At 37.4% G+C, this 72089-nt stretch overlaps 2 protein-coding genes across 3 annotated transcripts in view; both read left to right on the plus strand.

Moving 5' to 3' along the window:
• Window positions 1-4978: 4978 nt before the first annotated feature.
• On the plus strand, window positions 4979-47037 carry dok4 (docking protein 4). Its single transcript, XM_084404667.1, has 9 exons — window positions 4979-5263; window positions 32266-32564; window positions 39542-39649; window positions 40113-40227; window positions 40442-40561; window positions 41543-41732; window positions 42171-42309; window positions 43191-43308; window positions 44267-47037. The coding sequence occupies exons 2-9, from the start codon at window positions 32499-32501 to the stop codon at window positions 44407-44409; spliced, it is 999 nt and encodes a 332-aa protein (XP_084260793.1). The 5' UTR covers window positions 4979-5263; window positions 32266-32498; the 3' UTR covers window positions 44410-47037.
• Window positions 47038-68980: 21943 nt separating this feature from the next.
• The window catches only part of dnaaf1 (dynein axonemal assembly factor 1), an 11881-nt gene continuing 8772 nt past the window's right edge, over window positions 68981-72089 (plus strand). The window contains exon 1 of one of the 2 annotated variants that reach the window (XM_084404441.1): window positions 68981-69363. In XM_084404441.1, coding sequence (XP_084260567.1) covers window positions 69255-69363 — 109 coding nt within the window. In that variant the 5' untranslated portion in view covers window positions 68981-69254. The remainder of the gene's footprint in view (window positions 69364-72089) is intronic. The other variant, XM_084404442.1, reaches the window with a different exon arrangement.

The raw sequence follows: 72089 nt of genomic DNA on the forward strand, positions 1-72089 counted from the left end.
GAAGCACAACTCTACGTATAAACTAAATATTTACGGAAGACAGGGCTTAGATTAAGCCAGAATTAGGCCTTAGTGAGCAAGTACATAACCAGCCAGTGTTCAAAACTATCTGCTTGCCTTAGCTCGATTCAAAACGGTAAGCTTGTAATAATGTTTTTAATTCCAGTGGTACTGGTGGATTTCCACGGGAAATTCGAGCATGTCTTTGCGTCATTACGTCACATCTGTACACTTAAAGAAGGAGTCTCGGCTAGTAGGCTATGAGTGTGAGGATGTTGGAGGTGGAGATTTATAGCCTTTTCTCACAGCACTTGATATAATTAAACTTATCAATTTGATGGCGGATACAGAAAGGTTCAAACGACAATCAGTGACAACTGGAGATTCACCCGTTGTAAAACGCGAAAGACTTCGAACTTCGGAGAAAAAAAGAGACTGCAACCGGGCCCATGCAAAAACAAGGATAAATATCGGAAGGGCGTTAAATGTTGTCACGCAATGTAAACGCGATTTACTACAATGCTTTTTCCCCCTTAATTGGTCAGAACAAGTGGATATGTTACTTGTTCAGATTACATTTTCCGGTGAAAATTCTTATGTTTGTCATACTTCCAAAAAGTAGAATCTGTGATTCCGAATGCCAGTATCCACACCAGCGCGGTGATTGACAGCCGCACATTCTCCTCAAAACATTGGATTCATCCACACTGTGCCATGCCGAGGCACAACGCACGTAAAGTTGATAATTCCACGAATAACTGCAATTGCAGATTTCGAACAGAAATGGCGACAAAGAGGAAAAACGGCGGACTGCAGCTTTAAGTACACTAACTTTTATAAATGTGCCTTAGAAAAAAACATTACTGGTGTGCATCTTGAGACAAACCAATAGCACTGACATATTTTAGATATGCCAGTGCAAATTGCTTTCACTAAAAACAGCTCAAACTTGCATTGTAGTTTAGGAATAGGTTTAAGCCTTGTCTGTGAAACCAGGGGCATGTGGTCTTTAATCACAACATTAAAGAAGTTAAACCTGCCTCCTGGTTGGTTTAACTTAAGACACAGTTTAGTCCTGGAGTAGCTCTAATCTTCCTCTGGACTAGACTAAGCCTATTTCAAACCATGACAGAAAAAAGCAGATTTTTGTTTAAAGACCCATATAAGTCTAAGACTATAGGCTTAGGGCCCTATCATACACCCGGCGCAATGCAGCGCTAGGCGCAACGCAAGTGTATTTAGCTAGTTTTAGCCTGACGTAGTTATCATTTTCACGTCCTGCAAAGGTTGTTTAAATAGCAAATGCATTTGCGCTCATTGGTGCGCCCATGGGCGTGCTGGTCTGAATTGCTGTAACGAGGTGTGTTCTGGCGCATTGTTGGCGGGTTGCTATTTTGAGGCAACTGAAATAGACTGTGCCATTGACCAACTGAAACCTGGTCTAAAGTCAATTGTTCAATATATATTTTTATTTTATTTTATTTTTTATTTAAAGAGCGCGTTAGTAATAAGACCTATAAGTGGGTCTACACCACGCGTCCACTCTGCTTATTATTACACAGACAGGGAAGCGCAGCAGCACACAAACATGCCAAATATTAAAAATAAAAGGATTACAATATAAAATATTAATATTGTGTACATAAAGATATGGTGGAATCCGGCTTGTCCCGGTTGATGGTCTGCTTGCGCGCTTATCTCGCGCACGAGCACGATTCGTTTGCTCTCTGGAGACGCGTTCAGTCTTTCCGCTTGCAAATTCCGTCAAGTAAATGGCGCAAATGTAACAGGCTTTTAAAGGAAACTGGAAATTACACTCTGATTGTTTTTTTGGACGTTACGCCAAAAACACACCCATTACTCATTAAGATAATAGGGACAATCCTTTTAGACCATGCGCAGGGCACGCCGACCTTTTTCCCGTCTTTAAACTAGCAAAAATGGATTCGGACATGCCCTTAGTGCACTTGTGCCATGCGCTTTAGACCATGCGCTTAGATCGTTAAAATAGGGCCCTTAATCTCTGTCCGGGAAACGGCCACTAAAAATCTAAAATCAATTATCTTAAATTATGCAAGTGAATTTATTATTATAATCTACAGTATGAAAAATGGATAATATGCTTAATATGCTTTAAGACAAACCATGTGCAAATTCACAAGTCAGCGCTATTGCTGAGCATTTTCTCTTTAAAACTATGTGAACCACCAAAGACAGTTTCAAAAACGCGAAATCGGGTTGGTTTCTGACGTCACAAACAACCTTGTAACCAATCAGGTCAGTGTGTGGATCTCTGAGCTGGTGTGAGTGAGTGGAGGCGGGGCTAATTTACATATTCACAGAACCGCTTATACTAAATAAGGCAAGGATGTTACATACAAGTTATTTTAAGACATGAAGAAAAGGAAAAAACTTTTCAATATGTTATTTTGGTGATCAAAGATGAGTTTTAAGCCATACAATTAATGACTACAGGGGGACTTTAAATTATCAGTGTTTTGAAGGTTAACTTTTAAGTATATTTGACAATAACAAAGGTAATCTAAATGTTAAATAGTGGAACTAAGCACAAATCAGTATCCAAAAAACTTTCAATCTTAGAAATGTAAGTTGACAATCTGATTCTTTTGCAACTAATAGCGGTTTATGCCTCATACTGGTGCATAATCCTCCGCTGTCTACTGCTTTGCTGTACATCACTTTTCCTGCCTCTGTTTCCATGAGAACCGAGGACATTTTTTTGCTGTCACAAATCTAAGATAACCCCAAGTGGTCCATATGCGTGTCCCACTTCAAACCAGCTGGGGGCAATCAATTCTGACATCAAAACTTAAAATGACACATGATTAGAGACTAAATGTTTAATGCTGCTTCTTAATAACTTAGAACTGTGAGTTTCAACATCACCAAAAAATATTTGGTGTTCAGACACCGTTTTCTCAAATGTTCATATCTCATTTTTAAAAAGACTGATCAGCATTCATTGTGAGTGATGATGATGACGTATCTAGCCTAGAAACTCCAACATCAGCAATAGCAGACTCACTTGAATGCTCCCACCAATGATCCATCATTTACCCTGCAAGTGAGTGGCTCTCTCGGGCCTCATGCAGCACCCGAACGCCTCTATCCTGAAGTCTGTGAGAATGCACATAGACAAAACATCCATATTTCAAATTCATCATATCCACATAATATTTTGTTACCAAGAATGATTGCACTGATCATTTGAATGCGAATAAAAGCAGTATAATGGCAATAGTTTATACTGAAAGCTTTTACTAGCAAATAGATTCATTTGAGATTTTTTTTGACACATCAATTCACAGCATCTTCTACAAGCAACTTAATTGGGTTTATGTGCCCTGCTTAAGCACTCAGTGATGATAGTCTCAGCCTCAGTCTGACCGTTCAGTCGACTGAATATTGCACATAAAAACAGAATGCACTTTTTCAGTCAAGTAAACTCTAATCTGACTTTAGGCAATTTCCATGAGTACAAGCACACAGGTTTTCTTATCAGTTCCAATGGAAACAAAGATGTCTACAAGGTACCAATCTGGCTTATACACTACAATTTGCCTGGTGTCAAATATTTTAAAGTTATTCATTGTTTGTTTTTTCCACAGATGATAATAATAACGGTTCCAAAACGGGTCTTTTCACAGTGATGCCACAGAAGAACAATTTTGCGCTCCCAAAAGAACCTTTCAGTGAACAGTTCTTAAAGGGGTGGTTGATTATGATTTCACTTTTTTAACTTTAGTTAGTGTGTAATGTTGCTGTTTGAGAATAAACAACATCTGCAAAGTTACGAAGCTAAAAGTTCAAAGCAAAGTGAGATATTTTCTTTTAAAGAAATAGCTTTTTAAGGACTACAACAAACAGCTGAACATCATGACAGAATATGCTAATCATTGACTAGGAGATAACTACATAACCTACATAAATTCATCAACTAACCATTCAGAAATGTCCTGTTGTATTCTACATGTTGTCACTTCTTCTTAAGTCTCTCCATCATTGTCTGACTCCGGTTTGAACATAAAAGGCTGAACGTTTTTGAAATTTTCAGTGCATGTCTGTCTGAGGTAAAAGGACACAAGCTGTCGAAGCTCCGCCCTCTGTGCCGGGAGCAGCAGCTCATTTGCATTTAAAGGGACAGACACAAAAACGGTGCGTTTTTGCTCGCCCTCAAAAAGTGACAATTTTAACATGCTATATAAAAATATCTGTGGAGTATTTTGAGCTAAAACTTCACATTCACACTCTGGGGACATCACAGACTTATTTTACATTTTGTGAAAAGGGCGTTATACCACCCCTTTAAAAGAACCATCCTTTCTCAATTGTGAAGAACATTTTAATAATCTAAAGAACCCTTTTCCAGTTCTTTATTAGTATCTATGATTATGATATCTATTTTTAAGAGTGTATGTCTCCATAATGGCCTTATAAAAGAGATCATTAATACATTTGACCAAACAATAAAGCTTAGATATAAAGCTCTATAATTTAAAGGATTATAAATGGTAAAACAAAAAAAATTGTTAACGTTAGTTAACTACATTAGTTAACATGAACAATGAACAGCACTTATACAGCTTAGAGAGGCCCTAATTGCAGCATTTACTAATACATTTTCAAAATCTGAAATTGTATTTGTTAACATTTGTTGTACTGTAAACTAGCATGAACAAACTTTTTTTTTTTACGGACATTAAGATTAATAAATCCCTTTAAAATATATTTTGCCCTTTGTTAGGCCTATGTTGGCTAATGCATTAACCAATGAGAACAAATTAGACTTAATTGTAAAGTGTTACCAATTTATGAAATGTTTCTTGATGGAGACAACTAGTGACAAAGAATAAATAAATAAATAAATAAATAAATAACAGCAAACCCATTCGTTATTTTGTCTGCGCTCTTCTTCAACACACTACGGTAAAGGGTGGACTTTTGTTGTCTGCGAGCTGGAGACAGACAGCTGAGAGTGAAACAGCCGTGTGTGTGTTTAGAGCTTGAGATTCAGACGCGCTGCACACAGCGTCTCGTCCCGAAACCCTAGACGACAACCAAGAAGAGTCACTTGGAATACTGTCAGCAGGTCTAATGTCCGAACACATTTCTTTTCTAAGAAAACTTGCGTTTGTCTTTTTTTTTTCTTCTGTTAGGGCACAAGCAAAAACATCGCATTTTCACATTTTAAAAGCAGCTGTCTTCTCGGAAGGGGCCGCACCTTCAGCTGAACATCATCCAGGTAGGTTTATGAAAGTTCATGTGCTTTATCGAAGCCGAGATCATTGCTTCAGTCACACAAGCAAAATACTAGAGAAAGAAAGGGGTAATTTGGAATGGTGTTGTTTGAATTTGCAATTTTTTTTATCCGCAAATTGCTTATTGAATCATGTCCATCACTACATCTTTACTCCTTTGATCAACTTTTTGTGCAACAGCATCCCATTTTTTTTTTTTTAATGCTGCGTTTGTCTGATTTGAGTGTTTTTGAAATGAAGCATACAGTTTAGTTGAGAAGTGCATCTTCAGACCCAGGATAGCTAATTAACCTGCAGGTCCATTCAACTGCTCATATGATCTTGCTTTTTATGTGATTATGCCCAGGTCTTTAAATGGCAATTCTGTGTTTGTGTTTTGCACTGCCTTTGTTGTTATTGATATTTTTTATTATTTTATTTTTATTGCATGACTCTAGAATACTTAATTCTGATTTGTCAATGAGCAGTCAAATATGTAATCTATATGTTATATGCCCTACCACTAAGGAGGCGGTGAAGAGTCCCATTGTTTATAGTTAATCTGTACAAAAAAGTCTCTCATACCAGTATCAATTAATATTTGTAATTGTAAGATTTATTAATGTTAAATAATAACTGGTAATTATCTGCTTTAGGCTACTCATTTTTATGTGTTGTATTCCACTCTGTGTGCTGACATTTGTCCAAGACAAATTTAAGTAGACTAACCGGATATTTCACCCTTACCTACGACAACACACTAGCATTACTTTCATGTCACAATGTCACTCCGCAGTCTCTTTTCATTATAACAAAAGTTAGAATAGTTAACTAATGTCAAAAACAGTTTCTACGACTATGTGCTATAATAAAAATGGCCTCAGAGGACATTATTCATATTTTTCTATATATGCTGTGCATAAAACTTTTGAGAGATAAATTAGCTTAGAAGTCCAGATGAAAAAGAAAACAAGGCATCATCTTGGCTGGGATAACAACAAACCGATTAGAGAAGAGCTAGAAGAAAGAAAACCTAAAATATTCTGGCTAACTAATCCATATGAAAAGTAACTTCAATTAAATATTAATATATAAATTGCAATATTGTTGCAGTGCTGGTGTTCATGACTGTTTGCTTTCTACGTAGCAATGGGCCATTTTTCTTGACAAGCCAATAAAAGGCATTCATTCATTATTTTCTAGGGTCATCATCACTACTCGACTCACTCGATCATGGCTACATCAGCATCCGAATTCATCAGCATCCTTGCTGGCATAGTGCACCTAACCACCACATACTATGTAGGAATTTGTGGACGGATGATTTCAGACACAGCTTATATCTCTAAATCTAGTGATTTATATTTTGGGTTTTATAGGCGTGTGCGGGGTTGGCTCAGCTTGACTCATCTGGTGCCTAAAAAGCTGTCTAGGTAGACAGAACAGTAGATTTTGAGATGCAACTAGAGGTAAAAAAAGAGCTCTGTTCCTGGATATGTTCCCATTTACTGTCCTTATTGTCCATATTTTCACACGAATGTCTAAGTATGGAAAATAATTGCCTTGCACCTTGTCTTCTGGGCAATTAATTAAATTGAAACAGTGTCTTTTGAATGTGCTGCATGCTGATAAAAGACAGCGTTTAATCTGAGCCTTATCTCTCTGAGCATAACCAGCTTCACTAAAGCTCATAATAAATTAGTCTGCAGAAATCCTCCTTGGCTGTAGAGAACATAGAAAGTAAAAAAAAAAAAAAATCATCTTATCGGTCATTGTGATAGCTTATTATTACCATGACGGTGTTATCATAGGTAAACTGCTTTCGAGCACAATAAAGATTACGGTGGATAAACACTTATTAACCTATAACCCCTTTAAACTAAACATGACTCTGCTGATTTAATGCTTGGTAGTGATTGAATGAAGCCCATTAGTTAAATGTCAGTCTTGTCACTTGGGTCAACTGAAGAGGTTACACTTCTTTTGGATTTTTGTTTGCAGTATTTTTGCTGTAACATTTTTGCAACAGAAGCATTAATAGGCTATAATCGTATTTAGAAAAGACATTAGCAAGTAAGCAAACCATGTTTGCATGAGACAGCAAGTATTGGAATTAGCACTTCTTCTCAGTGAACGAGGTCTGGCAAAACCTCATAACAAATGTCAAGCGCAAAACAGTTTGTCTTCCATCCTTTTCTCTCTGCTTTCTTCATTTTAGTCTCGTTCACATCTAAAAAGCTGTAACGTTGAATTTGACCACTGAGGGGGTGGATGTTTGCCTAAGTGAGTCTAGGCTCTTGTCCTGCTGACCTTGGGTTTCTCCAGTTTAATCCAACTCATGTAATTAAACGCAATACGATTAGTGGGCAGAATGGACACTGTTGGTGTGGAGGTGCGTAGTACACAATGCATATGTGGCAGAATTTAATACTTTTGTGTGGGTTTGCTTCTTTGGTAATGGGAGTGTGCTTGCATATGTGTGAATAATTGAGACACAAATGGATGGATTTCAATGAATTTGTTCACTATGAACAAAGGCATCAATACACATGCCATGATTGGAGAGATCGATGCCATCCAAGAGAGCATGCTATATGACCTGACCAGTAGCTGCTAAAAAAAAAAACAGAACAGAACAAGATTCCAGTCAAGAGAGATGCATAGCCTTATAAGTACTGGCAGTCCATTTCCAGTGGCTTTGTAATGGGGTCTATTACAATGCTCTTTACATACTATTAAACCTTTATGTAGAGTGAATAGTCACCTGAGTCATAGATGTTATCCAAACAGCTGTCCTGGTGTGTGTGTGCGTGCACTTCTGCATTTTGTCTGAAGGTTGCAGCTGACAGCGGAGCAGTGTGGGAGTCGGCTGGTTTTGGTCGGCTGGCTCACAGTCAGAAAGAGAGAGAGAGAGAGAGATGAACACTCTGTAATTAGCACCCGCGGCTGCATGCTGCATTCCACCTCTGTAAATTACAGAGTGGCCTGCCTGCACTGCCAGACCCAGCAAACCTGCCTGTGTGAGTCTATCCAGACCCCCCTCTTCCCCTCCCTCGGCCTCACGCACATGCAAAACTACAGCTATACCTGCTAGCAGCAGACTTTGCCTTCTCTTCCAGTTCACTTCCACTGTGTTTGTTTCTGCGCTGCAGTAATTGGTGGTGGTGGAGGCTCCCGTCTCTCCGGGGCACGGCCTGCATTGATTTGTTTGGATTTCTGTTCCCCTCCCCAGAGCTTTGGCATACATATGCGCCACAGACTCCCTACACTGCTGTCTGTCATGTCTGAGCGGCATATTTAAAGAGTTCGGTGTTGTTTATCGAAGTGCACGTACTCTGAAATGCATGGCATTTCCATAACACAAGGGATTTCAACATTTTGTTTTTTTAAATTAAGAATTGAAGCTTTTGGGTTTTGAAAATATGCTTTGTTTTGAGGGTTTAACAGGGTTAAAGGTGTCAAAATATGCTTTGAGACTGCAAAGGGGTCTTTATTCAGAGTTTATGAGTGGGTTTCGACAGGGGGAGGGGGGACGAGCCCACCCCCAATAATCATATATGGCTAAATTGTACCTACCAATGGTTACTATGCTGCACTCCATTACACACTGCTGTGTTTGTTGTTATGATCATAGATATACATAGAGCCTTATTAGCAGCAACTTTTTCTATGGGCCACCATACGTAAGCTGTCCACCATTTTGGAATGATCAAAGCTAGTCCGTGAGCACTTCAGACAAAGTTAACACGAATATCTGTATCTTCAGCAGATTATTTAGTTTATCATCAATGTTAGATAATTCTGCACGTGCTTAATATATTGGTTAAAGCTCTTCATAAATATTAATACATTTAATACTAAATAATTGATAATCAAAGAACCTTACAGCCAAATTGCTATTAGTCTCAAATCAAAGAAGGCGGGATATATATATATATATATACAGGGTGGGCCATTTATATGAATACACCGTAATAACATGGGAATGGTTGGTGATATTAAAGTCCTTTTTGTGGCACATTAGTATATGTGATGGTCACCACCCATCTTGAGGAGTTTGCCCCCTCACATATACTAATGTGCCACAAACAGGACTTTAATATCACCAACCATTCCCATGTTATTACGGTGTATCCATATAAATGGCCCACCCTGTATATATATATATATATATATATATATAAAATATACTGTTCACTCAAGCTGAGCAGAAATACCAATCATCTTATCGGTCATCTTACCAGAAAGTGTGCGTGGTAAGATGTAAGCAGCTAAACACTTCATGTTTGACAACTGTTTTACAATAAAAATGGGAAACGACCAATGGTAGTATTCAGTGATGCAAAATACTACTACTGAAAAATTTCTGTATTTCATGTAATTCATAATTGAATTAATTCAACAAATAAATGTTTCTACATATTAGGCATTCAGTTAAGAGCGAATGTGTTCATTGGTGTTTGTGAGAACATATCTGAGGCTAAGAGCTGTGTGTGTTTGTAAGGGTGGGTGTGTGCGTAACGATCATGTGTAGTCTGTGCTGATGGATGCTGGGACCGAGTAAATGGCTGTGACCCTGACAGAGGTGAGGGAGCTGAGGGACCAAATGAGCTTTGTGACATTGTGTGTGTGTGTGTGTGTGTGTGTGTGTGTGTGTGTGTGAGAGAGAGAGAGAGAGAGAGAGAGAGAGAGAGAGAGAGAGAGAGAGAGAGAGAGAGAGAGAGAGAGAGAGAGAGAGAGAGAGAGAGAGAGAGAGACGAGAGAGAGAGAGAGAGAGGAGAGAGAGAGAGAGAGAGAGAGAGAGAGAGAGAGAGAGAGAGAGAGAGAGAGAGAGAGAGAGAGAGAGAGAGAGAGAGAGAGAGAGAGAGAGAGAGAGAGAGAGAGAGAGAGAGAGAGAGAGAGAGAGAGAGAGAGATAAAGTGTAGGTTTGTGATTTTGTGCCTATAAGTACAGCACACCATATAGGGCAAGTGGCCTCTCTTCCCCTCTCCTTCTGTCTTGTGCCATAATGCTGATTTGATCTTGATAGATTGATAAAACTTTTTGACCAAATATAACTAACACACAGACAGTGTCTATACATCCAATGGTATGTCCATCTGTACAATATATATGTAGTGGTTGTCTATACGGCCTGCTGAATATAGTGTTTCTATATTGTATGTCTGTAGATCCAGGTTGAATATTGTGCTTCTATATTGCATGTCTAAGCCTGTACTGTATGTTCCAGCTGAATATAGTGCTTCAATAAAGCTTTCATAATGTTATTTCTCAACGGTCTCATCAGCTGACTCTGCTGTAAGAGGATTTGCCGAACAGCAGTTTCCTGTTTATGTCAGTGCTTCCTGTGTTGAAAGTTATATTGTCACTGGGTTAGTTAATGTATGGACCAGCTAATTATAAACAGTGATGTTTGAAAATGTCATCAAAGTCTACCAAATTATTATGCACTTGCCAGGGTACAACACTTCCGATGGCATTTTCTTATAAAACTTTGCCTTCATTCATGGCCGTTTCAAACTCATCACCGTGATACTATTGTGTGCTCTGATAGGTAACCAGTACTGGCACTTCTATATTTTAATCTGTAGCGTACGTACCCTCACTTTTTCCTGCATACCGCCACTTCTCACATGTTGACAAGTATACTCTGGAAAAAAAAAGTATAAAAAGTTTTGTGCAGTAGTTATAGTGATATTTGCCTTAGCAAGGACTACTAATTATAATTTAAAGCATATGCATACAATGAGTAAAGTGTGCTGGTCTTCCAGTAATATTTTACCACTGCTGCACCAGTCCATGACCCGTGCTGACATTGAGAGGGGAAGGCTCTACATTATAAGTTCAGCTCTTCTGCCGCTGAGAAGCCCCCCTGAGAGCCTCACAGCAGTTAGGAGACATCAGACAACATCCATAATTTATGACAGAGATAGAGATGCGGCTTGCGGCTTGTTTTTGTGTCTAAGTTGCGCCCTCGTGCACTCCCTCTGTAACAAATGAATAGTGAACGCATTTCCTGCTGTCTTTCCCTCTGTATCTTTCTCTCTCTTTCCCCTAATGCTCAGCTGTTATGCTGCATCTCATAAATCAACTGGGAAGTTATGAGAGCGGAATTTGACATTAGGCCCTCTTTTCTTCAGAGTTTTTAACTTTATGTAACTAAAGTAATAATGGGTCTTGGTAGAACTCTAGCAACAGGTTGGGGAATCGTTTATGGTTTTGTCGCTTTTGTCATGTTACCTGGGCTGGGAGTCTGTTATATTTTATATATATTTTTTTTTTTGTCATCTTATGATCTGGTTCTCCATCTTGTAGCTGAACATAAGCTTTTTTTGTTGTTGCCAGAGTGCAATTCCCTCCCATTTTCTGTTGACACAACACGTATTGTGAAAAGTGCTGTACAAATAAAAGCAGGCTTGACAATAAACTGTCAGAGCTTACTTATAAAAGTCTACTGTTGAATTTTATTTGAGCACAGTAAAATAATCCTAAAATATGCTTTACTTTTTAGCACAAGTTTCATTTCAGTCACCTTGGTATATGTATAATTGTTTTTATTTTACATACAATTATTTTTCAATATATATTATTTTTCAATCTTTACATTATGCTTCTTTAGATTCTACCAGTTAGCCCATATTGCTTAATGTTTAATGTAAATTGAGCAGTGTAAATGACTGAATGTAAAGACATTCTTTCACATTGCTTGCTTATTAAAAATAACTAAATGAACAGATTTATTTTGTCTTGATTATATGCACAAAAATGAAAATTCAATGTAATTAATTGAAATATTTCCTGATTTCAGGGCAGTGTTGAATCAGAGTTTTGAATTAATTAATTAATTGAAAAAGACCATTTGAACATATATGCCATTTTCGACCTAATTTTAAATCCGAGACACTCATATCTGCAAGTCACAGGGCAAGATTTTTAGGAAACCTGATGACCAAAAAATGTGCCCTCAATTTCCACAAAGTGTCTTAATTTTATACACATTTTTACCAATTTGTACATGACAGCTGCAGGTTCAGATAAGGCTAGAGCTGAGGTGTTGTTATCAGCTGCTGTGAAGTAGATGCATTTGAAGCCTGCGTTACAAAGCTAAATGATGAGCATGTAAATGTCTCAGAAACCGTCTTCTCTTTCTCTCATGCATCTTTCCCTCATTTCTCCGACACACTGATTTATAACAAATTGTACGTTTTTCTGTACAAGGCGTGCCTGTCACTTCAGCCTGCCATGAGAGAGACTCTTCAAAGCCAGAAAGCTCCAGAATGCTGACGTGAACAATCTCCCAAGCTCTGACATCCTCCCTCAACCCCTGTTTCTGTATCTCTCGATCTGTCTGTCTCATTTCTGCTACTTTCATCTTCTCCATCTCTTTCTCTGTTCACCCTCAGTCATGCAAGGCTGTCAGGGCACATCTGTGTGAGACAGAGAGTGAATAAGAACGACAGACAAAACTCTGTTTGAGTAAGAGAGAGATTCTAGGAAACCATGACTAATTTGTTGCCAAACTCATCAGAGCTACCTGGAAAAGAAAGTTTAGTTGCTAGTTGCTAATTAGCATGCATATTACTAGGATATTGGCTGTTTATTAGCACTTATAATGCACTTATTAATCCCTTATTCTGCATGACCATATTCTACCCAGTTCCTAAACTTAACAACTACCTCACTAACTATTAATAAGCAGTAATTAGAAGTTTATTGGGGCAGAAGTCATAGTTTATAGTTAGTTAATATTGAGAATTGGACCCTAATCTAAAGTGTGACCGAAAACAAATTAGGAGAACATTCAGCAACCATTACTTACATTCATTAAACTATTAACAAAAAAGTACCAGTTGGTTTTTTGGACATACCAATGCTAAGTTTTTTTCTTGTTTTTTTGGAGTATATCATTTGCATACCATAGTAAAAATACCATGGAGTAGTAATGCACCAAAATTACTGGCCAAAATTATACATTTTACTTTTTTTATAATTGTAAAATTATAATTATATAATTATTTTTCAGCGATTATGCTTGTTCTTTCTTCAAGTGGCATTATTGGGTAAAATATTGCATAATAGATGAAACAGAATTTTGGCTAAAATAAGCACATTTTTGCCTATAAAGAGTTACCATGGTATACCTATCTTATTCCATTACAGTTTTGCGGTTTTGACAGAACTTTTTTTGTAATGGAAAAGAGGCACTAAAAACCCCATTATGTACTATTGTCTTTTAAATGTTTTTTGTCATCATTGTCCGTGTGTGTGCATGTGCAATTAAGTCATAATCAAATTATTCTTGTATAATGTTGTGCTATTTATAAACATGTGTTTTTGATTTCCAACAATAAAAACTCTTCATTCATAAAAGAAAGATATCATAAAAAAACAAGTTGACATACTTTGGCAGTTCCTAGTTTGGCAGCGGCTGAACATGTTGCAGTGGTGCCAAGAACCTCAGAAAAAAAGTTTGAAACTTGACTGTAGAAATGCGCCGAGGGAAAAGTTGTTATATTGAGGTGTCTTTCAAGGCGTTTGGCTGATGCTCTGTGAGAGCGAAACCAGCCGTTGACTCATCAGCAGCTTCTCTGCAGTCTCACGAAGTGCCCTACAAACCTCTGCCTTCGCTCATCCTCCCCGTAGAGCCGACATAAGGATAACTCTTCCATTAGGCTTAGTTAACTAAAAATGTCCCTTGGAATTTGCTATCTGAGCTGGCCTGCCTCAGTATTCTTGACTTATATTCATAGCTTGATCATAAATACATGACTGGTAGAGGCATGTACTTTGTGTACAAGGCAATTTTAATGAAAGGACTCAGAATGAATCTAGACTGAGTTGTGTCTCAACTGTCAAAGCAAAATGCTCACAGAGATGGGAAAGGAAGCGACAGAGAGACTTCAGACAGACTACCTCAGCTCCACATTGGCAGCTCCACGAAGCCAATGACCTAGCCAAATGCCTGCTTTGTGTGACAACAATGCTGGGGATTTGGATTCATCTGAAATATGCTTTCTCTCTCTCTCTTTCTCTCTGTTTCTCTCTGAGTCCAAGTCTCTTTCTCGCTGTCACCTCTTTGTTCATTCATCTCATGCTGTTTGTGCGATGACGTGATAAATTCTAGGCTGTCATAACACCTTCATTTGCCCCTTCATTAGTTCTTTCCAATGAGAATAGGCTAAACAGAACGAAGCGGAGATGGTTTCTGTCAAAATTGGTTTCTTTGTGTCAGAAGTGCAGTCATGAGATCGAGATTAAGAAAAAGGGCAAAGATAAAGCCATGGCTAACAAATGAAAACCATAAATATTGTGTAGAATTGTTCTCTTTTTCCATGTATAATGACATTTTCTTGAATTGTAGTAGGCCCAGGTACATTTGAGCCTAAATAACTTGCGATAATCTGTTACTTGCTGTTCAATTACAGGCGGTTCAGATATTATGATCTTATACTGTATAGTAAACTCTTCCTACATTTACGATGCCTCAAAACACTCTAGAGCTGCACAATTGAATTGAAATATTACAATCTTGATTCAAACACCCACACAATCCTATTCTTAGTTGACTTCAATTCGGCTATGTCTTAACCTTTTACAAGTGCGATCACATCAATCTGTGTTGATGCTGCCGCTGACCCAGAGAGAGCAGTTGTCATGTATTGGTATGAAACAGCTTCACAAACAGTCTTTTCAACTACATTATTTCTTTCTTTATTTGTTTATGTCGCCGAAGGGCAATTGGTTTTACAGCAAGACCAGCATACAAAAGAAGACAATTTCCAATACATTAAAAATTACATAATAAACTACACAAGACAACGACAGGCCCAAACAACAACCTACTTCCATCTACTCCCCCCATGCCCGAATTTAACAGAGAAATAGAAGTAGGAATAAATGAATGTTTGTACCTGTTACTCCTAACAGAGGGAAATCTTAACCGAGATCCTGAGGATAAAAACTGAAACTCAGAGTAGAGAGGATGGGAACTAACCATTAAGATGGATTGGGCTTTTCTACTGTAACTACCTGGTAATTAAACAGAATGGGTGACTCTGCTGAATTCCTAAAATCTTATTAACTATTTTTGCCAAAGCAGTTCTTTGCCTTCACCCTAAGACTGCCATACCAGCATAACAGCGAATGTTAAAACGGACTCAATATAAGATTTGTAAAATAAAATCATCAAGGACCGATCAACGTTAAACTTCTCTCTGTAGACGTTGCTGGCCCTTTTTACAAATCGTCTCCATATTGACATTAAAATTCAGCTTATCAACACTGTAAAAAATGATCGTGATTTTAACGGTCAAAGACTGTAAAAATGCTACAGTGAAAAACTGTTAATTGGTTGAGAGAAAGTTTCCTTACTATATACGGTAAACAACTGTGATAGATCTAACGGTACATTTAATGTAATTTTACTGTAAAATACCGTTAAATTTACAGTTTTTGGAAGTGAATAAGAACAAGTCATAGTATAATTTACAGTGAAAAAACGTAAATTGACATTCCCACAATTCCTTGCGTGACACTTCACATTTGATGTATTTTTGTTGAAATAACTGTTTCTTCATAGTTTTCTTAGCATTTTTAAAATTTCACGTGTGTTACCATGATGGTGTTTAGTGTTTGTATGAATGACACTGTGCAGCTTCCATAAATTAGTATTAACTTTCTTGTGAAAGAGCTGCTTGTGGTGAGCTTTAATTCATCATGTGATTTCATCTCCACTGTGATTGGTGGTTGTCAGTGTATTACTATGGTACAAAACAGATATAAATACATCAATAGGTCAGTAAATGAACATTATATCAGATAATTAAATACAGTTTATTACTGTAAATTTAAGTCTGTAAAATCAAAAATGTTGCTACCGTATTTTCTACGGTAAATTTCTGGCAACCACTGTACAGCTGCCGGTATTTTACCGTAAATGTAACAGATCTTTTTTTACAGTGAATCACACATCCCAAATACTTATATTATTCAACAACCTCAACCTCCTGTTCTTTAATAGTTGTCCTGGATTTCTGGATCCAAATTTTATAATAAATCTATTGTCATGCCTGCTCCTGCAATCATCAGTGTATAAAATATACAGGAGTGGAGAAAGGGCACAATCCCGAGGGGGACCCTGTGGATGAATACAACACCTCTGACAAACACCCATTCACCCTTAAAACTAAAGCTCAAAAGCCTCTCTACTAAAATGTGAGGTTGTATCGTATTAAAACCGGATCAACAAATACAATTCTAGCATGAGTCTTACTTCCTTCTAAGTACCAAATTGAACAGAGTGGCCATAGCATCCTCTACTCCACGCCTGGGCCCATAAGCAAACTGAAGAGGGTCAAGGGAATCTTGTACCTTTGTAAGAAGCTATTTTTTCAGCAATCTTTCAAAACTCTTCATTACTAAGGAAGTCAGAGCAACTGGCCTAAAATCATTTAGTGCTACTGGATGATTGGACTGGAATCTTTAGTCCAGCTCAGTATTTGTCTGTTACAGTAATTCAAATGATCACAGAAGTACTGGGATAAAAGTTTATAGTTCGGATATAAACACTAATGTCTAAGGTTGCGATCAAAATAGAGTAAAACACCTTTTGAAAGTACTTTGAAGCTGCAAAACATTTTTTTATCATTACATCATTCCACCAGTAAGTGGGGAGGAGTGACTGGGTCCTACTTTATATTGAGTGTCTTTAACTACTATGTACTAACATTGAACTTATCGTGTACGTACATGTTTTTACATTGTTCTTATATTTTGAAAATACCTGCATGTAATTACAGCTGTAATTATTTTCTGTAATTACATCTATAATTACACTGTTGACCCTTCCCTTACACCTCAACCCACCCTTAAACCTACCCATACCACCAAACCTGTTCCTAACCTTACCCGTCTCCCACCTCAGTAGCAGAAAAAGTGTTTTGCAATAGAAAATGAACACAAGAAATACATTATTTTTTTATGTAAGTACATAGTAGTTAAGGACACTTAATATAAAGTGGGACCAGTGACTGCCATAAAATGTATTTGTCATTGAATCAAGACATTTAAGACATTCGTTCAAAAACACTGATTCATCCAGTAATGAAACAAGTAAAGTCTTTGAGTGAGTCATTGAATCGTTCATTCAAACCAATGTTTGTAAATAATTCATTCAAAAGACTACAGCATTTAACATTTGATCAGAATCTCTAGTAAATTACATGTTTTTTTGTTTAGTTGTCTGTTCAGAATTGTGTGAGAGTCCTAAGAGAATCCAGAATCGTGCAGCTCTCAAACACTCACACACAAACCTGTGTAAACACCTCAATGTTTGTTTTTACTGTGGCACCAGGAAAAAGTTTGCTGTGGTGTGGCAGCAATTTGTAAAACGAAACAGAAAAAAATGATGTTTGGAGCTGGAAATATTAAATGGCCAAACAAGATCTCTCATTTCTTTCTTACACAACACAGTGACTGCTTTTACACTTTCTCATCCCTCACTATTTATATGTAATGTCTATACACTGGAGTGCTGTTAAGGAGAGTAGGAGGACCGGGATAGGCATGCATGTTATTGAAACGTCTCTTTGCTCTGCAGAATTAAAAATGTTTAAATGTGTTTAATGGTTCACAGGCATAAAAAAGCCCTATAAAAACCAATAAATGTGTCTCAGATGATAGCAAACTACATATTTTCCTCTCCTTTTATGCCTGAGGGAATTTTATGAATTAAATGTTTTTATTTGTTGTTGCTCTGAAGCAGTGTTTGGGAGATTTGAAAGTGTGTATGTGTAAGAGTGTGTGTGTGTTTGTCCCATTTATTGGAGGCTGTCTAAGACAAGAGAGACACTTGAAGTCAGATGGGCTCTGGCTCTGCACAGTGTCGGAAACCAGACAGCCACTCATGATAGACGCTGCTGTGTGAGCCTTTTCATTCTCATTCAATAACTGGAATTCAACTCAATAAGATCTCACTCTCAACTCAAAACTTCACTTTCTTACACGCACACAAACACCGAAGGTTCATGTCTCGCATGATCTTGAGAAAATGATCAACTTAAATTAGGGCTGCCGATCGATATAAATATATCAAATATTATAATATAAATTGTAATTCAATACATATTTTGACTAATCAAATTAGAATTAAAAATAGATTATACTTTATAAAGCATTAGCATATAATTAATCAAATTAGTATGGTTAGTTGTAACTAATCAAATTATTATTCAAATACAGCATTCCTGTACGTCAAACAGTAAAAGCATGGCGCTAACAACAGAAAGGTCATGGGTTTGATTCCCAGGGAATGCATGAATTGGTAAAAATCTATACCTTCAATGCAATGCAGTTGCCAAATGCATAAAAGTAAAAGTAATCACAGTAAATAAAAACATTTTCAACATCACTGTGGCTACCGATAACTCATTGAATCATTGAATAGACATTACAATAATTGGCCTTAAACTGCATATATCTGCATATATTAAAGCCAATCACTGGCCTACAGTCCACAGCAATCCATTTAATTTGTCATTCTATCTGAGGCAGACTTGGCAACCACTGTGTTTTAAGTTAAATGTAATTCAGTATTTAAAGACGTTTCTCGAGACTCCTGCATTCTGTTCCGTTATGTTGCTGACCATCCAGTTGAATGGAGAAATGTGTCTTTAGTGAACAGCTCCTTATATCCATTCAGTGCTGATTGGACAAATACATGGACATGATGCTTCAAGCATGAATTGCTCACTGTTGGAAAATTCCTTATAACAGAACTTGCCACAAGGCATAATTAGTTAAATTAGTTTTTTTATAGCATTGTTTTTTTAGTTTTAGAAGTAATCCCGCTAAATGAACGCATTAAATGGACAGACCTAATTTAGGTAATACTGTAACTAAACATCACCCTGATCAGTCACGTAAAAGTTGGACAGTGTGCATGCCTGGAAAAACTCCCAAAGCTGAAAATTCACTTGTCAATTTATTTTTTTCTTATTCCCATATATACCCAAGCAAGGGAATCCATTTTTTAAATAATTCTTTCCTTTCATCATATTCTGATTATTATCTTGCCAGAAACAAGTGCATGAACAAGCATAAGTGTCTCTCTGTAATAAATCTTCCTTGCTTTTACAATGAGTGTGTATTTGCATACTTGTGTGTTTTGTTTGCTTTATCTTTGTCAATCTGGTAAAAGGACTGGAGACAAAGTGTCGCGTCAGGCTGTAGGAGGGGTGCTGAAACCAGTTGTCTGTGTTTATAGCTGCTCTGTTATCTTTGTTAGATAGAAGTTTGCAGACATCATGTCTCATCTGCTTGTGCTTTAGTTCTGGGGGTCTGTGTGTATCTGTGTGTTTGTTTGAGATTGTTGTTAGGACTATGTAGAAGTAAAGCCTGGAATTTTTCCACAAGAGGTCAAAATCAGGGCGTATAAACTAGAGTGAGGCGTCTTCGTTCTGTCCCTCAAGCTGTCTGTTCCTTTTTTTCTCTTCTTATTCATCTTTTTTTCATCAGCATTGCAGCCCGTTTCTTGATTATTATTCCTGTCTATTCTGAAGAAAAGTGGCACTACTCAATGTGATTTCAGAAAGACTGTTTCTTCCATCTCGTTTCACTGAATTGTGTGGTACATTTATGTTTCTCTGAGTGTTGTGAAATGCATGTCGTTTCTGATTATTGCTTGTAAGCTGGTTACTAAAAGGTAAAAATAGTTTTTTTTTTTGTTGTTGTTGTTGTTGTTTTTCTTCTTGTGGTACAAAACAATATTTTGAGAGTATAATGCCAATATGCAGTCCTGTGCAAAAGTCAACCAAAATCTCAAAAACAAGCTGATTCACTGGGTTATTACAATGAATGTCAAAAGGAAAGTTTGGAAATATAATCTGATATTTCCCAATGACATAGTAAAGCAAAAGAAAAGATATTAAACATTAAAATGGTGAAAAATCGAACATGCCTAAGACATTTTCAAAGTACCGTATAAATGTCAAAAAAGCAAATAAGATATTCACAAATTGTTGAATTTAAATGAGCACTTTTTTTGACACAATATTGACTGAAAAGTCCCTAAAATTATTTTAAAACAGTTCCAGCCAATGCTGATAATTGTCATGTTATGGCCAATGTTAAAAATGGATGTAAACCACTAAAAACTTCAACATTTTTCAATGTCAAACCAATGTACATCGCAACTTTTGATTTTGAGATGAATACTGTAATATGTGATAATTAAGAAAAGCGCACCAGAAAAAGTCTTAAAGGAATCACCTCTTTAAATGTGTGTATAATATTAATATCAGCTTAAAAATGCCCAATATGAACATAAAAAAACAATCACAAATACCACAAGAAAACCAATAATGTCCTGATATGTTGTGAATTTCTATAACCACTTTGTTTTAATCAGACGCTATTTAATCTATGAGTTTTCATTCAATACTGATAATCTTAAAGGCCTGGTCAATATATTTGTGTGGAACATGGGAAACCAAGAGACCACCCACTGTCATGTAAATGAATGGTCATGCCCGCTCCACACTTATTTGAGTAAATACAATGTAACTATGTCACCTTAAAATAAAGTGTAACCCAAATCGAACTTGTTTATAATACTGTTGCGATATCAATGGTCTCATTCACTTATGTATGTGGCAGTGTGTATTAACACTTGTGTGTAGGTGATGTGTTGTTGGTCCTAAAATTGATTTTGTGCTTTTTTGGCATTTCTAGAGGAAGAGTTAAACTGTTGATGTAGCTAAATGCAGTGGACTTTGAGGTAGAATAAAGGCAAGAGGTAGAATAAAAAGAGAAGAATAATAGTTAATTATTTTCACTTTCAGAAACAGATTCGGTATAGTGTATTTTCACTATTGCATAAAGTACATTTTTGCTGACACATGAATGGCGCCAAATACACATTGATAAATATGCCATACATCTCTCTCTCTCTCTCTCTCTCTCTCTCTCTCTCTCTCTCTCTCTCTCTCTCTCTCTCTCTCTCTCTCTCTCTCTCTCTCTCTCTCTCAGCCTCCCACTGATAAGTGCCTGTGTCTGTCCTGTTGTTAATAGACAACCTGGTGGATACAGGGTCAAATCGCCTCTAGTGCAGTTTCTAGAGTATTAATTAAAGCTGCCCTTTGACCTCATGAGACCTGCTGATGATTGGTCTTACATTGCTCAGCCAAAAAAAAAAAAACACACACACACACACACACCCCTTAAAGGGGTCTTGAACTGTATTATTTCATTATTTTGTGTTTCCTGGGGTACACTTATAATGTTGGTATGATTTTTACATCAAAAATGGTCATAATTTAAAAATAACAGGCCTTTTTTCCACCCTGATTTTAGCCCTCTGATTTGAACGCTCTGTTTTAAGGGAGCGTGTCTGCTGTGAGACTTCAGTGTAAGTAACGCCCACTGCTTTGATTGGCTAACATCTTTGCATATGAAATAGCTAAGTATTATATGTGGAATTCTCTCAAAAACTTTTAGCATGTTTTTACTATTACAGTTCTAATCTAATCTAAATCAGATTACTAATCCTGATTATAGCATTATATTTTAGATTGATCGTGGCACGAAAGGTTGCAGTGGATGAGCATTGTAGCCAATCACAGACATGTTGAGCGCATGAATGCAGTGACCTCGTCATTGTAACACGAGTTCTGCACACTAACGAATGCTTTCATCATAACTAACAGTGCAAACACATTGTAGATAAGAGATTCATTGATTCTAACGGGAGTTTTAGCAAGAGTCCAGAACACTCACGCTGTTTGATTGACAGTTCCAGCGATTGTAAAGGGAGCGTTCTTTGATTGATCTCTATATATAATTTAATATATGAATCATTACATATCAGAAACATATACATTTTGGTTAGACATGTACACATAATCTGTACATATCAAACGATCTGTAACAAAGCAATAGTGACACAGTAAAAACTTTTTTCTCAGATAAGCGTGTTGCGTCGTTCCTGTGAGATCAAATATAGTAGGCACAGCATAGTTTTTTTTTATTTCAGGCTCTCTACAAATCCAATGCAACTGTGTTTTTCCACAGCCTGCCACTGCACAACATTTTGCACTCTTAAAAGGCATGTTTATCGCTTAATTGCTTGATCCACAGTGGGCAAGGCTGCTGAATTTTTAGGGTTTGTGATGTCACCGATCTGGGAAGAAGCTTGTTGTTGTCTCTACCAGCCGTTTGTTTTAGTCTTTAAAAATCAATTTCTGTAAAATAAAATACCTCCCTTTGCATTTAACTTTGAGCATCGTAACTTTGCAGATGCTGTTTATGCTCAAACAACAACATTTCACACAAACTAAAGTTAAAAACGTGAAATCATAATCAACTACCCTTTTAAATGAATGAGTGATTTTGGATGTCATTGTGGCAGAGCCTGAAAGGACACCGTTGGCCTTGTGGGTTGTATGGAGGGCTTTATTTGTGATATGTCAGCTGGATTAAGAGTATAAAAAGGACAGAATGATGGCAAGACAGAGGTGGAAGGAGACCGGGACATGTCCTTGCACCCTCCTTAGGTAGTCAGACAGCAATAAAAGCCCTTTAATTCAGTGTGAAATTGGGTTCGAGTGCAGATATGTATGCAGTGGATTTAATATACTTCATTAGAATGTGCACTGCGGTGGGGGCTTTCCATTGACTTCTATTGTTTTTATGCTGAGCTAATGATATTCTCGATCCATTTTCATTTACATTTTCATTAAGAGATTATTTAGTGTATTTATTAAGCCATTTTCCTCATGGGAGCTGTTGGCCAGTCTCCACAATGTAGGTGATTTCAGGTTTTACTATCCTTGTGGCAGACAAAAGCTGACCCACACATGCAGACAGTCAGGTGTGGAGGTGGTTTGCACATAAGTTGCAGCACCACAGGAGATGAAATCGGCCAATCATGAAGCCAGCTGAGCCCCCACTGTGTCCTGTCGTCCCCTCAGCCCCATCCCTCCCATTCCCTCTTTCTTTCTCCTCGTTTTCCTTTACCTGGTGGTAGGGGTCATGTCACAGGCTCTGAGTAACTCTGACTGTGCTGACAATGTGGACGAAAACCACAAAAAAAGTCCATTCAAGAGAAATCCATCGTCCTTGAACGATAAATGAATGACAAACTCCACAAAAGAGAGTTTCTCTTTTACGTTTCTTGAATTCCATTCCACTCTTTATCTCGCTCAGCCATTTTGACCTCTTTACCTCATTTTTGCTCTTGTTAAATTTAGTTTGTTAAAATGTATTTTCAACAATGTTGTTCTCTCACTCCTGACCTTCTCTTAGCATGACATGAATAGAACAGTTCTATATTCTGTGACAATTATGTGGGTAAGTGACTTCTTTAGATAATATTAATACAAGTTAATACTGCAGAAGCAATATTAACTTTAGTCAAATGAGATTTCAATTATCTCTTTCAATTATTCATGTATTTTCTTTCTTTATATTTCATTTGCATTGTGGTTACAAAGTGGAGTGTTGCAAAGCCAACTCTTTCTTTCCTCTTCAGTTATTTTACTCTCTGTAGTAGAGGTGGGCGATATACCAGTAGACACGATTAACCGGTAGAAATTTGCCAACCGGTAGAGATTTTGGACCATCTTCTTTATTGCGGTTACGCTCACGTGATGCTGCTGTGCTGCATGGTCACGAAAGCTTATCGTTTGCATGCATTTTTTAAAACGAGTGATTTTGAACCGTTGAAACGCAATAGTCAGCAAAAGAGAACTCATTTCGTTATATGCGTGCGCTGATGGTTTCTGAGGGCTGTGAGACGTGCGCACATGAAGCCGCTGCTCATAGAGCGCACTGAACTGAGTTCTTTTTGCCCCTTAATTGGGCTTCAACTGTTATACACGTACTTGTGTGTCAAAATGTCAGTCTTAGCAAGTGTCCTCGTAAACACAATCATTTATGTCTTAAGTGAACGTAAACGGTGCATTTGTAACAGTATAGTGGATCCGTGTATTTGGTCTTAATGTGACAGTGGCCTAATGATCCTGCTGGCATCTGTGTCATTAATGTTAATCAAACAACAAAAAAGAGAACATTTCTCAACGCTCTTGAAATACAGCTGTTCATTGTTTGTTCATGTTAGTTCACAGCGCATTAACAAATACAACCTTTGATTTTAATGACATATTAAAGATTTCATTCTTAGTTCATGTTAACTAAACTAATGTTAACTAATGAACCTTATTGTCAAGTGTTACGAATAAATGCATATTTAATTTACACAGTGAAGATAGTGTTTTTATATACATTTGATTACTTTATACAATTTATTTAGGCTAGTATTTCTTATTTCTAATGCTTGAATTTTTTCAGATAGGTCTGTTTCTTTGTTCTATTGTAGTTTGTTGTCCTATTGCTTGTAATATTATTATTAGTATACGTTTTTTGTGACATTGAAATTGGTGATAAGAATTATGACATTTTTTTGATGATATAAAAACCTTATTTAAAGCAAAAATAACTACATTGTGATATATATTGTTAACGTGAAATAAAATTACTCATATTTTAAGTCTGTACTATTTTGTTTGAAAATTTGGAAATAAAACCCTAAAAACTAAAATCAATCATTTTATATATATAGAGAATGTACAGTATGAAACAGATATTTATTTTGAGATTTGCTGAAGCAGTGTCGTTAAAATATTGTCTTGAAAGATTAAAATAGGGGAAATGAGTGAGCACAATTATTTATCACCTTTATGTGCTTGGCTTGCGCTCACCAATCTATGTTGTTTGATTTTCAAGAGTGTTTTCGATTAAATCCTGATCAATTCTTTAATTAGCGATAGGCAGTGAAAGTCAATGTCTTTTGCTTTGCTGTGTTAGTGCTGGTCCTGTCATTAAGTCTTGCTTGACCCTTTTGTGCTATAGTCTGAATTGATTTCACTATAATTTTGTTTTCAGAGGAAGGGATACAGCTTGCTCATAATGGTTTTGACAAGCAATGTAGACTCGATTCTGAATTTTATTTAGGCAATTTGCATCACTAAATCATTTATATGATGTTGTTTTTTCCAGACCCACAAAAAGGCTAAATGAGCTGCTTCTGTTATACTGTTGAATATTTGATGATGGAGATAAAATGCAAAAAAAACAAAAATGAAAGTGTCACTGGCACATTTTCTCATTCCTCTTTCTCCAATTATTCTCTCTACCATTTCAATTTTTAATTAAGCTATGAAGTATGAGAGATTGTACAGTTTTGAGAATGATAGAAGTACAATAAATTCTTTTTCAATATACAACAGTCCAGCAAACACTGAAGAATGGCAGTATCATTCTGATGGAATATCATATCGTGGAGTTTATATAAGGTGACACTGCAAGGTTGAGTCTGATGTTATCAAGACTCCAAACACAACCGATTGTAGAGATCTTATTGCTTACATGCACTTGCAGGGAGTGATTAAACTGAACCAGGGGGCTTTCCGTGCCAATTTTTTAAACATCTTAATACGGTATGTGGTTTGCATCCATTTGCTCTCTTCAGCCGCTCTCTTTTCTCTATTCATGTATTGCGTCGTGTGTCAGCTGCTGGTTACCCTAGGTGTTCTGCACAGCTGTCACCCCCTCAGGAAGCAGAAAAGTAACAGCGTGTCCTATTGGGCTTTCCAACAACCGTTCTCACTGTGTTAATGCTTTTCAGATAATGTATGTCTTCACTGAAACCTTATGAGAATGGGATGTCTTCCTGTCGGGAAGGGGTATTATGAGATGGCATGATATACTACTAGGAGGACAAAAGGTTAAAGAATAACAAGGTTTGTTTTAGACCAGTGGCGTGTGGAAGCTCGTCTCTTGTTTTTTTGTTTGTTTTTTTCTGTATAAATCCATGTCGCAGATTCATTTGAAATTTTTTAACCATGACTTTTCATCTGCATTTTCCCCCATCACATTCATGCCACGTGACCTCTGAAACCGCAATGTTCTCAAGGGAGGTAAAAGAGACGCTTCCTTCCTATGAAACTTTATCTGCTAATGTGGCCACTGGACAGTGTTACTTGATAAAAATGTCACTTTACACACTATATGAGCTATGTTTTGTTTTTATTTTAGTACTGACAATTATTGTTCTCGTTACTTATTTATTTAGTTATGCAGGGACTGCCTCCTTGGATGAAACACCCCTGCTTTAAAGTAAAGTCACACTGAAATAAAAAAAAAAATACATATCAATAGTCAATACTTTAGTGGTCACCTTTTTTAACCCAAGCAGCTTTCTGTTGGTAAACGTTTTACCTCTTAAATTTAGTCTCTGGCCAATATAAGTGACCCCTGAAATACACACAACTGCAACCGATGACCTTTCTTTCTGCTGCTTCGTCTCTCTGTCTCTCTCTCTCACTCGAGCGCACTTGGTATTTCACTGTCCACTGTAGCTACTGGCCTCCTCGTCTGTATGAGTCACAGCAAACACGTTCAATTTTCAGTTCACTTATTCTTCTGATAGACTCCAACTGTGAGGGTTCATCTAAACTGACAATCAGTGCACCTCCTCTACCCCTGTTCACTTTCTTTTCTTCTTTAATCCTCCTAGGGGAGTTTTGCCAAATCTGACCACAACCTTAAAATTAAGCACCCACCACCCCCTAATGCAATGCCTTTCTCTAGTCAAATGTGTATATAGGGCAACCCAGGGCATTAAGGCATGAGGTTTTGAAAAAATAAATGACCTTAAAAAAAAAAAAACCTTAAAAGTTGAGAGAATAATATAAATATAAAGCCTCGTATTCATATTATTGGGCAGTGGTATGGTAAACACACTATCTAACCATATTAGTTTCTACAATCTTTCAGATTTTAAAGTAATATGTGTGTTTGCATTTAAAAAAATTAAAATATTGCACTAAATGATCACAGGCAATTAGAACACATTTGATGTTAAATATTACTCTACATAGAACAGATTTTGAACCGATGGCAATTTTCCTGTCAAAATGGAAACCAAGTGACGGACAAAATTTCCTGTCGCTTTCCGTGGCTGGGTGACAAAAATCAGATTTACATGGAAGAGATACCTTTTATTGCTTGACGCTTTGTTCTAATCAGCTGTGAAGCAATAGTGTTATGCAAGTATCGTAGTACTCCGTCTTGAAAAGCTTTATCCCTTGCTAATAGAAATATGACCAGAAATTGGACTGTAATTTCTCCCATCTCTCATTATTGTTTGCCACTCTCAAGATTGCTGTTTATCAAGATTAAAGATAAGTGGAAACTGATAGCATAACACTATCATTTATTTTCATCCTTAAAACTTGTGAACTTTCATATGAAATAAGACATAAAGGATGGGAAATGAAAATATACTGAAAAGTAGAAATTGCCCATGCATTGATGAGTGGTTCACACATTTCAGTGGTGCTTTAATGTACTTATTATTTTTGTGATAATAAAAGGAGATTGTATAATTGTTTGCATTGTCATTGTACAATTGTCACCCTCATCATCGAAGGTGCATTTTTGGTAACATTGAAACGGCACAATTTATCATCACTTCCTCAAAAATAAGATGTGTTTGTGAAACAAAGCAACCAAATTGGACTTAAATCCATAACAATATGGTGTACCTGGCCAATTCTCAGGGATTACGAAGACTTGGCGACAAGGCATTGCAGGCTATCATTAGCCAGGCGTTCAACAGAGACGTGTCTGTCTGCTGCATGCTCTCAGCTCCCTGTCAATACCTGCACTTAGCAGTGAAAACAGATGTTCTTCTTCCATTCCTCCTCCCACGTTGAGTGTCACCTGCGTCTTAACAAGCTGTTTGTCGCTAGTGCTGCAGGGGGCTGGGTGGCATAGTCTGGTGTCTGTGTTCATTAGCTGCCTCTAAATCTTGCTCACACCTGGATTCCTAGTCACCACTGTTTCTCTGTGTGACAAACATAGAAGAGAAGTGAGGCTTCAGCCCAGGCAATGACAGGGCTTCTCGGCTCATTTCTGGCTTGGTAATCTCAAGATAGAAGTGATTGGCAAAGATTGGACCTCAAGTTCATCCAAGAGATTACTTGGAATTAACACCCTAAACACAGTAATGCTGCCTACTCACTGGCTATGTGTGCGTCTTATAATGTGCATATATTGTTAAAATATATAGATTTTTAAATATTATTTTAATTATATGGCTGTGTGTGTGTGTAGATGTGTATACACTCCCATTCAAAAGTTTGGTGTCAGTATAATTTTTAATGTTTTTGAGAGATCAATGTTCAATACAATAGGCTACTTTAATTATAAAATAAACAAACAACAATACGAAAGTAAAGCGGCAGCTCCTCACGGACGACTGGATGTTTATTTCCTTGGCCAATATCTTTGTTTTGTTTTTTGTTCTTTTTGCTGTGGTAGACTGAAAACCTTTGCATGCCTATTTACTGCACATGACCTTATACTTAACAGTTCAGCATATTGCTCTTGGTTGAACATACCCATTCGTCATACAGCAGAAGGCTCTTAGCAGCTCTTATGTTAAATTGTTACTTTACGTGACGTGATGTGAAGGTAACCCATGCTCTGAATTTGTCCTCTGCATTTAACCCATCCATGTTTTGTGCACACACATTAGCAGCAGTGAACACACACACACCCGGAGGTGCCTTGCTCAGGGGCACCTCAGTCATGGGTATTGAGGATGGAAGAGAGCGCTGTTCATTCGTTCCCCCACCTACTTTTTCCTGCTGGTTTTGAGAATCGAAGTCTGGCTGCCCCAAAGAATTTATAGCTCTGATTTGTTTCTTCCTGCTGAACAGTGGTAGTCATAATACACTAAATCCAGACATTGTCACTGTGCTAAGACTGACTGCCATCAAAATGGATTTGAATATAAATTCAAATTTAAGCATAGTGGCCTATCCTATGTATTCTGGGGCAATAAAGGTGACTGATGCTTATAAACTGCTGATTTACATTAAAACAACAGCATCATGTTCTTAAACTCTCCTTCTGTCTAAGGGATTTGACTATTTATGCGAAGAGGCTCACCTGACACTTAAGTCTTGATTTTTCAAGCGGTTGTGATTTGTTTTGAGCCTTCATTATGCTGTTCCATTGAGGTCCTCTCAAAACCTTTTTTTTTTTTTTTATATCGTTCATATCCTTCTTCAACTTGTTCTTGTTCTCCCTTTTATCTTTATTTCTCCATTCACTCGACTGACAAGGGCTTTTGAAGCTAGGTCATGAGAGCATATAATAATGCCATTATGATTCACTGATCTTCTACTGGAGCAAATGGCCCCTCCTTCCCTGAGCGAGCCACTTTTTAAAACCAACAGCGCCGAAGACGATTAGCCTGGCTCTGTCCTGTCTAATGAGCTCCTTGTTAAAGTTTAATGTCTGTGTTCCACTGCAGTCAAGAATTTTAAGCGCCGGCTCAGACTCTCTTCTGGGGAAGTGTGCCACGTTGGGCTGTTGTTCGAGAGCATGCTGATGATGCTTTTAGTTTTGCACTTACAAACATGTCCCAGTTCTTTGGCCTGAGGGCTACAGCTTAGAGGATTATTGTGAATGCTTAGAAACTTTTAATCTCAAACTGTGTGTTAAACACACTATTCCTCTATTACTTATAAGTCAGTGATTCTTCTTTGTTTAATTTTTTTATTGAGGGTTTGTAAAGCCTTTCAAGATTGGATATGTGGGTAAGATAACTCAGTTTGATATTCTAAAGGGACAGTTCACCCATAAATGAAAATCCTGACATTATTGTGTTATTCCAAACCTGTATGACTTTGTTTCTTCTGGCGAACCCAAAGATGATATTTTGAAAAATCTTTCAGCTGTTTGCTTGTACAGTGAAAGTCAATAGTGTCTAAACAACATGGCATCCCACTTACACTGTAAAAAAATTCTAACCTCTCCAAGTCAAAATTTTCTAGTGACTGGTCACATCTAAATGTTTGAATTGGCCCAAGTGCAATTCTTGTTGCAATAGTCTGTTAACATTGGCTCAATGAGAAATAATACGTCAGACTAATTGAAAAATTTAGATGTGACCAGTCACTAGAAAATTTTGACTTGGGGATGTTTTTTTTTTTTTTTACAGTGTACAGTTGTGGTCAGAATTATTGACACCCCTGCTAAATATGATCAAAGATGGCTGTAAATAATATTTCTGCAATGTTTATCCTTTTGATCTTTCATTCAAAAATGTTTACCTTTCATTGAAGTAAAAGAATTAAAAAGCAGGGGTAAGTCACATTATGAAATAAATGCTTTTCTCCAAAGCACATTGGCCATAATTATTGACACCCTTTTATTAAATACTTTTTGCTACCTCCTTTTTCTCCTATAATGCCTGATGAGTTTGGAGAACACCTGACAAGAGATCAGAGACCATTCCTCCATACAGAATCTCTCCAGATCCTTCAGATTCCCAGTTCAGCCCAATCATTTTCTATAGGGTTCAGGTCAGGAGACTAGGATGGTCATGGGAGAAGCTTCATTTTGTGCTCAGTGGCACATTTTTGTTGATTTTGATGTTTGTTTTGGATCGTTGTCCCGATGGAAGATCCAACCATGGCCCATTATAAGATTTCTAGCAGAAGCAGTCAGGTTTAGATTTTATCTATTGGTATTTGCTAGAATCCATGATACCATGTGTCTGAACAAGAAAAAATAGGCCGACAACATTAAAGATCCAGCCTTACTTTTGATGCCTGTTTACACCAAACCCAGCAAACTAGGTGTTTGCTGCCAAAAAGCTTTTTTTTTCTTTTTTCTTTTCATCTGACCATAGAATCCGGTCCCTTTTGAAGATCCAGTCGTGTCTGACAACTGAATATGCTGGAGTTTGTTTTTGGAGGAGCGAGGAGGATTTTTCTCGAAATCCTCCCAAACATCATGTGCTGATGTAGGGTTTGTTTTATTTTGTTTTTATTTAATTTTTTTTATGCTTTCTGACCTCAAGACTCAACTAATCTCTGCAATTCTCCATCTGTGATCCTTGGAGAGTCTTTGGCCACTCAAACTATCAACCTCACCATGCATTAAGACAATATAGACACACGTCCTCTTCCTGACAGATTTGTGACATCTTTAGTTGATTGGAACTTCTTAATTATTGCAATGATGGTGGAAATGTGAATTTTCAATGCTTTAGCTATTTTCTAACAACCACTTTCTATTTTGTGAAGCTCAACAATCTTTTGCTGCACATCAGAACTATATTCTTTGGTTTTACTCATTGTGATGGATGATTAAGGGAATTTGGCCTTTGGGTTTCCTCATATTTATACTTCTGTGAAACAAGAAGTCATAGCTAGACAATTTCTTGTTGCTATAGTCACCCTGGTGTTCTAAAAAATATATATATATTAATGGGAATATACTTCAGAGAAATTTTACTCAAAGAATTCTAGGGGTGCCAATAATTGTGGACAGCGTGTTCAGGAGAAAAACATTTATTTCATAATGTGAATGTTTACTTTCATAATGTTTTTTTACTTTCAATTCTTTCACAATGAAAGATTACATTTTTGTGAATTTCTTGAAGGAAAGATCAAAATGATAAACAATGCGGATTTATTTTACGGCCATCTTTGATCATATTTACCTGGGGTGCCAATAATTCTGACCACAACTGTACTTTCATTTAATGCAAACAAAACACAGAGACAGTTTCTAGTCTGCTACTTTGATATGTTTAATCTTTGTCATCCTCCTCAAAATGAAGCTTGAGCTATTTAGTGCGGAAATAATGTTTGCAGTCAGAGTGCATTTTAATTTAGGCCAGTATGGCATTTGAAGCAGCCATTTGGTGGAAACATGTCATATACAACTTTAAAGTTTATTTAACTCTCACTTTCTCAAGTTCAGCTGTGAAATTTTCCAGTAAAGATTTCAAGTCAAAAAGTATATGGAAAGGTGGGCAGATTTTACCCAAATGAAGGTGTCTGACAAGTGAATAATCTTTTGCATGTCTGCACAAACATTCAGCATTCTCGTAAATGAATGAAATATGTGCCCTTTTTCCATCTCTTAGTGATCATGCTGGAGTGAGGAGACACAGAAGATCTATATGATCTCTTGGATGTGAAGTTCCACAAGCTGCTGAGTTGACGAGATCAAGGAAGACTGGAAGACAAGCGAAGAAGTGAAGGAAGGAAGGAAGGAAAGAAGGAAGGAAGGAAGGAGTTGGTTGGACTGGCTGAAGGGGAAAAAGAAGGGCTGGATGCTAGCCTCTATTTATTCTAGAATTTCCCAGTTTCCTCAGAGATGGCCTCCAACTTCAACGACATTGTCAAGCAGGGCTATGTCCGCATGCGGAGCAGGAAACTGGGGGTGAGTAGTAATTAATAGCTTTTAGTGCACATGATCTTGATTATTATTTTTTTTTTTAACTTGTCTTTTTTTATTTATTTATGTTCTATTAATTATTTATTTCAGAGTTTTCTTGTTTTAGTTTTAATAATCAGTTTGGTGTAGGATTTTCTTTGAAACAATTTCAATGAATACAAAGAAAGTAATACGATGTAATACAATAATACAAAGTAATACGTTGAATTAAACATGACATTTTGAAGTTGAAAGACTGATATAATATTTTGTTGTAAAATGTACTCCAATAATATTTTTGTTTTATTCACAACAATCTTTTTTTTTTAGTGTAGCGTTCAAATTTCAACGGTATAAAATTTCTCAGCACAGTCTTGTCTATCTTGTAGCATTTAGTGAATTAGCTTATTATTATCTTATAGTGTATTATTATGCCATGTACAAAAATGTATTTTAGTTTAAGTTTTTCACAATTATTATTTAGATTGATTTTTTAAAAATATATTTTCCTGTTTTTGTTTTAATTTCCGTTAATAATTATACTGGAGCCAAACATCATATATCAGTTTGTGTGTTGGTCAGCATTTGCTTTAATATTGTGTGATAGGCAAGGTAATGAAAGCATTGCTGTATGTGGCATCAAAATGTCCAAGTGTTGTTTATCGTTTCATCCAGATCAGACTAGACGTCTTACACAAAATAATTTTACTGGGTAATTGTATGTTTTTGAAGAGATTGAGCAAATGATTCCCTTGGAATAGGCTTTGTGAACCAATAATGCAGCAGGACGTAGGGGGACTACATTCATACTACTAACTTAACTTCATCTCTGGCCCGGAGACCTCATTACAGCTTTACAATCTTCTGCTGACACGAGCTTCAGCCTCACAGGGTCTGAGAGCATCTCCTCTGCTGTCCCAGTTAGTTACACTTACATAAGTTTTTTTTTTTTTTGCCTCTGGAAAAATCTCATTCTTTCTTCATTTTCTTTTTGTCATTTTACTTGTCATTTTTCATTAGTATTTCATTGTGTTTGTCTCTTGCTTTATTTGCATTACAATCACTTTCCGTTACGAGTTTTCCTGCTCTGCATATGCTTTTATGATTACAAGCATATGTTTTTAAACTATTTCACTGCTGAAATCAATCTGGATGAACCGCATTGATGTTTCAGAATGTCTAAGACGTTCCAGCATTACTATGTCTAGTGACTTTCTGAGTGCCTCTCGAGCTCATGCACAGGTCGATGGCTGAATTATATAGTCAGCAGGATTGTGGTTATCGTGGCAGCAGTGGGGTTGTGACACATGGTCCCCCTGGGGAACGCAGTGCTAAATAATCTAAGAGAGGAGTTTATATTTTACCATTTCCTTCTCTCTTTTTTTTTGTTTTGGTACCCTTTATTTCTCCTCTCCCTACATTCTCTCTTTTATTTCTCTTTCTTCTTGTTCCTTTTGCACAGAAACATCTTGTATCTGCATCTATGCTTTTCTTTGTCTCTCCTTTTTGCTTTCCTGTGCTGTGCAAACTCAAAACGGGCACCGTTCCTCCATCATTGTTTAACAAACGGCTTCCCTAATTGTAAGTCAATTTCCTTCGTCTATTTAATATTATGCTAGTGCACGTAATGCAAGCACAATATCGTAAATCCCCGCTTATGCGCAGCTAATACTATTTACATCCATGCTGCTGCCTCTGCTCTGATTTGGCAGCAGCAGTGAGTGTGTGGCGGCATTTGCATTTGTGTCTGAGCTGTGACAAAGCCCTCTCTCTCTCTCTCTCTCTCTCTCTCTCTCTCACACACTCTCACACACTTTTTTCTGGCTGTAGAGGAACTAGCCTCCACAGATTGGAGGAAATATTGTGTTCTAATCCATTTTCATTGGCAAAAATCTCCCACATTACAGCATTTTCATCATATTGTCCATCTGAGAGTTGTATTGAATGCGGGTGGTAAATATTTTGTAAGGCTTTGACCACCCAGGTTTATTTAGTCATTACCGTGTTTGTTAAAGAAGAGGATTGTTTAGCGATTGTTTTCTTATTCATATTTGGTTGTAACTTTCTGCAAGACCTGGAACTTACTGACTGATGCTTCTGGATTCTGTGAACACATGCATTAGTGAACACATGCACACACTGTAAAAAAAAGTTGCTGCCTTAAATTTTTAAGTACAATCTACTTGGATGTTTAATTCATTTCAACTTAAATTACATTAAACTGAGTTTAAACAATGAGTTGAATCTTGTATAAATTATTTAAAAAAAGTTTAAAATTGCTTACCTTATTTGGATGAGTTAAAGCAATGTAAAAACATTTACAGTCTTGGTGGTATGGTGTGGTGAAATTGAATATTTTAGTTAATGAGAACATCACCAGAGGACTGAAAATAAATTTTGTAAAGACAATTGAAATTTTTGTATAGGCGTACTTATAGTTTTGTATAGTTTCCACACACACAAAAAAAATAAGCAGACTACTGTTTTTAACATTGGTAATAATAAGAAATGTTTCTTGAGCACCAAATCTGTATATTAGAATGATTTATGAAGGATCATGTGACACTGAAGACTGATATAATAATGCAAATAAATTCAGCTTTGATCACAGGAATAAATTACATTCTAAAATATATTATATTTTAAATTGTAATAATATATTTCACAATATTACTGGGGGGTTTTTGTATTTTTTATTAAATAAATGCAGCCTTGGTCAGCATAAGAACTAAATAATGTATTAAATTAAGTGCATATACGTTTAATAATTTTACATTTTTCACTGTTTGAAATGTATACCTTGAATGCAATGTACACCTTAGTCGCTTTACATGTTGCCATAAAGCAGCTGGGTGAGTCTCATCAGCCTTTCATCACACCGTTCCAGACCACTGTCTCCATATCCCTTCCCCCTCCCTTCCGCTTTACGTTCTTCTTCACCTCCCTCGCCAAACTCCATGTGCACCTCTAGGGATGCTAATTAGCCAGACTACATACCTCTCTATCTCTCCCTCCCTTTTTCACTGTCTATCTCTGCGGCCCACTTAGGGACCAAGAACCCCAATCAGACTAATCAGAGCTCTGTTTAGCATTCTGCTCGGGTATCGGCAGCCCAGGATCGCCGGCCTCACTGCCATGCTGGAATTACCCTAATTGCTCCTCAGCCACTGCCAGCTCTTTTGAGTGCATTTGCAATCGTAAACGGGCCAACACCAGGCATCACAATTATGAAACAACCCCAGACATTAGATGGGGAGGGTGTTGGTCGATGCATGTGACAAAGACCAAAAATCAAATGGACATACATTGTAAAACCGCGCTTAGCCCTCTTTTTTGTTATCCACCTCTGAGGGAAAAAGCCCAGATCTGAAGCTACTGTGACGCAGACAGACAGGACCTGAATTTTAGGATAGTTTCAGAAAATCCCCAACAGGTTTCAATGGACGCAGCCATTTTAAATTTAGTCTTGCCTGAGAGGAAGTGGTTTAATTTTAGCTTTAAGCGTAGCAGCAACTGTTGTTAAAATAGTGTCATTATTGCTTTGACTATCCTAGGATGCCAAGCTGAGTTTTATCAGATCTCAGAGGACGAGAAGATGAGAGATGAACAGCTGACAAAAATGCATAAATGGATTCATACCAAGGGCAAACAGCCTCATTAGTCATTATAGGCTTATTATCCTATGAAATGTTGGCACATTCTGCCTCTGTTTTATCTCTGCTTCTTCCTTCCAATAAATAAGCCTTTCACTGTTTCAGTTTAAATTGTTAACTCTCCCTCTGCCTCCATACGCTGTTATTGCGTCCTTCATTCTATTTCTCCTGCCTCTTCTCTTATATTGACCTGAAGTAAGCACTTGAGAAGTGTTGTGTATTCCCCCATGTTTTTAACACATTTGCTTTGACTGCCATGACAAGTTATTCTCCATGTAGAGGTTTAAGGGTTAAAGCGAGACAATATAAAGATAACTGTGCATGTTAATACACATTCACGGTGTGAGAAGACTGACCCTGAAACAAAATTAGCTTGGTTACCATGGTTTCTTCCAAAAAAAATAAGGAAGAAGCTCAATTATGCTGTAAGCCATATAGTAATTGAGCTAAATAATATTCAAAATCACACTGTTGTTGTAGCCTTGCCAATATTCAGTACTGTGGTATAATTGCGAGTGAGATCATTGCTTTCATACTGCAGCTAAAAGCAATACATTAATATCAATTATCTGAAATTTCCGACACAGTTTGGCCACTTCATTAATGTTTGCTCTGGAAAAATGGATTTAAAAAAAAACAATCAAAAAACAAAGCAGGGTTGGAACAAGTGGAGTCATACAAGCTGCTGCTACATATACTGCCTTTCAAATGTTTTGAATGTTTTTGAAAGAAGTCTGTTAAGCTCTCCATATATTTGATCAAAAATACAGTACAAACAATAATATTGTGAAATATTACAATTTAAATGTTCTATTTTCATCGAATTCATTCCTGTGATGACAAAGATGAATTTTCAGCATCATTACTCAGTAATGAGTAATCAGTTACTTCAGTAATCCTTCAGAAATCATTCTAAAATGCGGATTTGCTGCTCAAGAAACATTTCTTATTATTATCAATGCTGAAAACAGTGGTGCTGCTTAATACTTTTGTGGAAACCATGATACAATGTTTTTTAGGATTCTTTGCTCAGAAGTGACAGTAAAGACATTTATAATGTTGCAAAAGATTTCATTCTCAAAAAATGCTGTTCTTTTGAACTTCCTATTCATCAATTTAACACATCCTTGCTAAATAAAAGTATTAATTCCTTCAAAAACAATTCATACTAACTTTTGAACAGTAGTGTAGGATCTCTGGCTACTTTCATAAAGTTCAATTTCTTTTTGTTGACAGTGGTGGCTATAATGCCAAGTTAATTGTAGTCATTTTTACACGTTACCATGATACCTTTTTGTTTTGGTGTGTGTGTGTGTATAGGCTATGCCTCTACGTCTGTGTATAATTGTTGTGCGGACAGATATACAAACAGTAAAGCAGCAGTGAGAGCACGTCTCACCCACACACACACACACACACACACACTTGGTCGCTCTCTGCTGATGCTGTTGCTCAGTCTGTTTACAGAGGATTAGTGGTACCTCAGGGGACAATATGATGCAAACAAGGGATCAATCTTTTACCTGCTGTGAATGGAAAACCATGCAGCAAACTTTCTCCATTTTTCCATAAGATGGGTCCAAGCATTCGAGTGGCAATAACATTAAGGTCAGCAGCTTAGATGGCAAAAACAAAAGCTCATCGGCTCGGTTCAGATTTCTATTAATCATCTCGGCAGGAAGTTGGACACGCTGTAAGATGCATGAAACTTCCTAAGGTAAGATCACCTAATGATATGTTCATTAATGGACAATAGGGTTAAAAGCATGTGGACTCGGTTGTTAAGCCTCTGTTGTATTTGAGGGGCAATGCAGGCCTTTCATTATACAAGCTTGATGACTAACGCAATGTTTATGACTGTGTGAGTCATAATGTAACTTAATTTAAAAACAGTCTAAACACCAGGGAATTTGATCAGAGTCTAAACACGTTGACTTTAATTCGCTCTTAAGGGTTACTGAGGCAAAAACGACAAATAATTCCCCTGTAAAGAATAAAAATGTTCCTGGTTAACTCAATTCAGTTCAAATGTTACAGTTTTTCTCTTGCCGTTCTTGTCATCTTCCGACGCTTAAAACACAAAGGAAAGCGTATAAAGCTGAACTGCTGTTTCTCAGAAAGCCTGTTCAGTACATCAGGCTGTTTTGACAAAGGATTGTAATGCTTGTTGAATAGATGATAAAGAAATAATATTGCTCAGGAACAATTTCCAGTAGATTGCAGTAAGATGGGTGTACGTGATGACGATAGAGAGCGGAACTGGCCTTGGGATAGCTGGAGCACTTGCCTAAATGGACTGGGGTTACCGTGGCAACTGTAGGATTTGTCATTGAAGGACATCAGAGGTATAAACAGAAAATAGCTTTTATGGCAGGAGGTCGATCGAGGGAGAGAGAGTGTTTACAAAAGAAAAAGACAGATCACAACTGGTGTGGGTTTAATTAGGAGCTTTCATATTGTACAAATAACACATTTGTCTAGTCTAGCAGAATAACTTGTTTTAGCTTTGGAATGAAATGTTCTTCTAAGCCAGTATTTTACTTTTGTTTTTACCCGTATATTTGTAATGAAGCGCAGGTCTCTGTGCCACACGCAGCATCAGACTGTACATTACCCAGTTTCTCAGTGTAACCACCTGACACAAATAATCCTGAAAACATTTATCAAAGTTTAAGCAGCACAGCTGTTTTCAGTTTAAAATAATAAGAAATGATTCTTGAGCATCAAAGCAGCATATTAGAATAATTTCTGAATGATCATGTGACACTTAAGACTGGAGAAATGATGCTGAAAATGTAGCTTTGCCATCACAGAAATAAATGACATTCTATAATAGATTAAAACAAAATATTTCACAATGTTGTTGTTGTTGTTTTTTTGATCAAATAAATGCTACCTTGGTGAGTATAAGAGACATTAAAAAATCTTACCGACCCAGAACTTTTGAACAATAGTGTATCTGTATCATTCAGTCAATAGTGATATTTTACAATATTTTTACATTTAGATTGCATTTAGAACACTCTGAGAGTTAATCTTTAAGAGCACTTATTTAATAATCCTGTAATCTTACAAAACAAAATAGGGAAGATTTACATTGGTCAATTATTGATTCTCTGCATTAAAAATTATTGGCGTATTAGCATCAGTCAAAATATCAGTATATATTTTATGCCATGCTGCATTTTTATTTTAAAAGTTCCTTAACACTGAAATCATTCATTTACTCACTAAGGCCAATTTCTACTTGCCTTTAGCACATGGTGTGCTAATAGCACATTGTGAGTGTTATTTTCGGACCTCATGTGGTTATGTGCATGCGTGTTTCAGATCTATCGGCGCTGCTGGCTGGTGTTTAAGAAGTCGTCCAGTAAAGGACCTCGTAGACTGGAAAAATACCCTGATGAGAAGTCAGCCTACATCAGAGCCTGTCCTAAGGTACACCTCTCACTGCAACAGTTCAGTTAAGGTCTAATCTAAGCTGTGAAAATGTCACGGGTCATATGAAAGATTCGAGGAAAACATTCAAGTGTCACTTTAGTTCTCCAATTATACTAACAGCCACGTAGAGCGCATTCATACTGCGAGGGCTGGCTGGCAAGATTACGAGACGGGCAAACATACATTTTTGAATAAAAGTATCTATACGCAAAGACCCTCACGAATTGCTCTAACTTTGCTGACTCACGGTCCTCCGGTTTCTGTGTGTTTATCGGTCTCATTTGCTTTTCTTCACTGCACTCTGCTTCTCCCACAACCCGCTATAGACCGTGAAAGATAAATTAGATGATTAAGAGACCGCAAGTGCCTTTCCAAATGATGCGAATGAAGTTTGCCTGAATAACTAGGCTCTGTCAGTACTTCTGAGTTTGCATCGGTTGCCTTTTCTATGTTCACACAGGTGACAGAGATTAGTAATGTGAAGAACATCACAAGATTGCCTCGTGACACGAAGCGGCAAGCTGTGGCCATCGTCTTTACAGACGACACCTCTCGAACCTTCACCTGTGAATCAGGTACATCATCTTCAACTAAGGCTTGTTGTTAGCTGATGATGATGCTTAACTTAAAGAAGCTCTCATTCTTGACATTAGCAGTCTATACAGTCTGATGATGTGCTGCTCTCACATTAACATACTGCATCTCCGAGTGTATGTTTTATTTATAGAACATATTCATTTAAAGAACATGTTCATTCATCGACATCATTGAATCTTTTTGTTCTCCCAGAGCTGGAGGCTGAAGAGTGGTTTAAAACCTTGTCTATTGAGTGCCTGGGGACACGTCTTAATGACATCAGTCTTGGAGAACCAGACCTCCTTGCTGCTGGAGTTCAGTGTGAACACACAGGTGAGAGACTAAAACCATTTTTTGCTACAGGAATCCAATATGGCCTCAGATTTGTGGGTTACTTAAGTGACAACATGGTAGCACTTAGTTTAATCTACACTGTCAAAATATCCTGTTAAATTTACGGTATTGATGGCATATTGATGCCTGTGTATTTTACTACTTGAAACAATATATTTCAATATACAACAGAAAGTTCTGGTCCTTGAATCTGATTGGCTAAGAGAAGTCTTCCAGGAGTGCTGATATATCACCAGTATCAGCTATGGGACTGTTCATCATTTGTCATTACTGCGGTCTAGACAGGCAACGTTTCTCTCAGCGACCGGCAATGACGGAGGAAAAAAAGCCACAATAATTCTTTGAAATACTACTATTGTTTAGTCACGGATTGTAGTTTTAAGAGTTTTTCAGGTGAGAATGTTGTTGTTTAAACCTCAAAAATGTGGTTTATTGATAAAGATGGCGCCAATTTGAGGTTTTCGGAGTTGTGAGGTCCGGGCGCGAGCACTGGGCACTGCAGTCAGCACTCATGAGAACAGCCTGATCTCTGGAAGTCCTTTTGACATTTGCCGCTGGCTTTGATGTCTCTGTAGTGGTTCAACATGAGATTGAATTTGTTTTGGGTTTATTTAAAGTGCAATCTTTGGTCAATCTAATGTATATTTCTGATAACAAAAATCAGAACTAGAAACTATAATACTCACATGTGGTGTCAAGGACTTGTCTACTGTTTTCCATCATGAATTGTACGGTAATTCATAATTTTGTACCTGCAAAAACAAAAGTTTTACAGTTTACAGTAAAAATATTAAACCATTTACAGTTTTCTTTTACCATATATGGTAAGGTAACTTACAGATAACCAGTTGACAGGTTCTTAATATAGCCTTTTTTAGAAATTACAAAACAAAATTTACAGCATAGGAACCAAACTATTAACCTTCTTGACTACCAGTCTCTCATTGTTTTTTCTTACAGAGCGCTTCAACGTGTTCCTGTTACCCTGCCCTAATCTTGACATCTACGGAGAGTGTATGATGCAGATCACGCATGAAAACATCTACCTGTGGGATATTCACAACCCTCGCACCAAGCTAGTAACCTGGCCGCTTTGCTCTCTGCGGCGCTACGGACGGGACGCTACACGCTTCACCTTCGAGGCTGGCAGGTAAAACCTGTTTAAGATATCATCAAAATTTAAAGCCAATAACAAGAACCATTCACAGGAACTTGTGAAATTTGTAATGTGTACTTCACTTTGGTGTGGTCATGTATATGTAGGAGAAACATGGAAGCAGAGGAGGGAGCCATTGAACTGTGGACCTCCTAAAAGGATTTAATGAGTGGATTACAAGGAGTTCAATGGCAGATTAGGTGTTCTTTATCTCTCTCACTGCTTTGATCAAATAATAAAAGAAGATTCGCATCGCCAGCTGGATGCCCTTTGAGAGAGTTTTAGTTGAGTCTGGTGTAACACTGACCCCTAGTGGCTATTTTACTGTAACACACAAAGCATGTGTAGTGTACAGTATATGATATTTCTTTGCAGTACATCACTTTTGCATTGCTTGATTGTGTGTTACTATCTTGTTTGATTTTGTGTCAGGATGTGTGACAGCGGGGAGGGCCTGTACACTTTCCAGACACGAGAAGGAGAGCAGATCTACCAAAGGGTTCATTCTTCCACTCTAGCTATAGCTGAGCAGCATAAGAGGGTCCTTATGGAAATGGAAAAAAACAGCAAGGTAATGAAAGCATACAGTGGGTCCAAAAGTCTCAGACTAGATTAAAAATCTTAGTTTGAAAATCTCATTTAAAAAGGAAAATAGAAAGTTTTGACACTTTAAAACCAAGACACATTTCAACAAAAAAAGTGGTCACTATAAACTATTTTTGACATTAACCTTTCTCATTAACCTTGAGAATGTCTTTGTACAAAAAGCATTCTTTGAAACAGCAGTCTCAAATAAATGATATACACTGCTGTTCATATTTATTTATACCGTTCATTTATTTGATTCAAAAATACAGTAACAACAGAAATATATTTTAATATAATTCAAAATGTCACTTATTACTGTGATGGCAAAGCTGAATTTTCAGCATCATTACTCCAGTCTTCAGTGTCACATGATCCTTCAGAAATCATTTTAATATGCTGATTTGTTGCTCAAGAAACATTTATTATTATCATCAATGTTGTAAACAGTTGTGCTGCTTAACATTTCTGTGGAAACTGACACCCTTTTTTCTGGATTCTTTGATGAATAGAAAGTTCAAAAGAATTCAATTATTTGAAATAGAAATGACTTGTGACAATGTGTGTCTTTACTGACATATTTGTTGAATAAAAAATAAACTTTTGAACGGTAGAGTAATTTGTAATGACTGTTTACGCTAGCTAAATAAAAGCATCATCACTAGAGGTTTCAGACACCACTGTAGTTATATGCGCCCACACACACACAGTGCTTATTAAAACAAGACTGGAGAGATTGCAGTGCAAATAATCTGATTTTCTTCTTGTTATAAAACTTTCAAAACATCAGAACTAATGCCATAATTTTGTGTTATAATCAACCTAATTGAAATTCTTTCTCTTCTCTCCTCTCACATCTGTCCCCAGCTTTTATCTAAGGGTTCAGAGGGGACGTCCTACCCCTGCACACCGACAGCAATCTTACCACGAAGTGCTTTCTGGCACCACATCACCGGATCTCAGGCTGGGGTGGACTCTGCCAACGGTGAGACTGAATCGCATGCATAAATGTGATGTATTTGTTTCACCAGCCATCATAATAGTCTGCCAGAAGGATTGTTGTTTGCAAAGAGCGCTCCAAGAACATGTCTCGAGAAAAACAATTCAATTCAAATTTATTAGTGTAACGCTTTTCACAATACATATCCTTTCAAAACAGCTTTACAGAAAATGCATGTGTCTACATTACAGTTTAGAGTGATCTGTTATCAATAAGAGAATTCTTTCAAAAAAAAAAAAATGTTTAAAGGGATACTCCACTTTTTTTGGAAATAGGAACTCCCCCAGAGTTAAACAGTTGAGTTTTACCGTTTTCGAATCCATTCAGCCGAACTCCGGGTCTGGCAGTACCCCTTTTAGCATAGCTTAGCATAGATAATTGAATCGGACATGACCATTAGCATCTCTCTCAAAAAAATGACCAAAGAGTTTCGATATTTTTTCCTATTTAAAACTTGACTCTTCTGTAGTTACATCGTGTACTAAGACCGACAGAAAATGTAAAGTTGCGATTTTCTAGGCTGATATGGCTAGGAACTATACTCTCATTCCTGCGTAATAATCAAGAAACTTTACTGCCGTACCATGAGTGCAGCAGGCGTAATGATATGACGCAGCGCCTGAAAATAGTCAATGATTCAATGATCTATGCTAAGCTATGCTAAAAGTGGTACCGCCAGACCCGGAGATCGGCTGAATGGATTCGAAAACTTTAAAACTCAACTGTTTAACTCTGGGGGAGTTGTAAAATGAGCCTATTTCCAAAAAAAGTGGACTATCCCTTTAAGTTAGAATAACATCTGATGACTGTTTTATAATGGTTGGTGTTATGAAAAGAGAAAAGCAGTGTTACAACCCAGAAATGACTTTATTTTCTGTGTAAATGCATGCATGGCTTTTGTGCTATTTAGACCGTCCTGTTAACACTTCTCATCTTCATTCAGGTGACATCTATGGTGATACCCAACCAGGAGTGGACACTGACCTCTTCTCTAAACGCCTTCCTCCAGAACGACACTCGACCCTTCCTGTGGGGCACGGCTGCCCCCAACCCCCGACGCACTACCCCACGTACCCCAGCGAGTGAGCGGCTTAGCAGTGAAACCTTCCAGTTTTTCACCTCTTGACCTCCCTCCACACTGCACTCTGCCCTAAGTTTTTCCATCAGCTCTTCCTCAGCCGTGGAAGATCCATGCTGCCATGCTGCCTCAGTTCCCCCTGAGCCTGCCAGCGACGCTGAGGGCACTTACTGTGGAAAGAGGGAAACGCACTGTGAAGCTTGAAGCGCTTCGATTGGAGCAGGGCCCACAGACCCTTAAAAATGTTGGAACTGGCTCAGTCGCCTTCACAGTGCAATATGGTCACTCATGCTGGGTTTCTGTGGGAGTAGAGACTATACTGTAGGTTCTTAATACTTCTCAGCAGTATCTCTTATTCGAACTCTAATCTCATGCACGCTCTTCAACCCTATGCATGTCCCCCAAGGTAAACAGCTTAGCTACGAAGGAGTTTCTTAGACGTCTGTAGAAGCCCCTACACACTAAGAAACCCCGGTGGAAGGGCCTTCAGAGTTTCAGCTTAAACGCTTCTGGTCTTTGTTAGAAGTAATCCAAAGCGTGTTTCGATCAGACGCTTTAATCATAATTTGATTGGCATGTCTGTAAGACTTCCCAAGCGTAGAAGACTCTGAGGAACCGGGAGCACTTTCTGAAAGGGGCATTTTGTATGGTCGTGCATTTTGTTTCTCCTTTTCCCTTACTTTAAAGTGACTAAAATGGACAGTTATAATGTACAAAACTGTCTCTGCCAATTGGACTGAAGTGAGGGTTAGTACTCACTCGCTCGCGTGCTTTGTGTAACTGGTCCACCGTTTTATCTGGAAGATGTCTTGAGGGTCCAGAGATCCAAGTACAGAGGGAAACAAAGGTTATGAATATACCCCGCTGAGGTGGTCGAATGAATTATTTATTTATTTATTGAAGTTTACCAACAAAGCACAAGACAAATTGCAGTGTATAGTAGTAGGTTTTCTTTAGCAGCTCAGCAGTTCTGTATGTAAAAGGGTTTATACTAGAACTGAGATCTTCAACACAAGGTGGTAGGCCTCACACAAGACATGTTTCTTGCTTTCCATGCTTGTCAGTCAACTATTTCCAGTCATTTCCATGAAATCGATGAAAGGTACCATAATTCTCATGCTGTAATTCTCAATTAAAGACCCTTTTATGTTGGAGCTGTGGATTATCAGTTAGCACACGTTCATAATGAGCTGGTTTGCTAATGCAGACAGCTGGAGTTTGATCAAGCTGATCGACCAGCACGGTGAAGCTGGTTGACCAAGGAAGTCTTGCTGTTTTTTAAGCAGCGTGGTGGGAACACCAGCATGCTATTCTGGCCATTTCACTATCATTCCCTGTGCTCTCTCAACTATCCATATAAATACAAGTGTCATAAAGGGCAAAAACTAAATAAAACAGCAGATGTGCAGTCTCTGTGAATGATCTGATCAAACATTTAGTCTGACACAGACTTCTTTCGGTTGTATTCTCCAATTGAGCTACAGTCCTGAAGGTTTGACTCCCTGTTTCTTTATACATTTTACACATAAATAGTCATTCAGTGTTTGGATTTATTAACTCACGTCATGTATGTACCATTAAAAAGCGCTTTAGCTGATCTGATTGTCATGATTGTACACTTTGATAAAAAGAAAGTGGATTTTATCAGGTGCCCTTGCAAACAGTTTAAAAAAGTTTGAAAATGGTTTGTTTTTATCAGTAGCCTATATATTTCAACAGTGACACAGCCCTTTGAAGATAAGCACCTTTTATTTGAACTTTAGTTCTATTTGCCATCAGTCAAATCAAATAAATATAGCTTTGGTGAACATAAGTAAAATTCTTTCAAAAACAAAAATCTTACCTACCCCAAACTTTTGAGAGGTAGTGTTTGAGTTGTAGCTCATTGCAGAAATGTTTCCCTGTATGTCCCTGTTTTGCAGTTGTTCTTATTAATTGCTTTACAGTGCTATCCATTAAAAATATATAAAAATAACATGATTTTTACATGCTGCTGCAAGGTAGACACCAAATAATAGCACACACCAGTAATACACACACCAAAATAATTCCTAAAGATTTATTATTCTTCCCTATTTAACTCATTTGTTTGCAGGAGATATAATAATTCAACATTCATGTAATCACCCTGAAATGAGTTATATATTTGTACATAAACAGCCAATGGGTCCCTGCTGAGATTCTTGACCTGAAAGTATCATGCATTGACATTGTGCTTAACAGAACAATCTGTTTGAATTATCAGAGTATCATTTCCATCCCTTTGCAAGACAGAAGCACTAATGTGAAAGTTAATGCTGACATGCGAAATGACAGGGTAAGACACCGTAATCCATAAGGAAATACTAAATGAAAGGCTGTACATGAAATCGTGTGGAAAAAGTGCTAAAGAGTTGTTATACTAAACTTAAATTGCAGTACTCTGTATTTGTAAAAGACCTGTGAACGAGAAGAGTGATAAACATGCTGTTTTGGAGGCTTTGCCGGTTCTTCGGCAGTTCAGATTGACATCTGAGCATGTTGCCATGAGTAGGAATCCTTTGCATGAGTTTTAATTGCTAAATGACGTGTGTTCTGTATAATTTCTGGTAAAATATTTTGCAGGGTTTTTCTTTTTTCAATAAAACAAAGTTTTATAAAATCGGATGTCATAATGATCCTTTTGATGATGATGATGTCATAATGATCCGTTTGATGATGATGATGATGATGATGATTATGATCCCTTTAATCAAGATGTAGGCAGTTTTTTTTTTTTTTTTTTAAACTGTATGCGTTACAGAAAAGTAAAAAGCACAGCAAGCAATTTATGTCCTGAAATACTACCCAGCCAAATTAACCATTTTACCAGCCACTCACCATTATTCATTTTTGTATTCCAGAGTTGTCATAATCACATTAGCCAACAATGTATTAACTAAAATGCAGAACCCATGGAGGATGGATGCTATTAAGCATTAAGAACTCCTCCCTTTCTCTGTAACATTGTTTCTTCATCAGTTCCTGCTAACCAAAATCAGCCAACAGCCTGTGTGTCAGGTCTTTCTTACCTACAAGCTCATTATTCATGTTCGAAAGGGTTTATTTTTTGAGGATTCATACTTGTAGAGTTGTTTTAAATATTATTGTTAATGCTGTTTGGAATATTAATATCACCTTTATCATATTATTATAGTTTTATAGATATTGTAAATAGAAAGTCAATATGTTTTTTTGTGGAGGGGAAAAAACTTATACTATAAAACTATACAAGCAACAAACCAGATTTGTATTATTATCAAAAAATAAATGCATAGAATATATTCTTTTTATTCCATTCCATTTCTGATTTTGGCAAGCAGACTTTTTGCATTTTACACCCAGCATTTAATTTCTAAAGCAGCATTATAGTTACGTTTATGAAATTTAGGGTTAGGGTTAACCCAGGTTTATGAGATTGATTATTGAGGAAAGCATCGTCAATTATTTTCTATACTGCCTGTTAGGATGTTTCTAGTAGCCAATAGCAATGTAGCAAATTCTAGTCATGTGTTTCAGCACAAAAGGAGTGTCACTTTCACAAAAACTGACAGGACGGAGAGCACTCTACACCACAACATACAATTAAGGTATGCTTATATATTTTATTTTGCATAAAAATAATACAATTTAGATATTTAATCGCAAGTGATTCACTGTACATGTAAAAAAAATAAAAAAATAGCCAAAATTAGCTATAAAGTGTCTTATTTTGCCAATGTACCTAATTAATGTAATATGTTACATGAGCTTACAATACAGCATAAAACTTAAATGAATAAAGTCAAATAGATGAGTTTGAATCGAAAACAGATTTGTTTTCATTTCAGTTTGAACATCCTAATTTACAGAACATGGCCTACCCTGAAACCTCAACCAAGATGACGCTCCAGTTAGGAGTAAACGATTTCAATTGGTTACTGGGGGACTTCAATTGGACATTTGTGAAGAAAGTTTTCTGTGTGTCTTCATCTGAAATGACGGCTATATGGATTATTTTCTCCATTGAGTTTCTTGTCATGTCTCTGGCACTCTACGGATTGTGCTGTCTGCTTAGGTCTGACAATACGGTTCCTGTATTTGTCATAAACCTTTTTGTTTGTGATATCATACAGATCTGTGTCAAGCCTATTGTGCATGTTTGTACACTGAATGTTCTAGTCTTTTATGTCTTTTATGTTTATGTCATGAGCGTAAAAGTTAATATTGGCTTCATGGTCTGTATCTCTATGGAAAGATACATAATGATCAAATACCCTGTTTGGTACAGACTTCATCATACTTGTAGAAATTCAGCTCTGATATGCTTGATAGTTTGGGCAATATCATGTGGATATATGGTGATTGATGTGTTTATTGCACTTAAAGGCCACGTGGAATTTGCATTTCTTCTAAATGTATTTCTTTTTTTGCTGCCTTATCCACTGGTTGTGTTTTCCTTTGTGGGTTCGTGGAGGGCTCTCTCTCATTCAGTCGCAGTCACCCCTGATGAACAGAAGAGGATTTTGAGGATTCTGGCTCTTGTGCTTTTCAATTACACTGTGTTGTTTCTGCCTACCATTGTTCAGAACGGAATTTTCGCAATGTCCTTTAAGAGCGGAATAAGTGGTTATTATGATTGTTTTCGTTCAGTGTCAGGATTCATGTTGTATTTAAATCCACTCGCTGACTCTTTGCTCTATGTTTTCATAAGGAAGGATGCTAATAGCATGCTTAGATATTTGTGTTGTAAGAAGCTACATGAAAATCAAGTGTAGCCCTTCTATTCTCCAATTCAGAAACTGCCATGTTAAGTTACTGTGTTTTTTGTAGGGATCTACAAAATCATTTTACTATTAGACCACAAATGGCAGTTAACTAAATGTGTATAAAGTTTCATTTGAGCCATTGAGCAGTATCAAGGACAGAACAGGAAGCTATTTATTGCATTTGAAGCACTTTACTCATCATTACTCACATTTGAAATGCAACAACATCTCTGTCAATCCCTCTGAGCTTAAGTGATTTCAGGAAATGCATGGTCAAATATTAATCTGATTGCATGATCATATGATAAAAATGCAGAGCTCCTCCCTCTCTATGTTGTTTCTTCATCAGTTACTTTCCACCATAATCAACCAGCAGCAGCTAGGTAAACCCTTTTCTTTGCTCTTTAGAGACATTGTTCATTGTCTTGGGAAATATTTATTAGAATATTAATCTTACTTTGAATTAATTGTGTATTAAAATGTATTCACATGTAATTTTACTAGGCAATGATTTTACTATGTTTTGTAAAAGTATATTAACAGACTAGCCTTTGGGAATTTAAATATGTTATGTACTGTCAAGATTCAAGAATGAATAAATGAATGAATGAATGAGATCTGATTCTATAATGACAATGTAGCAAAATTCTGTATTTCAGCTCAATAGGAGTGTCACTTTCACAAAAGCTGATAGGACAAAGTGAAATAATCACCATAGAAAAAACAAGGTATGTTTGGACATGTTTCTTGTGCTCTATACATTTAAATGGCAAGTTTAATTAGCAATTTACAGTGAACTTTCATATTCCATGCTTATAATGAGAAGATTTAATGATGAATACATACATCTCTTTGTGCACTTTTATAATGCTGCTGAAGCCTTTTTGTGTTGTTTAGGAATAAAGCTACTCTAACCTGTTTCACACTTTTTCATTATCAGTAAAATCTCTATTGAAATTGATCTTCATGTAACAAAACTTCCTGTTGAAATTTGCACTTTTCTTTTTACTACATTTCTATTGAATGAAACATGTTAAACTATAGCTGACAATGATATTTGTAAAGGTGGACTTTGATGGCATTCATCTGTGGACTGGTGTTAATTTCACAAAATTGTATTTTCCTTAACAGATCAAATTCAGAAATCCAAAATCACTTGTTTTTGTTGTAGTTGAACATCCAGAGCCCATCCAAGACACAGAAAATGGTTTATACTGGAACATCAACCAATAATACTTTTCAACTGGAAATAAGCCAATTTCCATGGGAATTTGATCATTTTCAGTGGACATATCTGGAAAAGGTGTTTTGTGTCCCCCCAGTTGAAGCTGTGGTAATCTGGATTCTTTTCTTCATTGAGTTTCTTGTCATGTCTCTGGCACTCTATGGATTGTGCTGTCTGACCAGATCTAACCGTACTGTTCCCATTTTTGTCATAAACCTCTTCATTGCTGATGTCATAGAGATTTGTGTCAAACCCATCATGAATTTTTGTTTATTCAATGTTATAATTGTACTTGTCTTCTACATTTATTTAATGAGCATAATAGCTAATATTGGCTTTATGGTCTGTATCTCTTTGGAAAGATACATAATGATCAAATACCCTGTTTGGTACAGACTTCATCATACTTGTAAAAATTCAGCTCTGATATGCTTGATAGTTTGGGCAATATCATGTGGATATATGGTGATTGATGTGTTTATTGCACTTAAAGGCCACGTGGAATTTGCATTTCTTCTAAATGTATTTATTTTTTTGCTGCCTTATCCACTGGTTGTGTTTTCCTTCGTGGGTTCGTGGAGGGCTCTCTCTCATTCAGTCGCAGTCACCCCTGATGAACAGAAGAGGATTTTGAGGATTCTGGCTCTTGTGCTTTTCAATTACACTGTGTTGTTTCTGCCAGTCATTGTTCAAAACTTAATTTTTTCACTATCCATTGAGCATGGTCTTTATCATAATTTATTCACAGTGTCAGGGATCCTAGTATACTTAAATCCTCTCGCTGACTCTTTGCTGTATGTTTTCATAAGGAGAGATGCTAAAAGCATGCTTAGATGCTTGTGCTGTGAAAAGCTATGTGAGAACCAGACACCGATAGAAGACCCCTCCAATTCTAGGAGAGAAGTACAAATCAATGTCCAAACATACAGAGAAAATACCGTACTCTGAGTGAGTTTCATTAATTGGTAGTTTTGTTGAAACAAATGTAATATGGACTCTTATAAAAATGTACCCTATAATTTGCAATAGGCCTAAATAGGCTAGATTCTGCACTGGCATACTATCATCTATACATCTATATACAATAATAATATTCTATTATATAGATTGCTCTGTATAAATTGTATCCTTAACCTACTACCCATTGTGTTATAAAAACAATAAGTGAACATTTATATTCCACTCAGTTTGTCTTCAAATTTGTGGCTTACAAACTAATTGTCAGCATCTGTCTTTTTTTAAACGAGAAATAGGCCTAAATTATATTTGGGAAGCGTTATCTTTGAATTTGGAATCTTTTTCAAATATTTTCTGCACTGACCTACTGCGAAAAAACAACGTCTTTTACTCTACTTTGTTAGTCTATAGACCTTATTCAAAGCAGCGCCATGAGCCATGACACAAGCGAGGGATAGCCCAGATAGCACAGTACATCACGGAGACGTCTATTTGATGTGCGTGTTTAAGAATACGTATTTAAGAGTGTTTGCTCATCTGCAATACGTCTATAGGACGTTTCCTGTCAGATGTCAAATAGACGTTTAGAAGATGTCTTTAAGATGTAATGATTTAGAATGTATGTTAAACTGACATCTTAAAAGACATACGCTATCTGGGAGTGTTTTCAATGGCATCCGCTGTAAAAAGCTGTATAGTGCTCCTATCTTACACATCTCATTTTGTCTGGGTTTCTCGTAAATATATTTTGCAGTGTTTCGTAAGCAGAACAATTAAAAAACACCTTAAATAACAGGGCAACCCACTGAAGAGATGTATGTCTATCCCTCACAGTGCACATTATTGTACATACTGCACATAACATTATAGCACAGTATTTCCCCTGAATAATTTCCTCTCTCTGCTCTGGTTTTGGTAGAATACCTAAACACTTAAAGTACCAGCAGAGGTAGATTCACGGTTTCTTCACGATTCAGTAGCTGAGTGTATGCCATAGACTGTGGTGTATGCTAGCTGCCACCTGCCTGCCAACGATAGATTCAACCCAGAGAATGTCTAATAAGGCGAGAAGTTTCACTCTCAGTACACTTCCGGCTTCTGAACTGGTTGCAGTTCCTCTCTGATTCCATATGAGGGCGCTCACAGGACGAGGATGAATGGAGGCCTATGGCGCTATACCAATAGAAATCCACTTTTCTCAGGATATAATTTTTTGTCTAGTAATTTGAATGTTGTATTCGAAAGGAGATGCAAATAAATTACACACTGCTGGGTGTTAGATTTTTTTTGAGTCACTTATTTGCTTTAAAAAGTATTTTAAAGTGTCAATGACGTCATACACATGTACGACCAGAGATACTGCTTTACGGCAATCCTTCAGTCACTTTGGTGCTTTTGCGCTCTGCACTTTCTTTTCTCTCGAGGCATCGACAACACAGCTGACACAGGTAAATACACGTGCTAGAAGAGTTTTTGTTTTGTTTGTTTCTGGTCCCGCTTCGGATGCCACGATGCCATCAAGCGGTATCTCTGGACGTAATCAGTCTTTCACTGACCAATCAGCGTTCATTAGCAGAATGCTAGCGTGTTATGGGCAACAACAACTCAACCTGTAAGAAATCGAAAGGACATAAGTAGCCTACTCGTTCATTCAACTTTCGACCTAAAACCCATGTTGAACTTGCAAAATCTACAATCAGATCTGAGATTTCTCAACTGCAATCGGGTGAAAGAGACACATTTAGCCGTCTAGCCCCATAGACTCCCATTCATTTTGCACTCATGGCGATCGCCCCCAGTGGAACTCTGGTGGTACTACAACCAAAATTCGGTACAATAGGACTTAATAGGGAGTGGGCAGGCTCTCCGTAGACGGGCTCTGTTCAACCTCTGTCTATGGATTCAACTGCTGCCTCTTGCACGAGCAAACAAAGTGGGTGTCGCGGCCGGTCTCTATGGAAACCAGGCAAACTTCACGAGCTGTTTCAGCATACTAACGGAAGTTTACAGCTGGTCGCTGGGTGCGTTCATATATTTCTTTCATTTTGGTTTATATTGTTTATCATTTCGAAATGCAGACAGAAATGACTAAACTATCAACAACACTGAGTTTGATCAAGCTGATCGACCAGCACGGTGAAGCTGGTTGACCAAGGAAGTCTTGCTGTTTTTTAAGCAGCGTGGTGGGAACACCAGCATGCTATTCTGGCCATTTCACTATCATTCCCTGTGCTCTCTCAACTATCCATATAAATACAAGTGTCATAAAGGGCAAAAACTAAATAAAACAGCATATGTGCAGTCTCTGTGAATGATCTGATCAAACATTTAGTCTGACACAGACTTCTTTCGGTTGCATTCTCCAATTGAGCTACAGTCCTGAAGGTTTGACTCCCTGTTGCTTTATACATTTTACACATAAATAGTCATTCAGTGTTTGGATTTATTAACTCACGTCATGTATGTACCATTAAAAAGCGCTTCAGCTGATCTGATTGTCATGATTGTACACTTTGATGATAAAAAGAAAGTGGATTTTATCAGGTGCCCTTGCAAACAGTTTAAAAAAAGTGTGAAAATGGTTTGTTTTTATCAGTATATATTTCAACAGTGACACAGCCCTTTGAAGATAAGCACCTTTTATTTGAACTTTAGTTCTATTTGCCATCAGTCAAATCAAATAAATATAGCTTTGGTGAACATAAGTAAAATTCTTTCAAAAACAAAAATCTTACCTACCCCAAACTTTTGAGAGGTAGTGTTTGAGTTGTAGCTCATTGCAGAAATGTTTCCCTGTATGTCCCTGTTTTGCAGTTGTTCTTATTAATTGCTTTACAGTGCTATCCATTAAAAATATATAAATATAACATGATTTTTACATGCTGCTGCAAGGTAGACACCAAATAATAGCACACACCAGTAATACACACAGCAAAATAATTCCTAATGATTTATTATTCTTCCCTATTTAACTCATTTGTTTGCAGGAGATGTAATAATTCAACATTCATGTAATCACCCTGAAATGAGTTATATATTTGTACATAAACAGCCAATGGGTCCCTGGAGAGATTCTTGACCTGAAAGTATCATGCATTGACATTGTGCTTAACAGAACAATCTGTTTGAATTATCAGAGTATCATTTCCATCCCTTTGCAAGACAGAAGCACTAATGTGAAAGTTAATGCTGACATGCGAAATGACAGGGTAAGACACCGTAAACCATAAGGAAATACTAAAGATGAAGGCTGTACATGAAATCGTGTGGAAAAAGTGCTAAAGAGTTGTTATACTAAACTTAAATTGCAGTACTCTGTATTTGTAAAAGACCTGTGAACGAGAAGAGTGATAAACATGCTGTTTTGGAGGCTTTGCCAGTTCTTCGGCAGTTCAGATTGACCTCTGAGCATGTTGCCATGAGTAGGAATCCTTTGCATGAGTTTTAATTGCTAAATGACGTGTGTTCTGTATAATTTCTGGTAAAATATTTTGCAGGGTTTTTCTTTTTTCAATAAAACAAAGTTTTATAAAATCGGATGTCATGATGATGATGTCATAATGATCCGTTTGATGATGATGATGATGATTATGATCCCTTTAATCAAGATGTAGGCAGTTATTTTTTTATTTTTTTATTTTTTTTAAACTGTATGCGTTACAGAAAAGTAAAAAGCACAGCAAGCAATTTATGTCCTGAAATACTACCCAGCCAAATTAACCATTTTACCAGCCACTCACCATTATTCATTTTTGTATTCCAGAGTTGTCATAATCACATTAGCCAACAATTTATTAACTAAAATGCAGAACCCATGGAGGATGGATGCTATTAAGCATTAAGAACTCCTCCCTTTCTCTGTAACATTGTTTCTTCATCAGTTCCTGCTAACCAAAACCAGCCAACAGCCTGTGTGTCAGGTAAAACTATCATTTATTCTTTCTTACCTACAAGCTCATTATTCATGTTCGAAAGGGTTTATTTTTTGAGGATTCATACTTGTAGAGTTGTTTGAAATATTATTGTTAATGCTGTTTGGAATATTAATATCACCTTTATCATATTATTATAGTTTTATAGATATTGTAAATAGAAAGTCAATATGTTTTTTTGTGGAGGGGAAAACACTTATACTATAAAACTATACAAGCAACAAACCAGATTTGTATTATTATCAAAAAATAAATGCATAGAATATATTCTTTTTATTCCATTCCATTTCTGATTTTGGCAAGCAGACTTTTTGCATTTTACACCCAGCATTTAATTTCTAAAGCAGCATTATAGTTACGTTTATGAAATTTAGGGTTAGGGTTAACCCATGTTTATGAGATTGATTATTGAGGAAAGCATCGTCAATTATTTTCTATACTGCCTGTTAGGATGTTTCTAGTAGCCAATAGCAATGTAGCAAATTCTAGTCATGTGTTTCAGCACAAAAGGAGTGTCACTTTCACAAAAACTGACAGGACGGAGAGCACTCTACACCACAACATACAATTAAGGTATGCTTATATATTTTATTTTGCATAAAAATAATACAATTTAGATATTTAATCGCAAGTGATTCACTGTACATGTAAAAAAAATATATATTAGCCAAAATTAGCTATCAAGTGTCTTATTTTGCCAATGTACCTAATTAATGTATGTAATATGTTACATGAGCTTACAATACAGCATAAAACTTAAATGAATAAAGTCAAATAGATGAGTTTGAATCGAAAACAGATTTGTTTTCATTTCAGTTTGAACATCCTAATTTACAGAACATGGCCTACCCTGAAAGATGACGCTCCAGTTAGGAGTAAACGGTTTCAATTGGTTACTGGGGGACTTCAATTGGACATTTGTGAAGAATGTTTTCTGTGTGTCTTCATCTGAAATGACGGCTATATGGATTATTTTCTCCATTGAGTTTCTTGTCATGTCTCTGGCACTCTACGGATTGTGCTGTCTGCTTAGGTCTGACAATACAGTTCCTGTATTTGTCATAAACCTTTTTGTTTGTGATATCATACAGATCTGTGTCAAGCCTATTGTGCATGTTTGTACACTGAATGTTCTAGTCTTTTTTGTCTTTTATGTTTATGTCATGAGCGTAAAAGTTAATATTGGCTTCATGGTTTGTATCTCTATGGAAAGATACATAATGATCAAATACCCTGTTTGGTACAGACTTCATCATACTTGTAAAAATTCAGCTCTGATATGCTTGATAGTTTGGGCAATATCATGTGGATATATGGTGATTGAAGTGTTTATTGCACTTAAAGGCCACATGGAATTTGCATTTCTTCTAAATGTATTTCTTTTTTTGCTGCCTTATCCACTGGTTGTGTTTTCCTTTGTGGGTTCGTGGAGGGCTCTCTCTCAATCAGTCGCAGTCACCCCTGATGAACAGAAGAGGATTTTGAGGATTCTGGCTCTTGTGCTTTTCAATTACACTGTGTTGTTTCTGCCTACCATTGTTCAGAACGGAATTTTCGCAATGTCCTTTAAGAGCGGAATAAGTGGTTATTATGATTGTTTTCGTTCAGTGTCAGGAATCATGTTGTATTTAAATCCACTCGCTGACTCTTTGCTCTATGTTTTCATAAGGAAGGATGCTAATAGCATGCTTAGATATTTGTGTTGTAAGAAGCTACATGAAAATCAAGTGTAGCCCTTCTATTCTCCAATTCAGAAACTGCCATGTTAAGTTACTGTGTTTTTTGTAGGGATCTACAAAATCATTTTACTATTAGACCACAAATGGCAGTTAACTAAATGTGTATAAAGTTTCATTTGAGCCATTGAGCAGTATCAAGGACAGAACAGGAAGCTATTTATTGCATTTTAACCACTTTACTGAGTCCTCATCATTACTCACATTTGAAATGCAACAACATCTCTGTCAATCCCTCTGAGCTTAAGTGATTTCAGGAAATGCATGGTCAAATATTAATCTGATTGCATGATCATATGATAAAAATGCAGAGCTCCTCCCTCTCTATGTTGTTTCTTCATCAGTTACTTTCCACCATAATCAACCAGCAGCAGCTAGGTAAACCCTTTTCTTTGCTCTTTAGAGACATTGTTCATTGTCTTGGGAAATATTTATTAGAATATTAATCTTACTTTGAATTAATTGTGTATTAAAATGTATTCACATGTAATTTTACTAGGCAATGATTTTATTATGTTTTGTAAAAGTATATTAACAGACTAGCCTTTGGGAATTTAAATATTTTATGTACTGTCAAGATTCAAGAATGAATGAATGAGATCTGATTCTATAATGACAATGTTAGCAAAATTCTGTATTTCAGCTCAATAGGAGTGTCACTTTCACAAAAGCTGATAGGACAAAGTGAAATAATCACCATAGAAAAAACAAGGTATGTTTGGACATGTTTCTTGTGCTCTATACATTTAAATGGCAAGTTTAATTAGCAATTTACAGTGAACTTTCATATTCCATGCTTATAATGAGAAGATTTAATGATGAATACACACATTCATTTGTGCACTTTTATAATGCTGCTGAAGCCTTTTTGTGTTGTTTAGGAATGACCGCTACTCTAATCTGTTTCACACTTTTTCGTTATCAGTAAACTCTATTGAAATTGATCTTCATGTAACAAAACTTCCTGTTGAAATTTGCACTTTTCTTTTTACTACATTTCTATTGAATGAAACATGTTAAACTATAGCTGACAATGATATTTGTAAAGGTGGACTTTGATGGCATTCATCTGTGGACTGGTGTTAATTTCACAAAATTGTATTTTCCTTAACAAATCAAATCCAGAAATCCAAAATCACTTGTTTTTGTTATAGTTGAACATCCAGAGCCCATCCAAGACACAGAAAATGGTTTATACTGGAACATCAACCAATAATACTTTCCAACTGGAAATAAGCCAATTCCCATGGGGATTTGATCATTTTCAGTGGACATTTCTGGAAAAGGTGTTTTGTGTCCCCCCAGTTGAAGCTGTGGTAATCTGGATTATTTTCTCCATTGAGTTTCTTATCATGTCTCTGGCACTCTATGGATTGTGCTGTCTGACCAGATCTAACCGTACTGTTCCCATTTTTGTCATAAACCTCTTCATCGCTGATGTCATAGAGATTTGTGTCAGACCCATCATGAATTTTTGTTTATTCAATGGTATAATTGTACTTGTCCTCTACATTTATTTTTTGAGCATAATAGCTAATATTGGCTTCATGGTCTGTATCTCTTTGGAAAGATACATAATGATCAAATACCCTGTTTGGTACAGACTTCATCATACTTGTAAAAATTCAGCTCTGATATGCTTGATAGTTTGGGCAATATCATGTGGATATATGGTGATTGATGTGTTTATTGTACTTAAAGGCCATGTGGAATTTGCATTTCTTCTAAATGTATTTATTTTTTTGCTGCCTTATCCACTGGTTGTGTTTTTCTTCGTGGGTTCGTGGAGGGCTCTCTCTCATTCAGTCGCAGTCACCCCTGATGAACAGAAGAGGATTTTGAAGATTCTGGCTCTTGTGCTTTTCAATTACACTGTGTTGTTTCTGCCAGCCATTGTTCAAAGCATAATTTTTTCACTATCCATTGAGCATGGTCTTTATCATAATTTATTCACAGTGTCAGGGATCCTAGTATACTTAAATCCTCTCGCTGACTCTTTGCTGTATGTTTTCATAAGGAAAGATGCTAAAAGCATGCTTAGATGCTTGTGCTGTGAAAAGCTATGTGAGATCCAGACACAGATAGAAGACCCCTCCAATTCTAGGAGAGAAGTACAAATCAATGTCCAAACATACAGAGAAAATACCGTACTCTGAGTGAGTTTCATTAATTGGTAGTTTTGTTGAAACAAATGTAATATGGACTCTTATAAAAATGTACCCTATAATTTGCTATAGGCCTAAATAGGCTAGATTCTGCACTGGCATACTATCATCTATACATCTATATACAATAATAATATTCTATTATATAGATTTCTCTGTATAAATTGTATCCTTAACCTACTACCCATTGTGTTATAAAAACAATAAGTGAACATTTATATTCCACTCAGTTTGTCTTCATTAAAAGCCGATTAAATTTGTGGCTTACAAACTAATTGTTAGCATCTGTCTTTTTTTAAACGAGAAATAGGCCTAAATTATATTTGGGAAGCGTTATCTTTGAATTTGGAATCTTTTTCTAATATTTTATGCTCTGACCTACTGCGAAAAAACAACGTCTTTTACTCTACTTTGTTAGTCTATAGACCTTATTCAAAGCAGCGCCATGAGCCATGACACAGGCGAGGGATAGCCCAGATAGCACAGTACATCACGGAGACCAGGGCTGTGCACAGACATTTTGAGGGGCAGTGGCCTAAACCAAAAAAAAGGGGCACTAAGGGGGTGGTTGCTTGTTAACATAAATTATCCAGTTATTACAAAATTATACAATTAAAAGAGAAGACTGCTCAAATACATTTTAGACTTTATTGTAGATGTTTTGATAGAACATCACAATTACACATTGCTGATAATAACAAACTATTTGCTGTTTTACATTTTTATATTTACCTGTTCCATTTACAGCAACACTTTTTTTATTTGGTACCATGTCCTGAAAGATCTTGATAACCTAATTTTTTATGATTCACAATTACACATTGGTGATAAACTATTTATCGGTTTACATTTTGGTATTTACCTTTTCCTTTTACAGCACAACCTTTCTATTTGGTACCATGTCCTAAAAGATCTTAAAGGTCCCATTGAATGGATTATTTTATTATTTTAGAATGTTTCCTGGGGTGCTCTTATAATGTTAGTATGTTTTTAAGATCAAAAGTTGTTATAATTTAGAAATAAAAGGCATATTTCCTAGCCTGATTTTAGCCTCTGATTTGAACGCTCTGATTGAAGGGGCGTGTCTGTGTGAGACTTAAGTGTAAACACCCACTGTTGTGATTGGCTGCTATGAGACTTCAGTGTAAACACCCACTGTTGTGATTGGCTGCTGTGAGACTTCAGTGTAAACGCCCACTGCTGTGATTGGCTGACATGCTTGCATATGAAATAGCTAGCATTACATGTGGAACTCTCTCGAATACTTTTACTATTACAGCTATTATACGTTTTTACTATTACAGCTATCGAGATTAACGAATCATGAGAAGTATTTAGATCTATTCCCATCACATAAAAGGTTGCAGTGATGATTGAGCAGATGACAGTCTGTTGATCGCGTGAATGAAGATCTTATTGCAAAGCAGTTTCTGCACTCTCACTAATGATTTCACCAATGCAAACATGAGGTAAGTACAGAAAGAGCTTTGTTGTGCAGTGTAACAGCGTCATTGATTTCATAACGAGTTTTGGCAAGTGTCCAGATAAACTCGCGCTGTGTGATTGACAGCTTGGGCGATTGGAAAGGGATTGTTCTTTGATCACTTTCTGTATACATATTAATCACAGTTTAAGTAAGATTATTTTCATTCTACTTAGAGAAACGACGTGAAGTTGATCGTTTAGTCACTGGCTTGATTTACTGATGCATAAACAGTATTGAACGACTTTGAGAGAAATATTATCTGTCTGAACTTGAACAATTACACATCAGACATTCACATAACCCACTGGTTCTTCACAGGCTCGGATGAAGGAACTAAAAAAATACTTGTGTTCATTTGTACATCCAAACACTGAGCAACTGCCATGCTTCGCTCGTTTGCAAGCCATGAAGTCTCTCGAGGAAAAAACAATATCGCGCTCGCACAGCTCATTTTCTCATGGGCGGGCCAGCAGAGAAAGCGGAGGTGACCTTTCCCCTTATGACGACATATGGGGAAGATTCTAGATTCGCCCGTCTGAGCTTTCATTTTCTCAAAAATACCCAGGGCTTAGTTTACCCAGTTTACCTTGTCTACAAAGTGTGCCAACAACAGAAAATGTTGTTATTTGTATTAGATCTGATCGAGAGTACAATAATTTGATTAGACAAGCAGCTAATTCTAAGAACGTGGATAATATGCTGTACAAGTTGTTAGCACTAGTAGAAGACCAAGAACAAAATATTACCGACATAAAAAAAAAAAGACCACTGTCTTGCATAGCCTACCTTTTAATGCGTAAAAGGTATAGCATACCTTCCTATACTGTGAGTGATGCTGCGGAGCGAGCGGGAAAACCTGGAGCGGGTTAGCGGAATCAGCGGAATGCTTTGAGCGGAGCGGTGGGGGTGGGGAAGAGGGGCACCTCAGTCGATGAGGGCAGATGGGCAGTGGCTCTAGCCACCGGGCCACCCCCCTGTGCACGGCCCTGACGGAGACGTCTATTTGATGTGCGTGTTTACATCTGGAATACGTATTTAAGAGTGTTTGCTCATCTGCAATACATCTATAGGACGTTTCCTGTCAGATGTCAAATAGACGTTTAGAAGATGTCTTTAAGATGTAATGATTTAGAATGTATGTTAAACTGACATCTTAAAGACATACGCTATCTGGGAGTGTTTTCAATGGCATCCGCTGTAAAAAGCTCTATAGTGCTCCTATCTTACACATCTCATTTTGTCTGGGTTTCTCGTAAAGATATTTTGCAGTGTTTCGTAAGCAGAACAATTAAAAAACACCTTAAATAACAGGGCAACCCACTGAAGAGATGTATGTCTATCCCTCACAGTGCACATTATTGTACATACTGCACATAACATTATAGCACAGTATTTCCCCTGAATAATTTCCTCTCTCTGCTCTGGTTTTGGTAGAATACCTAAACACTTAAAGTACCAGCAGAGGTAGATTCACGGTTTCTCCACGATTCAGTAGCTGAGTGTATGCCATAGACTGTGGTGTATGCTAGCTGCCACCTGCCTGCCAACGATAGATTCAACCTCTATCTATGGATTCAACTGCTGCCTCTTGCACGAGCAAACAAAGTGGGTGTCGCGGCCGGTCTCTATGGAAACCAGGCAAACTTCACGAGCTGTTTCAGCATACTAACGGAAGTTTACAGTTGGTCGGTGGGTGCGTTCATATATTTCTTTCATTTTGGTTTATATCATTTATCATTTCAAATGCAGACAGAAATGACTAAACTATCAACAACACTGAGTTTGATCAAGCTGATCGACCAGCACGGTGAAGCTGGTTGACCAAGGAAGTCTTGCTGTTTTTTAAGCAGCGTGGTGGGAACACCAGCATGCTATTCTGGCCATTTCACTATCATTCCCTGTGCTCTCTCAACTATCCATATAAATACAAGTGTCATAAAGGGCAAAAACTAAATAAAACAGCATATGTGCAGTCTCTGTGAATGATCTGATCAAACATTTAGTCTGACACAGACTTCTTTCGGTTGTATTCTCCAATTGAGCTACAGTCTGAAGGTTTGACTCCCTGTTGCTTTATACATTTTATACATAAATAGTCATTCACTGTTTGGATTTATTAACTCACGTCATGTATGTACCATTAAAAAGCGCTTTAGCTGATCTGATGATAAAAAAAGAAAGTGGATTTTATCAGGTGCCCTTGCAAACAGTTTAAAAAAGTTTGAAAATGGTTTGTTTTTATCAGTAGCCTATATATTTCAACAGTGACACAGCCCTTTGAAGATAAGCACCTTTTATTTGAACTTTAGTTCTATTTGCCATCAGTCAAATCAAATAAATATAGCTTTGGTGAACATAAGTAAAATTCTTTCAAAAACAAAAATCTTACCTACCCCAAACTTTTGAGAGGTAGTGTTTGAGTTGTAGCTCATTGCAGAAATGTTTCCCTGTATGTCCCTGTTTTGCAGTTGTTCTTATTAATTGCTTTACAGTGCTATCCATTAAAAATATATAAAAAATAACATGATTTTTACATGCTGCTGCAAGGTAGACACCAAATAATAGCACACACCAGTAATACACACACCAAAATAATTCCTAATGATTTATTATTCTTCCCTATTTAACTCATTTGTTTGCAGGAGATGTAATAATTCAACATTCATGTAATCACCCTGAAATGAGTTATATATTTGTACATAAACAGCCAATGGGTCCCTGGAGAGATTCTTGACCTGAAAGTATCATGCATTGACATTGTGCTTAACAGAACAATCTGTTTGAATTATCAGAGTATCATTTCCATCCCTTTGCAAGACAGAAGCACTAATGTGAAAGTTAATGCTGACATGCGAAATGACAGGGTAAGACACCGTAAACCATAAGGAAATACTAAAGATGAAGGCTGTACATGAAATCGTGTGGAAAAAGTGCTAAAGAGTTGTTATACTAAACTTAAATTGCAGTACTCTGTATTTGTAAAAGACCTGTGAACGAGAAGAGTGATAAACATGCTGTTTTGGAGGCTTTGCCAGTTCTTCGGCAGTTCAGATTGACATCTGAGCATGTTGCCATGAGTAGGAATCCTTTGCATGAGTTTTAATTGCTAAATGACATGTGTTCTGTATAATTTCTGGTAAAATATTTTGCAGGGTTTTTCTTTTTTCAATAAAACAAAGTTTTATCAAATCGGATGTCATAATGATCCTTTTGATGATGATGATGTTGATTATGATCCCTTTAATCAAGATGTAGGCAGTTATTTTTATTTTATTTTATTTTTTTAAACCGTATGCGTTACAGAAAGGTAAAAAGCACAGCAAGCAATTTATGTCCTGAAATACTACCCAGCCAAATTAACCATTTTACCAGCCACTCACCATTATTCATTTTTGTATTCCAGAGTTGTCATGATCACATTAGCCAACAATTTATTAACTAAAATGCAGAACCCATGGAGGATGGATGCTATTAAGCATTAAGAACTCCTCCCTTTCTCTGTAACATTGTTTCTTCATCAGTTCCTGCTATCCAAAATCAGCCAACAGCCTGTGTGTCAGGTAAAACTTTCATTTATTCTTTCTTACCTACAAGCTCATTATTCATGTTTGAAAGGGTTTATTTTTTGAGGATCCAAACTTATACTATAAAACTATACAAGCAACAAACCAGATTTGTATTAGTATCAAAAAATAAATGCATAGAATATATTATTTTTATTCCATTCCATTTCTGATTTTGGCAAGCAGACTTTTTGCATTTTACACCCAGCATTTAATTTCTAAAGCAGCATTATAGTTACGTTTATGAAATTTAGGGTTAGGGTTAACCCAGGTTTATGAGATTGATTATTGAGGAAAGAATCGTCAATTATTTTCTATACTGCCTGTTAGGATGTTTCTAGTAGCCAATAGCAATGTAGCAAATTCTAGTCATGTGTTTCAGCACAAAAGGAGTGTTACTTTCACAAAAACTGACAGGACGGAGAGCACTCTACACCACAACATACAATTAAGGTATGCTTATATATTTTATTTTGCATAAAAATAATACAATTTAGATATTTAATCGCAAGTGATTCACTGTACATGTAAAAAAATATATATATATTAGCCAAAATTAGCTATCAAGTGTCTTATTTTGCCAATGTACCTAATTAATGTATGTAATATGTTACATGAGCTTACAATACAGCATAAAACTTAAATGAATAAAGTCAAATAGATGAGTTTGAATCGAAAACAGATTTGTTTTCATTTCAGTTTGAACATCCTAATTTACAGAACATGGCCTACCCTGAAACCTCAACCAAGATGACGCTCCAGTTAGGAGTAAACGATTTCAATTGGTTACTGGGGGACTTCAATTGGACATTTGTGAAGAAAGTTTTCTGTGTGTCTTCATCTGAAATGACGGCTATATGGATTATTTTCTCCATTGAGTTTCTTGTCATGTCTCTGGCACTCTACGGATTGTGCTGTCTGCTTAGGTCTGACAATACGGTTCCTGTATTTGTCATAAACCTTTTTGTTTGTGATATCATACAGATCTGTGTCAAGCCTATTGTGCATGTTTGTACACTGAATGTTCTAGTCTTTTATGTCTTTTATGTTTATGTCATGAGCGTAAAAGTTAATATTGGCTTCATGGTCTGTATCTCTATGGAAAGATACATAATGATCAAATACCCTGTTTGGTACAGACTTCATCATACTTGTAGAAATTCAGCTCTGATATGCTTGATAGTTTGGGCAATATCATGTGGATATATGGTGATTGATGTGTTTATTGCACTTAAAGGCCACGTGGAATTTGCATTTCTTCTAAATGTATTTCTTTTTTTGCTGCCTTATCCACTGGTTGTGTTTTCCTTTGTGGGTTCGTGGAGGGCTCTCTCTCATTCAGTCGCAGTCACCCCTGATGAACAGAAGAGGATTTTGAGGATTCTGGCTCTTGTGCTTTTCAATTACACTGTGTTGTTTCTGCCTACCATTGTTCAGAACGGAATTTTCGCAATGTCCTTTAAGAGCGGAATAAGTGGTTATTATGATTGTTTTCGTTCAGTGTCAGGATTCATGTTGTATTTAAATCCACTCGCTGACTCTTTGCTCTATGTTTTCATAAGGAAGGATGCTAATAGCATGCTTAGATATTTGTGTTGTAAGAAGCTACATGAAAATCAAGTGTAGCCCTTCTATTCTCCAATTCAGAAACTGCCATGTTAAGTTACTGTGTTTTTTGTAGGGATCTACAAAATCATTTTACTATTAGACCACAAATGGCAGTTAACTAAATGTGTATAAAGTTTCATTTGAGCCATTGAGCAGTATCAAGGACAGAACAGGAAGCTATTTATTGCATTTGAAGCACTTTACTCATCATTACTCACATTTGAAATGCAACAACATCTCTGTCAATCCCTCTGCTTAAGTGATTTCAGGAAATGCATGGTCAAATATTAATCTGATTGCATGATCATATGATAAAAATGCAGAGCTCCTCCCTCTCTATGTTGTTTCTTCATCAGTTACTTTCCACCATAATCAACCAGCAGCAGCTAGGTAAACCCTTTTCTTTGCTCTTTAGAGACATTGTTCATTGTCTTGGGAAATATTTATTAGAATATTAATCTTACTTTGAATTAATTGTGTATTAAAATTTATTCACATGTAATTTTACTAGGCAATGATTTTACTATGTTTTGTAAAAGTATATTTACAGACTAGCCTTTGGGAATTTAAATATTTTATGTACTGTCAAGATTCAAGAATGAATAAATGAATGAATGAGATCTGATTCTATAATGACAATGTAGCAAAATTCTGTATTTCAGCTCAATAGGATTGTCACTTTCACAAAAGCTGATAGGATAAAGTGAAATAATCACCATAGAAAAAACAAGGTATGTTTGGACATGTTTCTTGTGCTCTATACATTTAATGGCAAGTTTAATTAGCAATTTACAGTGAACTTTCATATTCCATGCTTATAATGAGAAGATTTAATGATGAATACACACATCCATTTGTGCACTTTTATAATGCTGCTGAAGCCTTTTTGTGTTGTTTAGGAATAAAGCTACTCTAATCTGTTTCACACTTTTTCATTATCGGTAAACTCTCTATTGAAATTGATCTTCATGTAACAAAACTTCCTGTTGAAATTTGCACTTTTTTTTGTACTACATTTCTATTGAATGAAACATGTTAAACTATAGCTGACAATGATATTTGTAAAGGTGGGCTTTGATGGCATTCATCTGTGGACTGGTGTATTTTCCTTAACAGATCAAATTCAGAAATCCAAAATCACTTGTTTTTGTTATAGTTGAACATCCAGAGCCCATCCAAGACACAGAAAATGGTTTATACTGGAACATCAACCAATAGTACTTTTCAACTGGAAATAAGCCAATTTCCATGGGGATTTGATCATTTTCAGTGGACATTTATGGAAAAGGTGTTTTGTGCCCGCCCAGTTGAAGCTGTGGTCATCTGGATTATTTTCTCCATTGAGTTTCTTGTCATGTCTCTGGCACTCTATGGATTGTGCTGTCTGACCAGATCTAACCATACTGTTCCCATTTTTGTCATAAACCTCTTCATCGCTGATGTCATAGAGATTTGTGTCAAACCCATCATGAATTTTTGTTTATTCAATGGTATAATTGTACTTGTCCTCTACATTTATTTTTTGAGCATAATAGCTAATATTGGCTTCATGGTCTGTATCTCTTTGGAAAGATACATAATGATCAAATACCCTGTTTGGTACAGACTTCATCATACTTGTAAAAATTCAGCTCTGATATGCTTGATAGTTTGGGCAATATCATGTGGATATATGGTGATTGATGTGTTTATTGTACTTAAAGGCCATGTGGAATTTGCATTTCTTCTAAATGTATTTCTTTTTTTGCTGCCTTATCCACTGGTTGTGTTTTTCTTCGTGGGTTCGTGGAGGGCTCTCTCTCATTCAGTCGCAGTCACCCCTGATGAACAGAAGAGGATTTTGAAGATTCTGGCTCTTGTGCTTTTCAATTACACTGTGTTGTTTCTGCCAGTCATTGTTCAAAACATAATTTTGTCACTATCCTTTGAGCATGGTCTTTATCATAATTTATTCACAGTGTCAGGGATCCTAGTATACTTAAATCCTCTCGCTGACTCTTTGCTGTATGTTTTCATAAGGAGAGATGCTAAAAGCATGCTTAGATGCTTGTGCTGTGAAAAGCTATGTGAGAACCAGACACCGATAGAAGACTCCTCCAATTCTAGGAGAGAAGTACAAATCAATGTCCAAACATACAGAGAAAATACCGTACTCTGAGTGAGTTTCATTAATTGGTAGTTTTGTTGAAACAAATGTAATATGGACTCTTATAAAAATGTACCCTATAATTTGCTATAGGCCTAAATAGGCTAGATTCTGCACTGGCATACTATCATCTATACATCTATATACAATAATAATATTCTATTATATAGATTGCTCTGTATAAATTGTATCCTTAACCTACTACCCATTGTGTTATAAAAACAATAAGTGAACATTTATATTCCACTCAGTTTGTCTTCATTAAAAGCCGATTAAATTTGTGGCTTACAAACTAATTGTCAGCATCTGTCTTTTTTTAAACGAGAAATAGGCCTAAATTATATTTGGGAAGCGTTATCTTTGAATTTGTAATCTTTTTCTAATATTTTCTGCTCTGACCTACTGCGAAAAAACAACGTCTTTTACTCTACTTTGTTAGTCTATAGACCTTATTCAAAGCAGCGCCATGAGCCATGACACAAGCGAGGGATAGCCCAGATAGCACAGTACATCACGGAGACGTCTATTTGATGTGCGTGTTTACATCTGCAATACGTATTTAAGAGTGTTTGCTCATCTGCAATACGTCTAGGACGTTTCCTGTCAGATGTCAAATAGACGTTTAGAAGATGTCTTTAAGATGTAATGATTTAGAATGTATGTTAAACTGACATCTTAAAAGACATACGCTATCTGGGAGTATTTTCAATGGCATCCGCTGTAAAAAGCTGTAGTGCTCCTATCTTACACATCTAATTTTGTCTGGGTTTCTCGTAAAGATATTTTGCAGTGTTTCGTAAGCAGAACAATTAAAAAACACCTTAAATAACACGGCAACCCACTGAAGAGATGTATGTCTATCCCTCACAGTGCACATTATTGTACATACTGCACATAACATTATAGCACAGTATTTCCCCTGAATAATTTCCTCTCTCTGCTCTGGTTTTGGTAGAATACCTAAACACTTAAAGTACCAGCAGGGGTAGATTCACGGTTTCTCCACGATTCAGTAGCTGAGTGTATGCCATAGACTGTGGTGTATGCTAGCTGCCACCTGCCTGCCAACGATAGATTCAACCTCTGTCTATGGATTCATTCAACTGCTGCCTCTTGCACGAGCAAACAAAGTGGGTGTCGCGGCCGGTCTCTATGGAAACCAGGCAAACTTCACGAGCTGTTTCAGCATACTAACGGAAGTTTACAGTTGGTCGGTGGGTGCGTTCATATATTTCTTTCATTTTGGTTTATATTGTTTATCATTTCGAAATGCAGACAGAAATGACTAAACTATCAACAACACTGAACGTGGAGGAAGGAACATGGGTTGAATCTGAAGAAAAAGACACGAGTGAAGGTGTTGTGTCTTTCGCTCCAGGTAAGTTGACGTTAACGTTACCTTCTTAATGTGAACATTCAACGACCATCATCAACATAACAGACTTGTCAAAAACAACAACAGCAAATATCAACCGCAAATTATGTTGGAAATAGTGCAATGTTATCGTTAAGTCCTGTTCTCTCCAGGTTATATCCCAGCTGCTTTTTTAGTTAAAGGCACACTGTGTAGAAATTGTGTTTTTGTCAAACAGCGACCCCTAGAGTCGCTGTGGAATACTTGCACTGTCGTAAATACCCCCCCCCCCCCCCCCAACCCCCCCCCCCCCCCCCCCCCCCCCACCCTGGCCTGCACACCGGTACCTGCGTCGGGCATGGAACAGGCACAGATAGACTCCGAAGACGTTAGGCTTATTTATGTCCTGATAATTATGTGAGATATTGAAAACTGTTCTCATGATAATCGCAGGAATCAACGTCAACAGCGTCGTCTGATATCCCTCAGGACTACGTGATAAATACACCTCACAACACCTGAGTTCAGCTGGCAAACTAGTTCGTGAGGCAAGCTAGGCAATAAAACATAACGCAAAAACACGTAAGAGAAACAAGTGTTTGTTAGCAAGTATGTTAACAGCTCTGATAATCGAAAGCTAGCTAGACATATGTGGAAATGATTGGACTGGTCTAATTATCAGCAATGGATGAATGAACAGCATCGTAAAAAAATGACATAGGCTACTACAAGCAAGCGCAACAACATACAACATAGAATGCAAACAAGTTTACAAATAAGAGATTTATTTACTGGCCACTTCATGCGTTTTCTCAGATCGGATAGGCTAGCTATCTGATTTATCAAAACGATTCCATTTACACCTGGTCACATAAATGTGTTTCTCTTACGAGAGTCCTCTCGTACTGCGTTTTTGTAAAAACGCTACTGGAAAAACTCTTTTTTACGAAATAGCCTACTGAAGCAAAAAATTATCCTTAATTTTCATACATGTAAAGCGCGTTGCAGCAGTACTCAGCTATGGCGAGACGGCTTGCTCGCTCATTGGCTGCTCTGCAGCAACTGCATAAGCCTATCAAGCGAGGCCTGAGGTGACGTCAAGGCCAATGAGGGCGCTTCGCGCCCTCCTAGCCATTTCCCGCCGAGACGGGTGTGGCTAACCTCTATATAAGGAGCTCGAAAAGGCTGATTCACTTGATTTTCATCTCTTCAGCGAAGCTCACACATCGCTGGATCATGAGGAAGCAAGCGTCGTCTGAGGCAAGCACTTCAGCGGGACGAGCCCTCGAAGCCGCTGGCCAACGCCGCCTTCTACAGCCGTACCTGCTGTGCTTTCCGACGCCATATTCTTTCTATTATTCTACTGTTCTTGTGTGTGTGTGTGTGTGTGTGTGTGTGTGTGTGTGTGTGTGTGTGTGTTCGCCCCGCGACACTCACCCCCTAAAAGAGCTGCGTCTTTTTAAAGATGCCTTCATGCGGCTCGTGCCGAGCCCCACTCACCGAGGGAGACCGCCATGTCATCTGCGTCTCCTGTTTGGATGAGGACCATGCAGCGCTCGCGCTCGCTGACGGCGGCTGCCCTCACTGCGAGTTTTTGCCGATGGTGACTCTGCGGACTCGCCTGGCATCCTTCTCAGAGCCTGCATTCCCCGCCACGCTGCCGCGCCGTAAGAAGCGCCGCTCGCAGCAGGTCCCGGAACCCGCTCCAGCCCGACCAAGCTCGCCGGTTCGCCCGCCTGCTTCACCGGCTTCTCCTGAATCACTTCCTGATGCTCAGCGCCCGCAGTCTGCCGCCGCTTCATCAGAGGAAGTCGTTTCCGAGGCCGCGTCGGGGGAGAAGGATTCCTGCTCTCTGCTAGCTTCAGGCAGCGAGGACTGGGTGAGCTCCGAGGATCTCGCGCCTCCTGCCCGCAAGCCCACTACGAGAGCTAACATCGAGAAGGAGCTCATGCGAGTACTCGCGCTGGCCGCGGCGAGCCTCGGCCTCGAGTGGTCTGCACCGGAACTCCCCTCTCGCACCCGGCTGGATGGTAGCTTCCTCCCTGGTGAGCGCACTTCTCCGGAATCTAAGCCCGCTCCTTTTCTTCCTGAGCTTCATGAAGAAGTTGCGAAGGCTTGGAATGCGCCCTACTCTGCGCGAACGCGCTCGTCTGTGTCGCCAGCATTTTCCTCCCTGGATAATGCGAAAGACCGAGGCTACCTTTCACTTCCGCCGGTGGAACAGGCGATAGCGACCCACCTTTGCCCGCCCTCTGCTGGACGGCGGACTAAACCGGTGTTGCCTTCAAAAGCCTGCTGCATGTCGTCGACGCTGCTCGCGCGAATTTTCTCCGCCGCTGGGCAGGCCGCGTCAGCACTACACACCATGGCTACGCTGCTGATATGCCAGGGTGATCTCCTCCGTAAGTTGGACGAGATGGGACCTGACGCTATCTGCAACAGCGTTTTAAGGAGCGCTTCAGATCTAACACTCCGCGCTACCAAGTCTGCTGCACAAGCCATGGGAAGGTGTATGGCTTCCGCTACTGTTGCTGAGAGGCATCTATGGCTGACGCTCACGGAGATGGCTGATTCCGAGCGCACCGCGTTTCTCGACGCCCCGCTGTCTTCCGCTGGCCTTTTCGGTTCTTCTCTCTCCGAGTTCGTGGAGAGATTTACCGAAGCCCAGAAAGCGTCTCAAGCCTTCAAGCACTTCCTCCCGAAGCGCTCCGGTTCTGCAGCGAGTCGTGAAAAACAGACTCCGCGGAGCT

The sequence above is a fragment of the Rutilus rutilus genome (genome assembly GCF_951802725.1).
Source record: "Rutilus rutilus genome assembly, chromosome: 3".
In the NCBI taxonomy this organism is placed as follows: domain Eukaryota; kingdom Metazoa; phylum Chordata; class Actinopteri; order Cypriniformes; family Leuciscidae; genus Rutilus; species Rutilus rutilus.

Excerpts from the sequence above, each read along its gene's own strand:
- dok4 (XM_084404667.1), top strand. The coding sequence starts at position 32,499 with ATGGCCTCCAACTTCAACGACATTGTCAAGCAGGGCTATGTCCGCATG. Across the intron at positions 40,562-41,542 it reads AGTTCAGTGTGAACACACAG|AGCGCTTCAACGTGTTCCTG; the intron begins GTGAGAGACTAA and ends TTTTTCTTACAG. Across the intron at positions 43,309-44,266 it reads TGGGGTGGACTCTGCCAACG|GTGACATCTATGGTGATACC; the intron begins GTGAGACTGAAT and ends ATCTTCATTCAG.